Genomic DNA, 72089 nt, shown 5'->3' on the forward strand with positions numbered 1-72089 from the left:
GTTGCTTGTCATTCTTTCGTTCTTGAGTGTATGGACTGAAACACATGAACCAAAAACCCCCTAACATACTCTAAATCATGCCTATAATCAGCCTTGGGAGCCTGGAACCGAAACAACTCCTGAAATCACAAGAAACATCTCAAACAAAAACATAAGCCAATTCCGAGGACCTGTGCAGATTTTTCGAAAATGTTGCTGCCATAATTTCGTTTTGCCTCATGAATCTTTAACATATAATGTTTAAAAATATTTATAGGACTTGATTGAAGAGCAAAGAAACAACATATACATGCCTGGAAGTTGTTTTGAATAAAACAAATCAAAACGACAATACGATGCGACGGAATCGGAGTTAGCTTTTCCTTCTTGTTTCTGCTGTTGTTCTCTCGAATTCAGCAGCTTGTTCTTTCTGATATTTCGAATGTAGGGGTGTAGTTGATGTTAGGGATGAAGGTGTATGATATAGGAGGTGTTAAAGGGGTCTTGAAGTGCATTTAGTGGAGAGTTACAAGTGCAAGAAGTTGAATGGATATGAATTGTTTTTCCTCCTCTAGTGTTGTTGTTCCTACCCTCTCCTCCTTGCTGCTAATTCACGATTTTTCTCAGATGTTTCCTACTGATTTTTTTGAGCATATGAATGTAGGACATGTAGGTAAGGAAGAGGAATGTTAATAATGGTGTTAAAGGGTCCATAATATACATTAAAATGAGAGTTACAAGTGAAGGAGGTAAAGGGTTTTGAATTGTTTCTTAATCCCCTTATTGCCGTTGGTTTGTTCCTTATTTCCTACTGCATTTACACGGTTTTGTTGTCTAATAGGTTGAGTAGAAATGAGGTATGTTATTGCATTTAAATTTACTACCCATTAGATAATTAAAATGAGAAATGAATACCCCAAGAATTGTAATTAGGAATTGTTGGAATGGAGAGTTATCCACCTTTGAATATTTTAAATGTTGGACCCAAAATTATTACTTATTTGCATGGTGTTTTATTGTTTACATCTTGTATGTTAATTGCTTAAGGTTTTAAATACCCATTCTACATTTTAATGAATTTACACCTTAATTTATAATGACCTCTTGCATGGCATTGCATGTATTTAACTTTAAGCATTTAAATACTATGTTTAATTTCTTGAATACTTCATACTTAGATTAATTCATTCTCTCTTGTTTACATATTTTAATTTAAGCTTTAATTAAATATTGAACCTAAAAGAATTTATTTACCAACTTAGCTCTAATTAATTAAATAAATTCTAAAACATTCTATTTCTTTAAATTAAATTATTCCTTGACTTAAATTAAATTTAGGAATGTCTTTCTTATTATTAATCTTATCTCTAATATTCAAACTCCGGTCCGTCCTCGCGTATTTAACTGAAAAGATAAAACTAAACTTTTGCATTTAAAATAAATAGTTATGACTTGTCAAATATCAAAATGAATTAGACCCTTCATATATATATATATATATATATATATATATATATATATATATATAAATCATTTTTAAATTTAAATAGTAATAATTATGCATGGCTTATACGTAGTCTGATTTTCGGGTCGTTACATGTCTTGTTTTCGCTTGGATTTCGTGATGAGCTAATTTTCCATTCTAGAGAACTGATGTAGCTTTGTGGACACGATGATTTGACGTGGTTATTTTATATGATTGAATTCCATTTCATATTTAATTGTGTTTCTCTGTGTTTATTTCACTGCAATTTACTGGCCATAAATTGTTTGTTGTTTGATTAATTCTATAACTCGGGAGAGGGACTAGGATTGTAGATAATTAGAAACACATCGTTGAATGTTTATATCGTTCGGAAGGCATATAACTTTAGCGAGGCTTAGGTAAGAAAATCGTTTGTATTTATCAATTAAACTTGGATTTTATTAGGAATAATTGAATCGAAGTTTGATTGATACAATTTATTCGTCACTTGGGAAAGGGGGAATAAAATAATTAAGTGTTCTTGGCCATTAAATAATTGGAATTTAGGAATATAAATTTAACTGGGAATAATTGTCATGGAAACTTGGTGAAATCATTTATCTAGATATTTTCTCTAATTGTTACTCTTAATTGTTATTCTTCAATTCGGTGATTAGATAATCCTTTGTTTTTAATTAATTCGTTCAAACAAACCAATTTGGTTATTGATTTATCTAGATAAAGTCTTGACTATTTTAATTACAAGCATTGATATATATCTTTATACACACTCCTCGTGGGATCGACACTTGCGCTCAAAAGCACATTTTACTATAACTTGACATCGTGCTCTTGCGAGCATTTAAGAAAACACGCAACAAGTTTTTTGCGCCGTTGTCGGGGAGTGTCAAATTTGAATTTATATCAGTATTATTACCAATTAGTCTAGATTTTAATTTATAGCTTTTATTTTTTATTTTATTTTATATTGATTGAGTTTTTCATTTTTCTGCTTGACAGTGTATGCTAAGATCGCAAAACTCAGACTTGCTGATTTTTGACCCGGAGATCGAAAGAACTGAGAGAAAATTAAGAAAAGCAAGAAGGGAAGAGATCCGAGCAATGGCTGAACACAGAGAAAATGACAGACACATCCCGCCAGAGGCTATACCTATCAGAGATCACTTCCGACCAGTGATCAACAATCATTACTCTGGTATTGCAAGAGGGACCATCAACGCAAATAATTTCGAGTTGAAGCCTGCTCTAATCAATATGGTTCAGCAAAACCAGTTTGCTGGAACAGCCACTTCTGATCCTCATGTTCATTTGAGGACCTTCTTGGAGATAACGGATACGGTAAAGATTAATAATGTTCCTGATGATATTATTAGACTGCTTTTGTTTCCGTTTTCTCTCAGGGATCAAGCAAGAGGATGGCTCCAATCGCTTCCCTTGGGAAGTATCACAACATGGCAGGAGCTGGCGACGAAATTTTTGGCAAAGTACTTTCCCCCTGCTAAGTCTGCACAGTTGAAGATTGAGATTAGCACGTTCAGGCAAACTGATTTTGAGCAATTGTATGAGGCATGCAAGGAGCTGTTGAGAAAATGCCCGAACCATGGTTTTGAGGACTGGTTGCAAATTGAATTATTCTACAACGGTCTAAATGGGCAAACAAGAGGAACCGTGGATGCCGCAGCTGGTGGCACGATCTTTACTAAATCTCCCGAGCAAGCTTATGACTTGCTTGAACAGATGACGATAAATAGCTACCAGTGGCCGTCTGAAAGGACAGGAGTAAAAAGGACAGCCGGAGTGTATGCTGTGGACCCCATTACATCACTCACTGTACAGGTATCTGCACTGAACACGCAACTAGCAGCTATGAACAAAGTGAGCACAGCAGGAGACTGAGGGTCCATCGATTGTTGTTGAAGAACCATCCCTAACCGAAGAGGCTCAGTACATCAATCTTCATTTGAAGATTTAGTGGGAACGTTTGTTGCTGAGTCGGGAAAGAGGATGGCAAGGACTGAGTCTCGTCTTGATAACATAGAGACTCACATGGGAAATATGGGTGCCACAATGAAATCTTTGGAAACTCAAATTGGACAGTTGGCTACTGCATTGAGAGATCAGAATAGGGATCAATTTCCTAGTAACACCGAAGTTAACCCAAAAGAGCAGTGCAAGGCAGTCACTTTGAGGAGTGGAAAGGAATTGGAGGTACAAATTCCTAAAGAGAGAGTGGAAAGTGAGAAGACAGTTGAAGAAGGTGAAACTGAGGGACCCAAAGCTGAAGTTGAAGTTGAACCACCTCCAGTATTTAAGCCAACTCTTCCATACCCGCAGAGGTTCAAAAAAAAATTTGGATGATCAGTTTGCGAAATTCCTAGAGATTTTTAAGAAGATACACATCAACATACCATTTGCTGATGCGTTAGAGCAAATGCCAAATTATGCAAAGTTTATTAAAGATGTGATGTCTAAGAAGAGGAAGCTGCAGGAGTTTGAGACTGTAAAACTGACAGAAGAATGTAGCGCCATACTGCAAAAGAAGCTACCACAAAAATTAAAAGATCCAGGAAGTATTACTATTCCTTGCTTTATGGTGGTTCTAAATGTAGCAAAGATTTATGTGATTTGGGAGCAAGTATTAATTGATGCCATTTTCTATCTACAGGGAACTGGAGATTGGAGAAGTTAAACCAACTAAGATCACCTTACAACTTGCAGACAGAAGTCTCACGTATCCACGTGGGATAGTCGAGGATGTACTGGTAAAAGTAGATAAATTTATTTTTCCTGCTGATTTTGTGATTTTAGATATGGAAGAAGATCATGATGCTCCATTAATCTTTGGGAGACCGTTTCTGGCAACTGGGAGGGCATTGATAGATGTGCATAAGGGTGAACTCACATTGAGAGTTGGTGGAGAAGCAGTCATTTTTAACATCTATCACGCCATGAAGGGATCGAATGAGGTAAGCACTTGTAAGAGTATTGATGTTATAGACTCATGTATGTCTCTTGAATGTGCAGGAACAAGGGATCCTTTGGAGAGCTGTTTGATAAGTGCTGCAGGAACTGTTGATGAAGACAATTAGGAAGTGAAAGAGCAACTGATGGCTCTTGAAGCACTGCAGAAAGAAAGAAAACGGATGCACCGCTTGAGGAATTGGAGGTACATGAGCAAACAAAGGTAATACCTCCTTCCCCTGATTTGAAGGAGCTGCCAAGTCACTTTTTCTATGCATTTTTAGGTGAAAAGTCGACGTATCCGGTAATCATCTCTTCCTCTCTTACTTGTACTGAAAAAGATAAATTATTGAGAGTATTGAGGAAATTTAAAACTTGCTTTAGGATGGTAGATTTCTGATATTAGGGGAATTAGCCCTACTATATGCATGCATAAAATTTTGATGGAGGAGCCATATACTCCTTATGTGGATCATCAGAGGAGATTGAATCCAGCAATGAAAGAGGTTGTGAAAAATGAGGTACTGAAATTACTGAATGCTGGTGTAATTTATGCTATTTCTGATAGTAGTTGGGTATCTCCTGTACAAGTTGTGCCTAAAAAAGGTGGAATAACTGTAGTTAGAAACGAAAATGATGAACTGATATCTACTCGTATTGTAACTGGTTGGCGAGTATGTATTGATTATAGAAAGTTGAACAATGCTACACGTAAAGATCATTTCCCACTGCCTTTTATTGATCAAATGCTTGATAGACTTGCTGGCTATTGTCATTATTGCTTTTTAGATGGTTATTCAGGTTATAACCAAATTGCAATAGCGCCAGAAGATCAGGAGAAGACTACTTTCACGTGTGCCTATGGCACGTTTGCGTTTAAGAGAATGCCGTTTGGGCTATGCAGTGCACCTGCCACTTTCCAGAGGTGCATGATGGCCATATTTGCAGATATGGTGGACGAAATAATGGAAGTCTTCATGGATGACTTTTCGGTATTTGGTTCGTCGTTTGATCATTGTTTACATAACATATCCCTTGTTTTGCAGAGATGTCAGGATAAGAACTTAGTTCTCAATTGGGAGAAGTGTCACTTCATGTGTAGAACCCAAAATCAGTACACATAAAACACGTGCATTTATTTAAATTTAAAAATATATATATATATATATTTATTTAAGTTTAAAAGGAATTTTTAAATTATGGAGTATTTTATTCTATGACAATTAATATTTTATTTTCCCTTAATTGTGGTGCAACTTTTGTAAATTTAGGAATATTTTATGTATTTGTTTTCAAGCCTCGAGTAGTCTAAATTTTATTTGGACTACACCATATATTGATTAATTAGTTTAAACCTAATCAATATATTTAAATTATTCCTAAATTACCCTCAATCCATTCCACTTGCCTCCAATTGCAAGACTTTGTCCAAGTCTTCTCCGGAAGAAAATTCATTCCCATCAATTCTCCTACATTTCCCCTCATTTATTTCCCTTCTCTCCTCAAGTGTTCTTGAGCTCCATTTCCATCTATTCTACCATTAGAGAATAGCAAGAAGCTCCAAATTTCTTCCTCGTGTCCGGATCGTCGAGATTTGCGAGATTTCCTACGTTTCAAGACCAAAGGCATGTATAATCTTTCGTTTTATGCATCGATCTCGTCATAGTAGATATTTTGATGTATGTTATGCGTAAAAGTTTAATTATTATGAGCAAAGTTTGAGCGATTATGCAATGAATCGATTTCTGAAGTATTTTAGATCTCAAAAAGACGTTTTGCTGTCATTTCGGTTCCTGTGTAATTTTGGTTTGTTTTCTGAAAGTATTGTCCACATATAAAATGTATAACTTTTCGATACCTTCAATTTGATATAAAATTCGTAATTTTCGGACAAGAAACGAGTGATTTATGGTTATTTTCGTGTGACTGCTCAAACCTTTGATCTTATGAAAATGATGTTCATCATGTTCTTGAAGTTATTTGTTGCAGGCTTCGTTGGGTACCGCCGGGCTTGTGCTACTACATTTAGATATGTTGTGAGATGTGTTTAGGTGTTATTTGGTGGTTCGTTTGGATCGGGATTGGCTTGGGATGTAATAGAAGTCGTAGGAAGCGAAACGATGTCGAATTACGGGTTATTGTGTATTGAAGTTGTTTGACGATGCTTGGGGATGTTTGGGGTGTTTGTACGGGTTCGAATCAATGTAATAGCATCCTAGGATGAGTTTTGAGGTGTTGGTTCATGGTCCGTAGGCTTGGGTTGGAAGAATGAATCATTAAGTTAGTGAATTTCCACGTCCAGAGGCTACACGGACCCCTTCCCGGACCCCGACACGGAGTCCGTGTCCGTTTTTCTTCAAAAACACGAAATTTTCGTGCCTACCCGGACCCCTACACGGGGTCCGTGTACACCCATCTTTAAAAAAAAAATTTTTTTTTAGAATTTGCTTCGGAGTTCTATATCATGGTTTAGTACGATGGTTAAAATTTATTTATGTAAAAATATAGGATTTGTTTTGGGGTTCTATATAATGGCTTAGTACGATTATTAAACGAGGTCATGTTCCGAGAGATTTAGAATGTCATAAGCCATTTATTTGCTTCGGTGGTGAGAACGAGTACCTACGTCTAAGCTATGAAAGATAAGTGTTTGAACTCATGTTAGTATGTTGCAGCAGCGGCCCCAAGCGAGATCCAACGAATCCCTCAACGCCAAGTAAGTATGTTCGACGTGCAAAAGAAAATATTTTAAGTTTTTGAGGTATGCTAAATGTCTCGTGACCAAATTATGAATGGGTTTGGAAGTCGGTGAACGTGGCCGAGAACCTCTCCACCCCGTTAAAGCATGAACGGGTTTAGATCAGGATTGAGAAGCGTTAAAGCATGAACGGGGACCAATCCACCCGTTAAAGCATGAACGGGGCATGTATGTGACAGTGGATCTTCCCTGTCAGCCCAGTGCTGTGGTTTAGTCTGATCAGGCGTATTTATGTATGGGTCACTTGCTTTGAAACATGCCTCTACGCAAAATGATGAAGTTTATGAATGTTCAAGTATGTACAAGTATGCAAGCATGTTTAAGAAAAGTCTTATAATGATGGCACTTCTATGTTTATGTATGTATGCACAAGTTTCAAGTATGTTACGTTCAGAATTTTAAGTATGCAAGTTCAAGTTTCAAGTACGTATGCTCTATTTTAAAGTTGCATGTGATTTTATTACGTATTACTCGTTACTCCCAGTTTATACATGTTGAGTCTTTAGACTCACTAGACTTGATCGATGCAGGTGAGGATGCATTTGAGGAGACGAGGGGTGAGGATCAGTGAGCTAGGCTTGGACTGAGCGGGAGGCTAAATCCGAGGACCGCCCATGTTTTAAGATTTTATGCATGTTCAATTATTATGATTTTAAGGAGTGGTGTTTTCAATGTTTTAAACGTTTACTTATCGCAACTTGTTGGTAGTTGTTTTATTATAAATATTTTAGACGAGCAATTATTTATTGACGAAGTTTGATAATTTCTACTGATTTAAGAAAATTTTTATTTTTCCGCAAATTTAAAGTAATTAAATAGTACGGTTCGTTACAGTTGGTATCAGAGCGGTGTTCTTGTAAAGGGTTATGCCTTCTGCCAGTTGCGAGAAGCTCACGAAGTCACACCTCAAGTCTGTAAGTTTTAAAGTTTTAAATTTTTTCATGTATTAAGCATCAAGTCACGATTTCAGCATGTACATGTTTTAAGTTTAAATTTCGTGCATCCTACGATACTGATATTAGGTTATTGTATGCTGGGTTATGTGTTGGGTAAATTTTAGAACGCTATGCCTCCTAGACGTTTTGTTGCCCGTGGAGCAAGGGATGAGGACAGAGAGGCTTGTGATGGGGAGAGGGCCACTCCTCCTCGCCCACCGCCAGATATGCAGGCACAGATGCTTGCAATTATGACTCAGTTCTTCGCACAGTTTGCGGGGAACAATGCTGCAGTGGACACAGAGACGAGACCCAAACCAGAGGCAGTGTATGAAAGGTTCAGGAGGATGGATCCTAAAGAGTTCTCGGGGACTACTGACCCGATGGTGGCTGAGGGATGGATTAAATCCATCGAGGTGATTTTTGATTTCATGGAGCTGCAGGATGTAGAAAGAGTCAGGTGTGCCACATTTATTCTGTCAGGAGACGCCAGGCTTTGGTGGGAAAGTGCATCAGTGTCAGTGAACTTGCAAACACTGACGTGGAATGGGTTCAAAGAAGTTTTCTACTCCAAGTACTTCACTGATGAAGTACGATCCAGACTGACCAGGGAGTTCATGACGCTGCGACAGGGAGACAGCAGCGTAGCAGAGTTTGTGAGAAAGTTCGAGAGGGGGTGTCACTTCGTGCCATTAATTGTAAATGATGCCCGGGAGAAGCTGAGGCATTTTATTGATGGGTTACGTCCGATCTTGCGCCATGATGTGAGGGTTGCTGGTCCGCCTTCCTATACTATTGTCGTATCTAGAGCCTTGGCGACAGAGCAGGACCAAAGAAACATCGAGAATGATAGACAGGGCAAGAGGCCCTATCAGGCACCTCAACAGCAGCAACAGCAGCGACCCTAGTTTAAGAGACCTTTCTAGGGACAGCAGGGGAAGAGGCCATTTCAGGGACCTCCGAAGGGCAAGGGTCCTATCCCTCAGCAGAAGGCTCCTCAAAGGCCTGGTAATTTCCCGGTGTGCCCGAAGTGTAATTGCCAACATCCGGAACAGTATTTGTGGGGATCGGGCAAATGCTTTAAATATGGAGCCAGTGACCACATGTTGAAGGTCTGCCCACAGTGGATGCAGCCGACCCAGGGAAGGGTGACTCAGGGAAGGGTGTTCGCCATGCATGCTCAGAAGGCGAACCCAGACACGACCTTGTTGACTGGTATCTTATTTAATTCAGCACAGTATTAGTTTTGCCATTCATGTTTTGAATTTGATTTTTTGGATTATTAGTGTGCTAGTAGTATTTTGGTTGACTTGGGTAGAGATTTTTCTACTGTGCTTGAGGTTAAGATTAGAATTTTTGGGATATAAGTTTTTGTGTTGTACCAACGTCTCTCAGGAAATATTTTCATAAAGAGAGTAGCCACAAAGGCCTTGATAGATTCAGGGGCCACCAACTCTTTTATTTCGGAGACGTTCGCTGATCATCTAGACGTCAAGTCTATTGGACTCAATGTGAGCTATACAGTGGCAGTCCCATCAGGGGAAGAATTAACAGCTACTAGCGTGGTCAGAGACATCGATCTGGAACTGCAGGGCCACCTATTGTATGCCGATTTGATTGTGCTGCCAATGCTAGAGTTTGATATTATTTTTGGAATGGACTGGCTGACGAAGAACAGAGTTCTTATTGATTTCCAGAAGAGGTCAGCGTTGGTAAGACCGTTGGGCATGGAGCAATTTCTCTTTGAGCCAGCTAGATGGAGGAGTTTCCCTCGCATGATCTCTTGCTTGCAGGCGCGGAGACTTATGCACAGGGGTTGTCAGGCTTTCTTGGCCAGCGTTGTTTCTGCACCTGACATAACCATTCAGTCATTATCTGATGTACCAGTAGTCAGAGAATTTCCTGACGTCTTTCCAGATGACGTCACAGGCCTTCCACCAGAGAGAGAGGTGGAGTTCGCCATTGATCTTTTGCCAGGAACCGTGCCAATCTCTAAGGCACCAGTATCGTTTAGCTCCAGCAGAGATGTTAGAGCTCAAGCAGCAGATTCAGGAGCTCCTAGACAAAGAATTCATCCGCTCTAGTTTCTCACCATGGGGCGCACCAGTACTCTTCGTAAAGAAGAAGGATGGGAGCATGAGGCTGTGTATCGATTACCGAGAACTGAACAAGGTAACAATCAAGAATAAATACCCACTTCTAAGGATCGAGGACTTGTTCGATCAGTTGGAGGGAGCTAGAGTGTTCTCTAAGATAGATCTTCGATCGGGGTATCACCAGCTGAAGGTGAAAGATGTAGATGTTCATAAGACAGCCTTCAGAACCAGATATGGGCATTACGAGTTCTTAGTGATGTCGTTCGGACTGACGAATGCTCCAGCAATTTTTATGGACCTCATGAATCGAGTATTTCAACCCTACTTAGATCAGTTCGTCATAGTGTTCATTGACGACATTCTTATATACTCAAAGAGCCATGAGGAGCACAGTCAGCATTTGAGAACAGTGTTGCAGGTTTTGCAGAGCCACAAGTTGTATGCAAAATTCAGTAAGTGTGAATTCTGGTTGGAGAAAATAGCATTTTTGGGTCATATAGTATCTAGCAGTAGTATTGAGGTAGATCCAGCAAAGGTGGAAGTCGTTAAGGATTGGGTTGAGCCGAAGAATGCATCAGAGATCCGCAATTTCCTAGGCTTAGCAGGTTACTACACAAAGTTTATTCAAGGATTTTCTTCGATAGCAGTGCCACTCACCTCATTGACCAAGAAGAATGCCAAATTCGTATGGAGTGAAGAGTGTCAGAAGAGCTTCGATACCTTGAAGCAAGCTCTTATTTCGGCGCCAGTTTTAGCCATGCCATCAGGGCAAGGCAATTTTGTGTTGTACACCGATGCATCTAAGCTCGGATTAGGCGCAGTTTTGATGCAACATGGTCGGGTTATAGCTTATGCTTCTAGACAGTTAAAAGTGCATGAAAAGAATTATCCGACTCATGATCTAGATTTAGCTGTCGTGGTCTTTGCGTTGAAGATTTGGAGACATTATTTGTACGGCGAGAAATGCCAGATATTCACTGATCACAAGAGTCTCAAGTATTTCTTCACGCAGAAAGAGCTTAATATGAGACAAAGACGGTGATTGGAATTGGTAAAAGACTACGATTGTGAAATTAGCTACCATCCAGGGAAAGATAATGTTGTGGCAGATGCTTTGAGCAGAAAGGTAGCAATCTTAGCACAGCTGTCAGTGCAGAGACCTCTTCAGTCAGAGATTCAGAGGTTTGGCTTAGAAGTTTATCTTAAGGACAGAGCTCCCAAGCTGTCTAATCTGACAGTCCAATCTTCTTTCATGGACCGAATCCGTAAAGTACAGCCTTCATATGAGCAATTACAGAAATGGAGACTGAAGGATGAGACCAAGGGCAGTGTACTTTACACAGTGTCTGATGATATTGTGAGATACAGGGGGAGAATGTGGGTGCCTAGTGTTGATTCGATCAGAGAAGATATTTTGTCAGAAGGCACATACATCTCCGTATTCCATCCATCCAGGAGGTACCAAGATGTACAAGGATTTGCAGATGCTTTATTGGTGGCCAGGTATGAAGCGAGACATCCGCCGATTTGTGTCTGAATGTCTCACTTGTCAACAGGTGAAGGCAGAGCATCAGAGGCCAGCAGGGATGCTTAAGCCACTTCCTATTCCCGAGTGGAAATGGGAGAATATCACCATGGATTTCGTGGTTGGTTTGCCGAGGTCAGTCAAAGGATCTAATGCCATTTGGGTTATAGTGGATTGACTAACTAAGTCGGCACATTTCTTATCGGTAAAGACGACTTTCTCCATGACTCAGTATGCAGAGCTCTGTATCCGAGAGATAGTTCGTTTGCATGGGATTCCAGTTTCTATTGTGTCCGACAGGGACCCGAGATTCACCTCGTCCTTTTGGAAGAGTTTACACGCAGCCATGGGGACGAAGTTGCTATTCAGTACTGCATTCCATCCTCAGATAGATGGCCAGTCTGAGCGAGTGATTCAGATATTGGAAGATTTGTTACGAGCCTGTGTGATAGATTTCCATGGGAATTGGGAATCAAAGCTACCTCTAGTGGAGTTTACCTACAACAACAGTTTACAATCCTCTATAGGTATGGCTCCCTATGAAGCACTGTATGGAAGGAAGTGCAGATCGCCGATTCATTGGGATGAAGTCGGTGAGAGATCAGAACTTGGTCCAGAGATTGTTCAGCAGACTACAGATGTGGTGGTCAAGATCCGAGATAGGTTGAAGACCGCACAGAGTCGTCAAAAGAGTTATGCTGACAAGAGGATGAGAGATCTTGAGTTTGCCGTAGGACACCACGTATTCATAAAGATAACACCTATGAAAGGTGTTATGAGGTTTGGGAAGAGAGGCAAGCTGAGTCCGAGATTTATTGGACCGTTTGAAATTCTTGACAGAGTTGGGACACTAGCTTATCGTGTAGCCCTACCGCCGAATTTGGCCGGAGTGCACAATGTGTTCCACGTTTCGATGTTGAGGGAGTATATTGCAAATTATTCGCATGTTTTGAGTTTTGAGCCGTTGCAGATGGCTCCAGATATGTCGTATGAGGAAAGACCTGTCCAAATTCTAGACAGACAAGAGCGGAGACTTCGGAACAAAGTGACCAAGTTGGTCAAAGTCCGGTGGCTGAATCAATCAGTAGAGGAGGCCACTTGGGAGACCGAAGCAGATATGAAAAGTCGCTATCCGGAACTGTTTGGTAAGATTTAATTTCGAGGACGAAATTTATTTAAGTGGGGAAGAAACTGTAGAATCCCAAAATCAGTACACGTAAAACACGTGCATTTATTTAAATTTTAAAAAATATATATTTATTTAAGTTTAAAAGGAATTTTTAAATTATGGAGTATTTTATTCTATGACAATTAATATTTTATTTTCCCTTAATTGTGGTGCAACTTTTGTAAATTTAGGAATATTTTATGTATTTGTTTTCAAGCCTCGAGTAGTCTAAATTTTATTTGGACTACACTATATATTGATTAATTAGTTTAAACCTAATCAATATATTTAAATTATTCCTAAATTACCCTCAATCCATTCCACTTACCTCCAATTGCAAGACTTTGTCCAAGTCTTCTCCGGAAGAAAATTCATTCCTATCAATTCTCCTCCATTTCCCCTCATTTATTTCCATTCTCTCCTCAAGTGTTCTTGAGCTCCATTTCCATCTATTCTACCATTAGAGAATAGCAAGAAGCTCCAAATTTCTTCCTCGTGTCCGGATCGTCGAGATTTGCGAGATTTCCTACGGTTTCAAGACCAAAGGCATGTATAATCTTTCGTTTTATGCATCGATCTCGTCATAGTAGATATTTTGATGTATGTTATGCGTAAAAGTTTAATTATTATGAGCAAAGTTTGAGCGATTATGCAATGAATCGATTTCTGAAGTATTTTAGATCTCAAAAAGACGTTTTGCTGTAATTTCGGTTCCTGTGTAATTTCGGTTCGTTTTCTGAAAATATTGTCAACATATAAAATGTAGAACTTTTTGATACCTTCGATTTGATATAAAATTCGTAATTTTTGGACAATAAACGAGTGATTTATGGTTATTTTCGTGTGACTGCTCAAACCTTTGATCTTATGAAAATGATGTTCATCATGTTCTTGAAGTTATTTGTTGCAGGCTTCGTTGGGTACCGCCGGGCTTGTGCTACTACATTTAGATATGTTGTGAGATGTGTTTAGGTGTTATTTGGTGGTTCGTTTGGATCGGGATTGGCTTGGGATGTAATAGAAGTCGTAGGAAGCGAAACGATGTCGAATTACGGGTTATTGTGTATTGAAGTTGTTTGACGATGCTTGGGGATGTTTGGGGTGTTTGTACGGGTTCGAATCAATGTAATAGCATCCTAGGATGAGTTTTGAGGTGTTGGTTCATGGTCCTTAGGCTTGGGTTGGAAGAATGAATCATTAAGTTAGTGAATTTCCACGTCCAGAGGCTACACGGACCCCTTCTTGGACCCCGACACGGAGTCCGTGTTCGTTTTTCTTCAAAAACACGAAATTTTCGTGCCTACCCGGACCCCTACATGGGGTCCGTGTACACCCATCTTTAAAAAAAAAAAATTTTTTTAGAATTTGCTTTGGGGTTCTATATCATGGTTTAGTACGATGGTTAAAATTTATTTATGTAAAAATATAGGATTTGTTTTGGGGTTCTATATAATGGCTTAGTACGATTATTAAACGAGGTCAAGTTCCGAGAGATTTAGAATGTCATAAGCCATTTATTTGCTTCGGTGGTGAGAACGAGTGCCTACGTCTAAGCTATGAAAGATAAGTGTTTGAACTCATGTTAGTATGTTGCAGCAGCGGCCCCAAGCGAGATCCAACGAATCCTTCAACGCCAAGTAAGTATGTTCGACGTGCAAAAGAAAATATTTTAAGTTTTTGAGGTATGCTAAATGTCTCGTGACCAAATTATGAATGGGTTTGGAAGTCGGTGAACGTGGCCGAGAACCTCTCCACCCCGTTAAAGCATGAACGGGTTTAGATCAGGATTGAGAAGCGTTAAAGCATGAACGGGGACCAATCCACCCGTTAAAGCATGAACGGGGATCTCATGTATGTGACAGTGGATCTTCCCTGTCAACCCAGTACCGTGGTTTAGTCTGATCAGGCGTATTTATGTATGGGTCACTTGCTTTGAAAATGCCTCTACGCAAAATGATGAAGTTTATGAATGTTCAAGTATGCAAGCATGTTTAAGAAAAGTCTTATGATGATGGCACTTCTATGTTTATGTATGTATGCACAAGTTTCAAGTATGTTACATTCAGACTTTTAAGTATGCAAGTTCAAGTTTCAAGTACGTACGCTCTATTTTAAAGTTGCATGTGATTTTATTACGTATTACTCGTTACTCCCAGTTTATACATGTTGAGTCTTTAGACTCACTAGACTTGATCGATGCAGGTGAGGATGCATTTGAGGAGACGAGGGGTGAGGATCAGTGAGCTGGCTTGGACTGAGCGGGAGGCTAAATCCGAGGACCGCCCATGTTTTAAGATTTTATGCATGTTCAATTATTATGATTTTAAGGAGTGGTGTTTTCAATGTTTTAAACACGTTTACTTATCGCAACTTGTTGGTAGTTGTTTTATTATAAATATTTTAGACGAACAATTATTTATTAACGAAGTTTGATAATTTCTACTTATTTAAGAAAATTTTTATTTTTCCGCAAATTTAAAGTAGTTAAATAGTACGGTTCGTTACATTATGGTCCAAGAGGGTATTGTTCTTGGACATAAAGTGTCTTCTAAGGGATTAGAAGTGGACCGAGCTAAAGTCGTTGCCATCGAAAAACTTCCCCCACCAAGGAACATCAAGGGAATAAGGAGCTTTCTAGGACATGCGGGGTTTTATCGTAGATTTATTAAGGATTTCTCTAAGATCACTAAACCCCTCTGTAATTTGCTAGAGAAAGATTCTGATTTTATATTTGATGATAATTGTTTGCAGGCATTCGAGAAGATAAAAATGGCATTGGTGACTGCACCGATCATGATAGTGCCGGACTGGAAGGAGCCCTTTGAGCTAATGTGTGATGCAAGTGATTATGCAGTGGGAGCTGTCTTAGGCCAAAGAAGGGAAAAGATGTTTAGGGCGATTTACTACGCACGTAGCACGATGGATGCTGCACAGCAAAATTACACTACTACCGAGAAGGAGATGCTTGCAGTAGTATTTGCATTCGACAAATTCAGACCTTATTTGATTGGCACAAAGGTAATCGTTTTAACTGACCATGCAGCTATTCGTTACCTATTCGCCAAGAATGATGCAAAACCACGCTTGATAAGGTGGATTTTGCTAATACAAGAATTTGACTTTGAGGTCAAGGATAAAAGGGGTACTGAGAATCAAGTAGCTGACCACTTATCGAGGCTTGAGCTGGAGGATAAGAAAGAAGAGGGAGCTATACAAGAAACATTTCCAGATGAACAGCTTTTTGAGGTAAATTATGTACTTCCTTGGTTTGCTGATATTGCTAATTTTTTGTCTTGCGGCACCCTTCCCCCATATTTGAGCTATCATCATCAGAAGAAATTCGTCCATGATATCAAGTTCTATTATTGGGATGATCCATTTGTGTATAAGAGATGTGCTGACCAAGTGATTAGGAGATGCATGGAGGGTATCGAAGCACATCAAATTCTGGAGAAGTGTCACTCTTCACCATATGGTGGACATTTTGGAGCGTCACGAACAGCAGTTAAGGTATTGCAATCTGATTTTTATTGGCCTAGTTTGTTTAAAGATAGTTATACCTTAGTAAAATCATGTGATAGATGCCAGAGGTTCGGAAACATCTCCAGGCGTCACGAATTACCACTGACAAATGTTTTCGAAGTGGAACTTTTTGACGTTTGGGGCATTGATTTCATGGGACCATTTCCCCCTTCTTTTGGTAATTCTTATATTTTATTAGCTGTTGATTATGTTTCGAAATGGGTGGAAGCGATCGCCACCAATACTAATGACGCTCGTGTTGTAGCTAAATTCGTGCATAAGAACATCTTCACCAGGTTTGGAACACCGAGAGCCATCATAAGTGACGAAGGTACGCATTTTTGTAATAGAATTTTCAACTCACTTTTGGCCAAATACAGTGTGAAGCACAAGGTGGCATTAGCATATCATCTCAGTCAAATGGACAAGCTGAAATATCAAACCGGGAGATTAAACAAATACTGGAGAAGACTGTCAACACAAATCGGAAGGATTGGGCCATTAAGTTAGATGATGCATTGTGGGCCTATCGGACTGCGTTCAAGACACCTATTGGGATGTCTCCCTATAGGCTGGTTTTTGATAAAGCATGTCATTTGCCGTTGGACTTGGAGCATAGAGCATTTTGGGCTTGTGAAGAAATTAAACTTTGACTTGCAAGCTTCGGGAGATTTTAGAAAACTGCAGTTGAGTGAGATGGATGAATTCCGAAATGATGCCTATGAAAATGCCAAGAATTTTGATGGATCGATCTCCAGCATGCGATGCACATAGTTCACAAATTGGGAAAATGTAATAGACCGTGGTATTTTCATGGGCCTGGTCGCAGGATACTATATTCAATCCTACCATCTTCAATAATCACATAGCCACCTACCTAAAGTAAGACCCTCACAGTATCCATGTCTAGTGCGAAACACTAATATATAATGACATGCAATCATAAAAAAATTTAATTCTGAGTTTATTAGACATATTTTAAAATATACTTATATTGGCTAAAATTTCAAAAATCACTTAAATAATTAACATTAATAATATTTTATTAAAATAAATATTTTCAAATCAATTTAATTACAAAATATATTTATTCAAACATATATTTGTATTTATAATAAAAAAATATGTTACGAAAACTTATTTTACGATATAAACTAATATTTTTTTAAAAAAAAAATTGTATATAATCACATAATTTAATTTGACAATAAAAATTAAAATAATTTTCTTATGTTAAACTTTTAAGTAAGTTATTTCAAATTATATAGTTGGATAAAAATATGTTATTTAGAATTATTAATTTCTTATATTACTTTGCATTAACATAAATATATTTATAATATTATATAAATTATATTAAAGTGACCAAAATTATAGAGTAATTAAACACTATTTCAAAGTATAAATTCTTATAAAAAAATTTAACATATGTAACAAAATATTTTATAATTCCAATAGTATTCAGTACAATAATATTAACTCATTTTTATATTAAATTAAATTATTATATTAAAAATACTAACCTTTAAATATTTTGAAAAATCACAAAATTACATTTATTAATTTTTTTAATATTCCTACTATTTTTTTATATCGTGATTAATATTAAAATATATTATTTAACTAAATTATACTTAATCGTATAATGTTAGTGAACAAAATTATAATTACATTAATATAACATAAATAATACAAATAAAATATTAAAAAAATTACTTAAATTACATTCTCAAACGTAGTTATATGGAACTTGTAATAACATCAACGGATGATGTTAATATCTGAAATAAATGACAAACATTATCAAAAATTTACACAAAAGAAAATATTACATCTTAATATATAATTATAATATTATCAACGAAATTAAATATTACCTCTTAACATATCTTCAAATGAAATGGATGACAAAATTAACAAATAATATTAATACAAGGCCGAAGGAGAAAAGAAGGATTTTACGCAAATGAATCGGAGGAAGGAAATAATTTGGGAGAATGAATCGGAAGGAAGGAGCAATGTAAAGAAGCCGAGGCCGATGCAATGCAAAGAATAAGAGGAATTGTGCAAAGAAGTCGAGAAATTGCGCGGAATTTAAAGGGAGCAGTGACGAATTCCTAGAACCTGTGACTGCATGTCATGGATCCTGAATCCGTGATAGTACGGATTCTGTGAATTCGTGACACCCTTGTTTTCTTTTTTTTAAAAAAAAAATTAGAATCCGGGAAAGAAACTTACGGATTGCAATATTTTTACAACCATCTCAATTTTACAATATTTTAATGAATTTTTTTTAAATAATATTATTTTTTTAAAAAGCCCAAATTTCAACTGTGAAATGACTTGAAAATAATTCCAATAGTGTGTTGCAGTGTAAAAGATAACCTAATTAAACACCAGAAAATATCATTTATCATCTATGTGAAATTAACCTTATGTAAAATAAATGATCATTTTATAACCTCGCGTTTTTAAATTTTGAACACACACCTCTACTTAATTTTTTGTTTTATTTATTTTATCTATACATGCACAAGTATATAAATGACTTAATTTCACTTTTTCCAAGTCCAAATACGACTCTCGAGATGGAGTAATCAAAGAGGAGCCAATGTTTCACCAAATATATGAACATCCCTAGGCTCGAACTGCACATTGTTCTCGTCATAAAATGCTTCATTCTTGAAATCAACCACCATATTTTGCCACTTCTCAACGAAATTGTAACCCCTTATTTCCCCAGGTATATGGTACATCAAAGTGCAATTCTCCTCCCCATCTCCCCTGATGTAACTCAACACACGAGTTCTTCCAGGAAGTGGACCGAATCTATCGACGAACTTCACTTCCCACCCTGAATAGTCTTCCTCCAACTCGAGCACCGCAATTGATTTGTCACCCATGTTGGACATTATGATGAAATGTTGCAAACGCCCGTTTGATTCTTGGAGTTGGCAACGACAGGCTGCGCCGCCCCCACGCTCAGGATTCTCAGGCCATGGTATCTGAACATGTGGTAACTTTCCAATCACATTTTTATTTATGTCAAAATACAAATGAGAACTTGGAAAGTTCTCCCAATGAATCACATTGTTCCAATGAACTCCTCGGGAGAAGTTCACTTGTATATAAGCTGTGAATGACTCGATACATAGCTTCCAAGTACGTGTCTCTGAGTCATAGACCTCAATCTCAGAAATACGAGAACCTGAGGAAGATGACTTTCTGGCAGCCCGGATGCAAACAACCTTGTAATGGGGTGATTTTGAAGGATCAAACGCAAGGTTAATCCCCATAACAGTAGGAAAACCGTCGTTAGCAGTAAGAAGTATCTTTCTCGATTCTCTGGTGGTGGGATTGTAAATATAGTAATCCTTTCGGGGGAGATCATCACATTGCAGCAGTAGCAGGCCATTGCAAGAGCTCAAGATTTTGGGATTGGGAAGAGGTATATGATAAGGTATGAGTTTTGCAGTTCTGTTGAGAATGGGATGAAAGTAAAACAAGTACTGTGATGCACGACCAGTATGCATGAGAAGAGAGGGTTGAGGTTTCGGGTGGCGAAGAGCGTGGAGACGAGAAAAATGAAGGTTGGAGATTAGGGAGAGCCATAGTTTGCACACAGATTTACATCTGATCAGGGATTTCGCGGGCAGCCAGAGGAGGATTTCGATCCAAACGTCCCCGTCCCATGCCAATTTGCCACTGGTGTTATGACAATCCCTCTGCCTAGTACTCATTTTTCAATTCAGGCAAGTGAGTAGTAATATGAAATCCCAGTTCTTTTCATGATTGTATTGAGAAAACATACAAAAGCAGAGATATTTACAAGATAGAACATGACAAGAAAAGGCTGTATAGTTGCCACCAATATAAGTAGATGTCTCAACAAAAGGAATGTATTTGTCTTTTGCCAACAGCCAAACTATTTTTGGGAGGAGCTCTTCTTTTTTTCCCTTTTTTTAAATAGGATTAAAGTGTAAATTCAAAGTAACCAACCCATTTCAACAGCAAAAAAGTTTTCTTCACATTTTTTTATTTATTATTATAGGATTTTCAACTGCTACTGAAATGTGCCATTTTTTTTTCATTTTGGCCCCCAAAACTGCAATTATTTTTTTTTTACCCTCAAAAGCATCTATAAATACAAGTCATTTTTTATATTTCACATATCAATTTTCTCTCAACTTCTCATTTCTCTACAATCGATATATTTCTTTGATTTTATTTCTCCAAATATATTCAATAATTGTGTTATAATTTTATCTATAATCCGTATTATTTTTATTGTTATTTATTTATTATTTCACAATTTACTCAAATAAATAATTCGAATTTCAATGACATCATCTTCAAACCGTCGTGGTGGTGGTGGCGAATACGCTCCCGACTTTGGTGAACATTTTGGCTACATCCCCGACTTTGATGAAGTCGAACCTGGCCACGAGGATGAAGAGGCCATTGAACTCCCCAACAAAGATGTAGGGACGCCATCGTCTACTCGAGCAAGCAACACAATGTCAACGAGCACGACGACAGCCCGTGCAAAGCGAAGCAAAGTTTGGGATCACTTTGATATTGAACAATAAGGTACGAATAATTCTTTCGCCGTTTGTAAAATTTGCAAAACGAGGTATTCTTACAAAACTAGTGATGGTTCCGGTGGTACCGGTACTTTGAAAAAACATTTAGTTAAGGTACATAAACTTGACCCTGATACGCTACAACCATTCGGTAGGGAACCAATACAACAACAAATTAATCCTTTTAGTGGTAAAGCTTTTACAATTACAAAAGAAATTTCTCGGAAAGCCATCGTAAAGTTTGTTACCAAATGTTGTCAACCTTTTATAATAGCTGAACAAGAAGGTTTTGTTGAATTTACTAGTACTATTCAACCTGGTTTTCACAATATTTCTAGGCACACACTTAAGAAATATTGTTTTGATATTTACAAAGAATATAAAGAAACACTAAAATCGCATCTTTCAAATATTTCTTGTAGAGTTAGTTCAAGAACTGATATTTGGACTAATTTAAAATATGGATCATATCTTGTTGTTACATGGCATTGGATTGACGAAACTTGGACTATGCAAAAAAGAATTTTAGCGCTAGATCATTTAGAATTGTCTCACAACGCATACACTATAGCCAAATATGTTTTAAATGTTATTAAGATTTATGGCATACAAAATAAAATAATGCCGATAACGTTAGATAATGCGAGTACCAATACTCTTGCAATTAAATATCTTAAAGATTCGCTAAAACCAATTTTAGAAGGTAATTTGCTTCGTGTTAGATGTGCGTGTCATATTATCAACTTATGTGTTAAATGTGCCTGTGATGAACAAATGTCCACTGTAATAGAAAAATTCAAATTATGTGGGAAATTATTACGTGAAAGAAGATATGAACGTGACTGAAAAACACTAGTCGAATCAACCGGAATTAAATTTAAAAAATTTCCTCTTCCTATTGAAACTAGATGGAGTTCTTTATATCACTTGCTTCATACTTTATTACGTTTTCAAGATTTAGTTACTCCATATTATAATAATATTACAACACAATCTTTAATGCTAACTGACGATGATTGGAATATTTTGAGTAAATGTGTTTCTTTGTTAGAAATTTTTAAAGAAGCAACCGAAAAATTTTCTGGCATTAACTACTCTACTTCAACCATGTTTCTACCTTTGCTTTTCAATATGTTTTATAAATTTATTGAATATCGCGATGAATCTGTTATGCGTGATTTTGTTTCAAATATGGAAAACAAATTTTTAAAATATTGGGAAACTATCCAATTGTGCATGGTTTAACAACATTACTTGATCCTACTCAAAATCAAGGAGGATTAGACGTGTTTTTTGAATATTATGCTAAATTTTTTGGGAAGAATGTTGACGATCAAAAGAAGTCAATCATGCATTCTCTCCAAGAATTGTTTGATTTGTATGCTAGTGAACAATGTGATGAACCGAGTGCGCAGCCGGAGGAGATGCCGACGTCTAAGAGCAAAAGTGGAGCACTGAACTTCTTTCAAAGTTTGAAACGACAAAAGTTCAAAGGAAAATCGGTGACAACAACCAATTACAATGAGATCCAAATTTATCTAAGTCAATATATTGAGACTACGGATAGTTTCGATGTTCTTGATTGGTGGAAAGCAAATTCTAAACTTTATCCAGTGTTATCTGCAATTGCAAGAGATGTCCTACCCATTCAAAGTTCAAGTGTTGCTTCCGAATCAGCATTTTCAGTATGTGGAAGGATCATTGGTGACCAAAGAACTAATTTAAAGCCAGAAACATTTTTCATGCTAACGTGCCTACAAGATTGGTTTGCAGCAGAAAAAAAGAATAGGACCTCTGGCGCGATCGACGAATTCCAAAGCTCAAGTTCCGACGAAGATCCATAATATTCCAAATATATTTTAATAAATCGTGATGAATTTTAGATGTTCAATTGTAAAAATAAATGTTTAAGTTATTCTGTTAAATTTTATTTATGTAATCACAATTATTTGCAATCAAAATACTAAATAAAAAATTGTCCATTAATATTACTAATTTTAATTTTATAGTAAAATATAGTAAATTAGAGTTCGGAACCGGTTTAAACCGAACCGGAACCGATTTATTAGAATCCGAACCGGTCTTGGTTTGGATTGATTCCAAGTTTTTCATCTTGGAACCGGAACCGGTTCGGAACCGGTTCGGACCGGTTCCGAACTCACCGGACCGAGAACCGGTGGGAACCGGTCCGAAACCGGTGCGGTGGAACCGATAAGCATGCCTAGCCTATATGCTATCTGCGAAATAACGAAAAAAGAAAATGAGCTCCAAATTGGTGGAATTTTATTATTATTATTATTGTTATCATATCCCAAGAGATTGTTATATTATGCACAAAAATCTATAAAACTAAAAAAATTAATTTTCAATATCATCATAACAATAATGAGGGGGATACAATAGCCTCTAATGAATCCAAAGAACTTGAATAGAAATAAAATGAGAAGTATTTAATTTGTAGTTTTTGAACCAAGCAAATCTATGAATGACTTTACTTAGGAATACTTATTGTCCTACTTGTGAGAAGGTTGTGCAAAAGTACTTTAAATCAGGTAGTTCCGCTTGAACTGAATGCTCGCCATGCCCAAGAATAAGATTGACAATGTTTCTTGAAACGATATTTCAGCTGGAAATGAGATGCAGTGCATAATGACGAATAAATTACGCAAGATTTTGTTAATAAGCATTCAAATCTGTAGAACAAGTTACTGGAGAAGCAAAAAACAAGTTCTATTTGAACTCATAACTTTACAAATAAATGGCCCCAAAATCCATGTCTTGTAACATTAATGCATGACTTACCTTCTGGCCGAAGCAGGGCCCTCTTTACAAATTAAACTCTACAGCTCGTAATCTAGAATCATCATGATTTGAATACCTATATTGATATACAAGCCTAATAAAATTGTCTACACATTTCATAACCTGTGACTTCAAGGCACTGTTTCCAGATCAAATCAAGAACCACAATGAGGCTCAATTTGCTGTTCTTTGGTTGTGATAGAACTGCAAGTATCAGTGGATTCGCATTGTTTGGCAAGAAAATATGGAGCAGTCCAGAACATCCAATTTGCTGATTAACCTGATGATGGTGCCTTATCGAGTAGACACACAGCAATCAGTTTAGTGATTCCAGTCCCGATTCTGAAGAATAACCATGCCCAAGTGTATTCGAGTGTGTTTTCAAATACACTAGAGAGGGTTAATTTTATAAAATAAGTTTGACCATTGTTATTTTGCTAACTTTTCTTTCCCGACGTTGATATGTAAGTTGTATGAAGAGGTCAGTATGCATTGCATGTCCCTTGCCATTCTTTCACCCCATCTGCCCCGGTTTTGTCTATTTCTTTCAATTTAAAGTTGATATCATCCACTAGTAACTTGGTTCTAGGTTCTGGCACCATTCCCTTTAGCATCATTTCATTAAAATATTTGAGTGCATTCCTGATCCTTCCATTATAATATAGTCCATGAATCATGATCGTGTAGGATCGATTATCAGGTCCCTTTCTACTATTCTCCATCTCATCCCAAATCTTTTTCACCCTCGCTTCATTTCCCCATTTCATAAACAACCTTAAGATCAAGTTGTAAGTATCTGCAAGCAGCTTGCATCCATTCTTCTCCATCATCTCCAAAATCTTATCTACTTCCTCTGGTGTCTTTGTAGAACTTATCAAATAATTATACGTCAAAGCATTTGGTAAACAACTCTCTCCCATTGCTTCCATCTCATTCAACAGCTCATGAACTTTTTCCATCCGTTGAATCTTGCACAAATGTTTGATAAGCGTATTATAAGTAGATGTATTTGGTGTGCAACCCTTTAAACTCATATCACTAAAAATCTGAAGAGCCTCTGGAACCCTCTTCTTGAAACACAATCCATCCATAACACAGTTGCAAATAGCTGTATCTGGTGCACAGCCCTTCTCCCACATTGTCTGGAGCAACTTCTTCGCTGTGCTGATTTTTCCGGACTTGCACAATGAATTGATGAAATTCCCATAAGTAAATCTATCTGGCTTGGTGTTTGATGCCAAAATATCCTTCCAGAACCTCTTCGCATCTCGTAAACTACCCAACACACACCATCCATTTAGAATAATGTTCCAAGTCTTAATATCATCCCTAAATTCACTTTTCTTATTGCGGAATAATACCTCAGCTTCCTCCACATGCTTATGCCGACACAATGACAGCAGAAGTGTTTGAAATGCAACTAAGTCACGCTCAAGGCCAAATCCTTCAATCTTGTGGAAAAATCCAATTGCTTCATCGACTTTATGGGCTCCGGAAAGTCTACTTACCGTAATAGCAAAAGTACGTTGATCAATCAAATTCCTTCCCCTTGACATTTCATCAAACACTTGAAAAAATTCGTCAAATTGTTTCATTCGCCCAAGAATATCAAGGATTTCATTGTAGATGCAAGTGTCAGGAAAAAACCCACTTGAATTCCTGACTTTACAAACCCATTTGAAGAAAATGTGTGCCGGTCTCCATTCAGATCGATATCTTCTTAGGACGTTGAGAACCAAATCTTTGGATAAGGATACACAGCATTGGTTGAGACATTGCTCCACTTCTTCCAAAGACTTGTATGAATGAAGCTTAAGAACAGTTTGAAACCTGAGAGCCTCATCATTAGTGGAGTTTCCACATGGGTCTTGCTGATTTGAATTTGTGGATTTGTGATCAGTCGTAAAATCACATGAATTAATTTGATGGTAATGTTGGACAAGTACTGAAGAAAAAAGGAATTTTGGAGAAATAAATGGTTTGTATACGGCATGAACTGCGTGAGGACGTTTTAGTAAACAATGAAGGTGCCCGGATAATTTTGCCAATCGCCTGAATGAGAAATTCATATTGAAAGTTGAAGATGAAGCTTGCCAGTGAAAAAAACACTCAGTAAAGGTATATCTTCATCGACTGCAATTAGATTTCACTAACTGAGGTAAATCTTCAAGCGTAGATCATGCAGTGCTAGCGGCGCATGCAACGGTGTCAATGGTTGCAGTGGCTTGGGAGCTTCAATGGTTGCTGCGGAGAGGATTGGTGACCACAGTCAAATTACAGGGTTGTTTTTTGTTTTTCTCTATTTTTTGTAAAGAATAAATCTAAAAAAATATACATCAGTTCTATTTTATTTTTTTCTTATTTTTCCCTGAACCCATCAAATCCCTAGGATGTCTTTCCACATCAACCAAAACAGTTAAGACAAAGTAACGTTTTCAAGTCAACAATGAACATTTTCCAGCTAAGCATAAATACGATTCATTATCTATCAATATAGCGTGTTGATTTACCACAGAAAGCCAAGGCAGGCATTCAAAAAACAAGATTTTCATCATGTAAGACAATCATCTAGCAATAACACAGGCCCTAATATTCCTAATCAAGAAACTGAACAAGATACACACGAATTGAATATTCTGATAGGTTTATGAGCAAGTAACTAAAGCATCTTTTTTAAGTAAAAATTTTGTGGAGAGTGGAGACAGACACCGGTTGAATTATCTCATGACAAGAGCTATGAGGAAACTATGTCAATTTTCCTCTCTGAAAAGCACCATATATAATTAGACTGCCACCAAATATACTAATTTTCAAAGGTCTGAAGTAGAAAAAACTAGGCAAACTTTCTAGATTAGCAAAAGTACATAAAAAGTACTAACTTTCTCAATTCCTGTGACAACCATTTGTATTACTATGAATTATCTCATGACAAGAGCTATGAGGAAACTATGTCAATTTTCCTCAAGTGAAAAACACCATATATAATTAGACTGCCACCAAATATACTTATTTTCTCAGGTCTGAAGTAGAAAAAACTGGGCAAATTTTCCTGATTAGCAAAAGTACAGAAAAAGTACTAACTTTCTCAATTCCTGTGACAACCATTTGTATCACTATCTTCCTTGACCTTCTGTGTTTGACCCATTCTCATATTCCGAGAACAAAAGGAAAAAAAACAAATCTTTCATTCAAATTTTCGGTGAGTAAAACACGAAAGCCGAACGATTACTCACTATGATGAGAAGGATGGGGAGGAACGGTCAATTGCTTGAAGTGATCTGGCAGGTAAACACAGTAACAAAGCAGCCCCCAACGTCATCGCGTGGGATATCATGCCTTCCTTCGGCGCAAGATCAGTAGAATTTTAAGGATCATGTTTTTGTCTACCAGCCATACCAATCTTTACTGTAGAAAACACAAGGCGACCAAATCAATATATGAGGTTTATGATTCGCCACAAAGCAAGAAAAATTTAACGGAATCCAGGTTAAGGGATGAAATGAAGGAACCCAATAACGTGCACACGAGCTTCAAGCTTATACGTAAAAGAAATAAGAGAATGATCAAAGAAACATATCAACAAACACAAGGAGCGAGGATGGAAGCATATTCGTCACAAAAGCTAACAAAACCTGGAAACGAGCTGAGTTCCAAGCTATCATCAAGAAAAATGGCTTCTTCCTACACAGGAAATCGTTCCATTGTACAAATGGCAATGGACAGGCTACCTCCTAATCGGTGTGCTCGATCTCTCGGCGGGAGCTTGTGCGTGTGCGATGCAATAACGATGAAGCTCTGAGCGTTCGACTTAGTAATCGCGCTCAAGAGTGTCCCGCGTTTTCAAAAATTTATAAAGATAATATTTTTTTTATTATTTGAGAAATGATAATTAAATATTAAATAAATTGTCATAAATAATTGTCATAAATAAATTGTTATATATAGATATAGGTACATGATTGATTTTTTCCTTTATATATAAACACAAACATCCTTTATAAACAGAGGTCTTTGGAGGTGTTTAGTTGAAATAATAGATCAGTCAATTCTTTCTTTGTTTCTATCTTCTTCTACTATTAAATTATAACACATTATCAGCACGAGAAGAGTGCTCTTCATAATAAAACTCATAAAAATTTCATTTTTAAACTTTGTATGGATACTCTGAAAGAAACACAATATTTACGTTACATATTGAGGTTCTTGAAATAGCATTTTAATTTTATGTGGATACTTTTAGTTTTATACTAATGCTTCTGAAATATCACAATATTTAGATTTAATATTGATGTTCTTGAAGTTGTGTAAATTTGATTTTATGTTCATATTTTTATTCATTATATATTATTGTTCTTGAATTAGCACAATTTTTAAATTTAATATTGATTCTCTCGAAGTAGCCCAAATTCTAGATTGATATTGATGCTTGTGAAGAAGCAAAACTTTTATTTATATTGATACTCATGAAATAACACATTAATTTATTTTGATAATCTTGATATATCTACAAATTAATATAAATGTCTAAAATTTATCAAATATTTTCAAAAAATATTAATCCAAGATCAAAAGTTAGTCATTATTCTTGAAGAATATTGACCTTCCTAGATTTTTCCAAAATCTTTTGATATAAGATTTGTCAAGAATCTAAAGTTTGTCAATAATTCATGAAGAATTTTTATTAAATACAAATTAGAATTACATTTGCTTTTATATTTATATACATTAGTGTATCATTTATATAATTAGTGTTGAATACACTTCAATAATAAATATATATCACACATGTAAAATTATATTTTGATCAATATGAATTGAATTAATCTCCATGATTTTTTGAGATCCCACTTGTAAGTAATCACAACAAATTTATCTTTTTTTTATTTTTTATTTTAGATTATAGAAAGGTTAGGATAAATTAAATATTTTTGGATAATAATAAATATTTGATTAATTCATTGCTATGGTAACATAGCCAGATGTGAGTAAATACGATTTTTTAGTATAATTCTCTAACTATAAGTTTATTATCAATTTCTTAAATTACTAATAAAGCTTTAATTATAAATTGTCCTATTTCAATCTTAATATTACATATGACAACAAATCATGCCTACTTAAGCTAACATTTCTTATGTTTTCTATAAATATCTTTATTCTAATTATTTTTTATTTGTTTTATAAAATGGTTGTTATGGCTAATATCATTAAACTTGATTTTGAAACACATGATTTAACGAGAAAAAACTATTTTTCATGGATTTTGGATGCTGAAATTCATCTTGTCTCTAAGAATATGGGAGATACAATAAAAGAAGAAAACAAAGAATCTCTACAGGATCGTGTAGCCGCCTTCTTGTAGCCTTAAGGTAATAGTCACTAATCTATTAACTCAAGGTGATCTCGACTATTATATACGATAATTCGGTAGCAGGGGAGCGGGATGCGGACTGTTGCTTTGAGGGGAACACTTATTTTTCTTCATCGTTGATATAGGTGGATTTTACGTGTTTTTCATACTATGTGGTAGCTCATTGTGTTGCACATATCATTTAGATTGCATGCATTTTGTGACATTTTGGCGTATATTATGTTTTATTGTTGCTCATGTGTCTCGTGGGTGAACATGCAAGAAATTCGTGAATAAACTGAAGAAAATTCATCAACTTGCAAGAGCTATCCGCCCGGGCGCACATTTATGTCCGTCCAGGCGCCTACAATGTGAGAAAAAAAAATAAATTTGCGAAACTCATCCGCCCGGGCAGAAACTTATGTCCGCCCGGGCGCGTCGATTAAAAAGATTTAAAACAAGATCTGCGCAAGCCATCCGCCAGGGCGGAAAATCATGTGCGCCTGGGAGCGGTTGTAATTTTGGAAAGATTTCTTGACCGATTCCTTACCTTATTTTTTGGATATGGATGATATGGAAGGGTTTGGGGGATGATTTTTAGGATATTCAGCAGCCAAGGAGCCTAAGGAGGAGAGAAAAACTTGGAGAAAGCGCTTGGATTGAAGATTGAAGATTTTCGGGCATCGTTCTTCGTGTTTTTCGTCAAATCTAGTATTTCTAATTTAGTTTTTATCCTTCAAACATTGTTATGTTTATTTTTACTATGAATTCGAGTAGCTAAACTAAAATATTTGTTGGGATTTAAGGGGATCCTACCCCGAACTTTGATTTAGTTAATTTATATTTTGAATTTTGCTTTATTCTTGAGTGTGCTACTGTTTTTCATTGTGTTGTTAGAGCGTAGCTAACTTTAACAACTTTTTATATTGCGAGTGAGTTCGAGAGAATAGCTTGTGATAAGAACGAGTAGCATAGTCCGTGGATCTACAATTTACATAGACATATGAAATTGGATATACGCCGATAGTCATAGTCTGGTAGGATAAAAACTAGGGGATTTCATAGAACGACATGTGATTCACTCTTGATAAATAATTGAAGATATTTAATTACTTCATTGAGTAGAGTTAGTTTGGCGTAGCTCGAGAGGGCGTGTTCAATCGAATAGAAAATCCCGTCGGAAGCGTAAATCACTGTTGAACCAATTAATTAATAAACGAGGGGTAGGTGAACTGAAATTCCCAAAAAATTCATTTCTCATTGAATTTTAATCAACCATTCTAGATATTAATTCTCATTATTTAATTCCTGAACCTTTTTATTTGCATGTTTATTTAAGCATAGTAGTAATAAACAACCATTCAAATTTCGTTGCTAAAGATTTGATAACTGGAAGTAATAATTGTAAAATACAGTATTCAGTGGAATGATATTCGTACTCTCGTACATTATACTATTACTTGACATCGTGCACTTGCAATTAATTTTCGAGCATACAAAATCATATTTTTATTAAGGATTCCACAGTGCAAACTTGATCGATCAATTTTCATCTCGAGAATCGATAGAAAGTTGAGTATCTCATTGTAAATGAGCCACAAGAACTTTGGAAAAATTTGAAAGAAAAGTTTGACTATCAAAGAACTGTAATTCTCCCAAAATCCTATCATGAATGGATTCATCTTAGCCTTCAAGATTTCAAATATGTGAGTGATTATAACTATGCAATATTCAAGATTATTTCCAATCTCAAACTTTGTGGAGAAAATTATTACTGATCACAATTTTCTAGAAAAAAACTTTATCAACTTTTCATGCATCAAATGAGCACCTGCAGCAATATCTCGAGCCTGAATTCAAAAAATACTCTGAGCTTATCACATGCTTGCTAGTTGTTGAACAAAATAACGAGTTACTCATAAAAAATCACCAATTGTGCCCAAATAGCTCTACACCAATTTCTGAAGCAAATGGAATGTCATTCCCTGAAGCGAATTCTAACTCAACTCAAGTCGTTAAAATGGTAGATCTTGTGAGCGTGGCTGTAGTCATGGCTAAACGAAAATTATCAACAGCAAGATGAAAAGACTATGATCAATAGATCAAGTGGTTGTTGATCTAAAATGGATGACCACGATCAATGGATCAAGTGGTCATTGGAGATGAACGACCATCAAGTGGTCGTTGATCAATCCGACAAGTTTGAAAGGGTCTGAATTTCTAGGTCGTCTCTTAATTGAATTTTTTTTAAAAAAAATGGCCACAAATATTTGAACCGATGTGAAATGGTCGACCCAGACCCAGATCAAAGGGTCGACCATTAGATTTTAAAAAAAAAATCTAAATTCAACATTATAAATACTCCCACCCCTTTCATTTTTTTTCCACACAATTCTCTTACATTTCTCAATCTCTCATTTTCAGTTCAAGCTTTATTTATCTATTCTCAAAACATTGATTGTCAGTTGTTCATTTATTTTCCTAATTAATTCAATTTTATTTTTATACAAATAGCTGGTTCAAATCGTAGTGGTGAGGGCAAGGGAAAAAGAATATCATACCCGAGTTTGAGAATCATTATTTTCCTTCATTCAACGTTGACAGATATGATCTTGATTTTTCTGATGAAGAGTAACATGAAGAACAAAAGGTCGTCAAAAATCATTCTGCTGACAATGTGTTGCTCAATTCCAAGTCAATAAAGTATGGTAATAAAACGTATTATTCATACATAAATAAAAAACTCAAATATGCTGGCGATGACAGAGAAACATTTACTCGGTTAGATATGGATTTAAGCTCCTTACAAATGAAAGTGAAATTTTTGGAGATGGACCAACAATTATTCATACCTATTGACTCCAAAAGAAAGAAGAATTCCAATGACTCTGTCAAAAATCAACAAGTTCAAAAGGGTTCTTCAATACAAATCCAGCAGAAGTCAAGCCAAGGTGGGCCATCATCAAGTTTGGCTGAGCGAGCAGTTGACTCAACTAAACCGACAATCAGTTTAGCAGCAGAAGTTCAGCTGACAATTGCACCAGCTGAGGACGTGTCTTTACTACATGTTGATGAGATCCTCAAGATTTTAACTGCAAATATTACAGATGTTTTTGAAAATTACGATAAGAGAACTGACACAAAATTTATGATAAATGAATAAACAAATTTGGAAGCTTCAATTCAGATCAAGAAAATCAGATGGAAATTGAAATTGAAGTGGAATTTGCGCACGAAACTGTATCTTTAGCATCACGATCAGTTTCAACACCAGTTCAGTTAGTTGAAGTCCCAATTGCTACAGTCACAATCCTTGAATCATTTTTTTTTTTTTTGAATCAGTGAGGGTCCAACTTACTCCAAACCAATCCATGGTTGAAAAGTCAGTTTGAGTGGCAAATCAAACTGAAACTGGTGCACTAGGTGATCAAAATGTCACTCTATCAGCTGAACCAGTTGCAACTACTTCAGTTGAGAAAGTTGGTTTTCCAGAATCAATCCATCAAATGATTTGATTGCTGATTCAACTGAGTTAGAGCTTGGAGGAGATCTTAATATGGATAATATTCTGTCAATTCTAACTGGAATCAATGTGCTACTTACTCAAGTCAGGGCATGATGTTTAGAATCTAAAAGACAAAGTGTTTAAAGACCTCTCAGGCCTATATAAATCTGTCAACACATTGTTTATCAAGCTGAAATCCATGAGAAAGAATTATGCTTCATCATCACAATTATCCAGTTCTCATTATGCTCTTACACATAAGATGGATTTAGTTTATGAAAGTTTTAATTTGAAGATAGATTCAATTAACACGTAGCTCTCTGCAAAGTTCGATACTATGTCTGCACAAATGACTTCATTCGTACATATTTTGTAAAGATATGTAACTTCTCATAGTGTTGACAAAAATGGAAGTGAGCCTCAATGAAAAAACGATAAATCTAAAGAGGAATCCTCTTCAAAGAAGTGAGATAAAAAGAGAGAAGACAAAATATAGTTGTATTTGCTTCTATCAGTTTACAGAACTTTTCATCAGTATTATCTGATATTTATTTTATCAGTTCATCAGAATTTTATATCATTACAAGTTTTGAATGAAGACAAATGGACTTAGTTCTTTTTTAAAACATCAAAAAAAAGAAATTATTGGATCAATTAAGATTTTGGTTTTAAAATTTTTTTAAAGCAAAATTGAATTATGCTAAACTGAAGTAAAACAAGTCCATAAGCTAAAATGAATTAACTAGACCAGACTAAGTCAAGACTAAACTGATGCAGACTAAAATTTATTAGTTTACCAAGTATATCAGTTGAGGAAATCTTCATACATTATTAAAGACATCAGTTTACGTCTAAGAAAGCTAAACTGATGTTTGGATAATTCTTTTCTGACAAAACTTACGGTAGCAATGTACGATTGTCAGGGAATATTGATGTGGACAAAATACAAGCCAACATACATTTTTTTCTCAGAACGATGATTTTTGAAACTCGAGACCATTGGATTCAGAGTCTATAAATAGATAAAGAGTTCAGTTTAGTAAAATTATACGACTTTTACAAAGACTCAAGCATTCAAGTTTTCAAGTATTTGTACTAAACTCAGTAAGTCGAGCACACTTTACAAATAATTATACCTGATCATTGAAGATCTTTAAGTTCTAGGATATTGTAGTGTTATAATTCATTATACACTCTTTGTATACTATTATTCATTCAGTTGAGGTATACTAGGAGTTTATGTTTGGCAGTGTTTAAGTCCAAACTGAACTAAAATTTTAAAAATTACTTGTACTATCCAAAGTCTTCTAGTGGGAGTCTTTCAAAAAGAAGAAGAGGTGACGTAGGAGCTTGAGTTCTCGGAATATACAAAAATAAACTTGCGTATTATTCATTTTCAATTTACCATTCAGTTTACAAAGCAAAACCATTATTTGATTTGATCTAATATACCAGTTTTGTTTCTTTCTACACATGTTTGTTAGTCAACAGACATTGACAATCTAGAATATATAATTCAGTTGTCCAATCCGATTAAATTAAATTTAAAGAAGCAATTTGTGTCTAGTATTTATTAAATTTCCTTTTTTAAAAATATAACTGAGCCTATCAAATTCTATGTTAAAGATGCACAATATGCTAGCAAAACTAATATAAATTTTCAACTTTAAAGATATCCACCAAAATGGATATCATATTGAAACATTGAATGAACAAATGTTGAACACCTTTGCACTACGTCTATCATATCTGGCTAGAAGCAAATAAAAAAAAATATGTGTACTCTCTTCTGGATGTATCACACAATAATAAAAGCAGCTGAGGAAAACACAATCACAAATCAGAATTTTTTGACAAAAAGTTTCATATTATAGCACGACCGACTTGGTCATCCTGGGACATCAATTATGCGAAGAATAATAAATAATTCACGTAAACATGATGATTTTTCATGTGTGACTTATTAACAAGGCAAACTAGTTATAAGACCTTCACCTACTAAGGCTGATGTTGAAATTCAAACTTTGTTGGAGAAAATTCATGGTTATATTTGTGGATCCATACACCCACCATGTGGATCATTTCGATACTTAATGATTTTGATTTATGCATCAACTAGGTGGTTATATGTTCTCGAAATATAGTTGTTGGGTGCAATAATCGTCCCTGCTTGGTAGAGCGATCGAACCGTGGTGCTTGAGCTGCCGTGTGGTTTAAAAGATTTGAGTTGCACCATTACTACTAGCTATAGCTTTTGGTAAAGCGGTAAGCACTCGGTCCTACAATGGTATCAGAGCCAAGGTCACGGGTTCGATTTTCATTGATTGCAAGGAGTGCAATTATTGGGAGGGAGATTGTTGGGTGCAATAATCTTCCATGTTTGGTAGAGCGATCGAACCGTGGTGCTTGAGCTGTGCGGTTTAAAATATTTGAGTTGCACCATTACTACTAGCTATAGCTTTTGGTAAAGCGACAAACGCTCGGTCCTACAATAGTTCTTGTTAGGCTACCTGGGCAAATTATTAAATTATGAGATAATTTCCTAATTACTCATTCAAGGCAATTCACTTTTATAATTATGTTGAATTCAAATCAAAGCATTTGATTTATCTTGTATGTAAATCGGAATTTCATTATAGCATTCAGTTTCCTTTGTCCATACACTTAATGGCCCTGTAGAAGCATTTATTAAACGGTTGCAATTAATTGCTAGACCACTATTCATGAAAACAAAATTGCCATCTTCTGCTTGGTGTCATGATATAATACAAGCTATATCATTGATTCGTGAAGACCAACTAATTATCACCAATATTCACATTTTCAACTATTATATTGTCAAGAACATGAAGTTTTCCACCTTTGAGTATTTGGTTGTTCAGTACAAGTAAACGGGACACCTACACAATGGACCAAAATGGGCCCATGAAGTAGATTTGAAATTTACGTGGGATATGATTCACCATCCATCAATAGATATGTGTAGCCTGTAACAGGTGACTTGTTTACTGCAAGATTTGAATATTGCCACTTTGATGAAACAAATTTTCCAGGACTAAGGGGGGAAAAAGTTGTATCCAGAAGAAGAAGAAAATATTTGTTGGAAAGAGAAAAGAATATCCTAGAAATAATCAATTTGAACAAGAGGTTGACATAATAATTCACTCGCAAAGAAGTGATAATCAATTGCTTGCTCAATGCTACTGTTAATACAAAAAATGTGACAAAATCACACATACAAATATAGGATACTCCATTGAAAATTGATGTCCATGCAGGACCATGCATTACTATCTTGCAAAAGAATCTAAAATATACCAAAAGTGTGGTCGACCAATTGGTTTGAAGGATACCATACCTCGAAAAAGAAAGGTACAAGAAAAAGAAAATCTTGAAGCTCCAGAAAAATAAATGTTACATGATATTGTAAAAGAAATAAATGAATCAAATGTGGATAATGTGATTCTTGACGAATCACAATCACATGAAAATATCGAGATTTCAATAAATTATTCAATGTCTCATAAAATATGAGATAAAATTAATACAACAATTGACAATATTTTCACCCTTAACGTGGACCTTGATATCATACAAGGTACTGAAGATCTTGAATCATAATTTCTTTCAAATTGTCAACAAAGACATGACTGGAGAAGGTGATTATATAGACTGAATTTGATTCTCTATAGAAACATAAAGTATTTTGACTCATAATTCAAACACCTAAAGATGTTATCTTTATAGAATACAAATGGGTCTTTGTACGAAAAAGAAATGAAAATGGCGAAATTTTAAGATACGAGCCAGACTCGTAGCCCAAGGTTTCTCTCAGAAACTTGGAATCAACTAAGAAGAAACTTATTAACAAGTGATGGATACCACTATTTTCGATTTTTGATTTGTTTAGCCGTATCAGAAAACTAGACATGCAACATTTGAATATGGTCACTTGATAGTCGTAAAAATCCTTGAAGAATTTAAACTCCCAGAAGCAAATAAGGCAAAGGACCATATACTCAATAAAGTTGCAAAAGTCATTATATTAATTAAATCAATCTGAGCACATGTGATTCAATCACGTTAATGAATATTTAGTACCAAAAAGTTTTATAAATCATGTTATTGTTAGAGTAGGTGCTCATCGAGCCAAGTGTTGGCCGAGGGTTCATGTTGAAACTCTATGTATAAACAATATTTTTTTTAATAATATTTGAAATTATATTTTTGGCACATCTTTATCTGTATACACATGCTAGTTGCATAGATAAAGTCCTTGAATGTACAAATGATAGAAAGAATATGAAATGTTCATATAATGAGTATCATGAAACTCATATTTGCAATACTGTATATTCTAAACAGTTCCTAGTCGATTCAGCTGCCGCTAAGAAGGATATAGGCCGCTCGAGTTTGAGACTAGTATCTGCGATGTGAGTACCATGTTTCATTGGTAGGGGACATTGTGATGTCCGAACATGCAGATAGGTGCTCCTTGTAGAGTGCGCTAAACAACCCTCCATAAAGGACTTTCCAAGTGGTTCTCACTTATCGAGTGAAAACGTCCTAGTTTATGGTTGTACACCATTAGTCCTTATGACCCGGGACAACATTGAGACTCTATATGTTATCATTGCACTTTGACTTGTTTACCGACTCATATGGGGTCAACAGGTGGCAAGGTTGAGTGTTTTGTCGAAACAAATAGGAGTCGATGCATTATAGTCAGGGATTCACCGGTTACCTTCGGGTATGGATATCCTATGTGTATGTAGTTTGAAATATCTAATCAGAGTATGATGGTAATTAAGAAAGGGGTTTCTTAGATTACACCATCGATGCAACTACGACATGACACATAGTATCGATTCTTTGACATCTCTCGATATACCAATAGTTGTCGAATCGGTCGAGATATATTAGATGAAGGGACCGTATTGTACGCTAACCATAATAGAATGGTTCTTGCAGTCACTGTCATTTGATACCTAGGGAATCATGTAAGCGATGCTGCTAGGCGTTTAACATTATTGGTTGGGTACTATCAGATTTGAGTTCTGACGTTCTTATTATCAAGGAGTTGACAATTAAGAATAGAGCAATTGGAATATGCTCATATAAGGACATGTTTAGTCCCGAATCACATTAAGATGTGAACTCACGGCTAGTTGTATCAATGAACCATTGAGGGCCACACAAGTGCTAACTTTCAAGATCCCGTTGAGAAGTAAAAATAGTTCAATGTGTTGAACGGCTTATAAAGGAGTTTATAAGTGCAAGAAAAAATAGAAGTATGACTTATATAAGGGGAATGTAACTTTTAACTTGTGGAAGTGTTCCAAAATTAAAAGTTGGCCTAGTGAATAATGTATTTGAAAATTGTGATTTTCATAAACATTGTTATGAAATAAATTAAATTAATTCAAGTGTTGAATTAATTAAATACTAGTGGACCTAGTAGAGTCCAAATAATTAAATTAATTCAAGTGTTGAATTAATTAAATAACATTGGGCCTTGTAGAGCCCAATTAGAGATAATTATTAAACTAGTGGGCTTGAGTAAAATCAAGTAAAGTTTAAATGATCTCAAATGTGTTTGAGACATTTAAATAAAAGTCCATGAGCGTTGTAATTGTTACAAGCCCAAGTAAAAAGCATGCAAGGGAGGTGAAGGGTTGAAAGCAACTTTTTCATTAAACAATGCATGGCATGCGCATGCACTTTATCACTTTTTCAAGCACCAAGAAAGTGTTCTTCTCTCGTCCTTGAAAAACCTCTTGGCCGAAATTTTGATATCATTATTCTTCAAAATTTTGGTTCATCAATTGTTGTTGAATGCATACTCTTCTCAAAGAAAATGCCTTACATTTTCTAGTGCAACTGTAAGGTGGATCTTCCTTGTTGGTGGTGGGCTTAATTTTTTAGAAAGGTGTGCTCATTGGAAGCTTGAAGATTTGTCTTGCCATTGAAGAGCTTAGTTGTTTGACAACTAAGTTGGAGCCATAATCAATCTTTTAAGATTGATAGGTAATTTTCTAAAACATTCTATGGATGTCATTTTGTGTTTTATTGTATTTGCTACACACTAGTTTAGGGTGCTCGATTTTCTTGCTAGAAAAATAATTTTGAAACTTCCGTTGCACAAGCAAGCACTTTAATCGATCCCCTTTCAAGTGATATCAGAGCTATGGTTAATATTTTGTGTAGCATATACATGATATTATATTGAGGTCAATTTCTAACCGCTTGAGATAATTTTTAGAACAAAATCAAGGTCGGTTTGGGGCGGTGTTTGGGCAGCAAGTTGCTACCTGAAAGACTGCCTGAAATGGGCAGCAAGGGCAGCCCATTACAGCACCTTCATTTTTTAAAAAAAATATAAAAAAAATTGTGTGCATGTTGATCGAAATCCGGCGACGGAGCTCTGGCGACGATGACGACGACTAGGGTTTCCCAAAGTATTTTGGAATGTGAAAGTGTCAACGTCTATGTGTCAAAGACTACATACACAAGTTTAACGTTTTTGTGCAAGACTGTATATGAGTGGTTGAGAGAATTTGTGTGTAAGAACTGAACAAGGATGTTCTCACACACTGAGAGAAAATGGCTTCTAAACCAAGCAAATAACACGTTAAAGTGTCCCTTTGGGCTGAATTCTTCTGAAAGCAGATGTGCAATGTGCGTGCCTTTTCTTTTCTATCTTGAAGAAGCTTTTTGTATTGAATCTCGTTGTATTTCTTCAGCTTCTTGTTGTGGTATATATTTCTTGTATTTGAGTCTTATCTGATCTTCTCTTTATATAGGCAGGAAAACTGAACGTACAGTGAGACTCATTTTTTGTATCCGTTTCATCTTGAATTCGTTTCTTGGACTTTATGTCTCGACTTTTCGACTGTCATTCTGAAATGTTTTGTCTTTAATGCTCTGATGCAACATCCATTATTGTCCTTGGATTGGACAATGGCTTTGTACCTTCATGTACAGCTGGATTCCACTGAAATAGTTTGTCTTCATCCATAACTGAAAGATTCTGACTGATGCTTCGAACTCGTCAGTTGAACTGATCTTCAGTTGGGCTGGTGAAATCAGTTGACTCGTCAGTTGAACTGATCAGCTGGGTTTCTTCATCAGTTTAACACTCATTCGGCTGGCCAGGCTTCTGAGGTTCTCCTACTGAACCACCTATCAACTGGACAATCAGCTGAATTGCTCAATTGACGTAACAGTTAGAATGATACAATTTGTGCGATCAGTTGGGATCTTCAGTTTGCGTTGTAAACAGCTCGTGAGTGATCCTAGATGCTGCACACTAAGGTAGATTATTAGTAACATAATTAACATGTTTTGTTATCATTAAAATCAAGATTGAGAACTTAAAAAGTTCCAACAATCTCCCTCTTTTTGATGATTACAAAGACTTGAGCAGTTAAGCGCAATATATTCAGTTCAAGGGTTAGTATATTCAAACATCATCAAAAGCTCCTCCTTTATAACTGAATTTAAAGAAGTTTTGAAAAAAACTCCCCCTTCAAAACTGAATTTTAAAAACTTTTTAAGAGGGATAACCAGAATTAAGAAAATACTTTTCAGTTGATGAAAAAGAAAGAATTTTTCTCAACAACTGAATTTTAAAACTGATTAAAAATAATTTCAGTTTGAGAGTAAAAGGAAAAACTCCCCCTCAGAAATTGAATAAAGACCCTTATTTGAAGGATATTTATATAATCATTCATTCAGAGGTTATAATCATTCTAGCAATGTAGACAAGAAATCTGGAAATATCCATTCAGTCACAACGAAACACAGCTGAACAAACATGATGTTTATTTAAATAAATTTTCTTGTATTTACATCTGAGTACATACATCAGTTGAACAAGAAAAATTACTACAACAGTAGCATATTTTAAACAACATCAGATATCAGTTGGTTTATGCGATAGAACTGGATATACCAGCAACTGGTTGCTTGATTGCTTGAAATGCTGCATTGATTGTGAGTTCAATTTGCTAGAGAAAAGAGTTAAACTGCTTGAACTTGACTTCTTCGCAGACTAACTGGTCGAGCAGACTCTGACTAGGCTCAACTGGAATACAGCTGGTGATTTAATCAACCAACGTCCCAGAATGGATGAGTTTCGTCTAAAGAACAGCTGACCTGGTAGGCTTGCAACTGAAAACTTGTTCAACGAGCAATTTAGCTGTGCATCTTTGCAGATGATTCTCAGTCCCATGCAGGCTGATTAAAACCCCTAAGCAAAGAGTCTAAAGAAGTGGCTACAACATTAGTTGCAGAGCCAATCCTCTCAACTCTTTACTAAAAAGAGACATATAAATATTTTCAAATAGTTTTGAAAATAGTATGAAATACTTTAAAATATATTTTAACACAATTTTAAAGTAAAATTTTAAAACACAGTTTTATTCAAATGTTCTTCTTAAAACAACCTGCTCTGATACCAACTGAAGGATCGTTTGCTGAGCATCTTTCGGATGCTTCAAACAAATTATTCTCCAGTGAGCTGCAATAGCTCGTGTTCTAAGAATATTAAAACCGATTAATTAAATCGAGTTTGGTTAAAAACCAAGCGGAAGAAACTAGAAGTAATCCTTCGTGAAGAATATTGTTATATTAGAAAACGTTTTAACTTATGTAAACTGAATAACCAAAAAATGGTAGATTAGTTTTTGCATTCATCAGTTCAGTTATAGTGACAACTAAACTGACTGATACTCTAACTGATTCAAACAGTTTGAAAACAATAGTTAATCAGTTAAATACACAAGATATGTTTATGGATGTTCGGAGACTTCAACTGCTCCTACGTCACCCCTTCTACCGCCTCGGGTAGGATCCACTAGAAAACTTTGATTTATACAACTCTTTGTACAAACTCACTCAGCTAGGACTTACACTACTGCCTAAACTGAACTCCTAGCTACGATTGAAGGCAGCACCTTCTAGCCAACACTTCTTTAACGTCTATGTGTCAAAGACTACACACACAAGTTTAACGTCTTTGTGCGAGATTGTATTAGTGCTTGAGAGAATTTGTGTGTAAGAACTGAACAAGGATGTTCTCACACACTGAGGGAAAATGGCTTCTAAACTAAGCAAATGACACGTTAAAGTGTCCCTCTGGGCTGAATGCTTCTGAAAGCAGATGTGCAATGTGCGTGCCCTTTCTTTTCTCTCTTGAAGAAGCTTTTTGTATTGAATCTCGTTCTATTTCTTCAGCTTCTTCTTGTGGTATATATTTCTTGTATTTGAGTCTTCACTGATCTTCTCTTTATATAGGCGGGTAAACTGAACGTACAGTGAGACTCATTTTTTGAATCTGTTGCATCTTGAATTCGTTTCTTGGACTTTATGTCTCCACTTTTCGACTGCAATTCTGAAACGTTTTATCTTTAATTCTCTGATGCAATGTCCATTACTGTCCTTGGATTGGCAATGGCTTTGTACCTTCACGTACAGCCGGATTCCACTGAAAGAGTTTGTCTTCATCCATAACTGAAAGATTCTGACTGATGCTTTGAACTGGTTAGCTAAACTGATCTTCAGTTGGACTGGTGAAATCGGTTGACTCGTCAGTTGAAATGATTTCACACTTGTTCAGTTGAACTGATCAGCTGGGTTTCTTCATCAGTTGAACACTCTTTTGGCTGGCCAGGCTTCTGAGGTTCTCTTGCTGAACCACCTATCAACTGGACAATCAGCTGGACTGCTCAATTGACATAACAGTTAAATTGATTCAGTTTGTGCAATCAGTTTTGGTCTTCAGTTTGCGATGTAAACAGCTCGTGAGTGATCCTAGATGCTGCACACTAAGGTAGATTATTAGTAACATAATTAACAAGTTTTGTTATCATCAAAATCAAGATTGCGAACTTGAAAAGTTCCAACACAATGGGTGGGAAAATATCAAATATTTAGTTTATCGAAGTTACCTTATCGAAAAATATCGAATTTACTGGAATTTTTAATTTGCCAAAATTTTCGGTACGGTATGATATCGATACTGAAATATTCGATACAGTAACAATATGTAATTTGAAATTATTGATATATATCGAAATACCGAGATAATATATAATATTTTAAATAAAATAGTTAAATTTTTTAAAAAATATAACATATCGTTTCGGTATAAAACAGTATATATCGATACCGTACCGAAATATCGGTATACCATAATATTTTGATATGCTAATTATAATGTTGGAATTTATAAGTTTCATAGTTCGACAAAAAAATAAGTAAAAGAACTGAAGAACCAAATTGAACTGACATAGCTGAAAGTTCGTAACTGATATCAAAGACTAAGAAGACTTATCAGACTGAAATTGATTAAGAACTTAAGTAAATAGATTAAAGTTATGATACGTATAAACAAGTCGTGAAACTGATGATTCGAAGTTCGTGAAACAGATTGAAGATCAAAACTAAAGACTTCGCAAAATTGAGCTGAAATGACCTAACTAAACTTAAGCGTTCAAACTGAAAAAACATCAGTTAGAACTGATGTAGTCCAGCTAAACTGATCAGTCAATTTAACTCCTGATCAGTTAGCCACTTCATCAGTTGGAATTTGAATCTCAGCAGACAAACTGACAGTCCGTACCAAAGCAGAACAATCTAATACATCGTAACTCTGTCTGAAAAAATCCATCTACATGGACTAAACGACGAATCAACGGATATTAATCATTAAATGCATTCAATGTGATCGTTGGAATCAAGACTATATATAGCTAATGAATTAATGAATTTAGTTGAAGAAAGTTGATACACAATGAACGAACTATCCACTAACAACTATCAGTTGCGATTAATTCTCAAATTTATTCATTTTACAAATCGCACAATTTAGCTCTTATTTCATTGTATTTATTCGTAGTATTCAGGCTACTTATAATTAGAGCTATTCAGTTTTCCATTGACAATTGTTGGAAACTAAGAGTTTCTGTTTGACATTGTATAAGTCCAACTGAAATGTATTATTACAGTTTATTGTAATAAATCAAAGTTTTTTAGTGAAAAACTCATCCTTGAGATAGAATGAGTGACATAAGAGCATTTGAAGTATCTGAACATCCATAAAAATTTGTGTGTTTAAATCTACTGTTATTCAGTTATCACAGTGCCCTAGCCAAAATATTCAATCTATCATTCAATTTAATCCCACATTATTATAAGTTAACTGATCGATATAGACATACAAGATTTGCATAGTCATTTCCCCAAAGAACTGATTTATATCCAAAAAGAGTTCAAAAAGTCAAAATGTTTGTTCAACTTCCTTTCTAAACACTTTACTCAGAGCATCCGCGAACACCCACCAACTCATCAAAAATCGTGATGTCCACTGCCACATACTCATTATAACAACATATCTCTTTTACCTCACATTCATTTTAACATTAAAACTCATTATTTATGGATCTCACAGTGCACTTAATCATCTTAAATTTTTTTCATATTAAATAATTATGTTTTAAATATATTTTAAATTATTTAAATCTTTATTCTAATTTTAAAATAATCTTACTTTTTAATAAAATAATTTTATTAATTTTAAAAAATAATATTAATGTTTTTTTAAATATATTTATTAAATAAAATAAATGCTCGAAAGAAATACCACGACGGAAGAAGAATTTAAACAAGACGTAAGCACAATTTATTTAAAGTTACATTATAATTATGAAATTGAAATGAAACAATAACTTAGAAATAAACCACACTTTGATGAAATTAAAAATAACATATGAAATATTAATTCACAGATTGTTGTTGTATTGCCCCAAGATATGCTCAATTAAGTCTGAACGAAGTTGTTGATAAACTTGAGTGTCACGTAACTCAGAATTTGTCCGAAGATAATCCTGAAATCCTCGGTTTGAGCCATGTATAGGTTGTGCGGGTTCGTCACCTTCATCGTTAAACCAATTTGTCACGTGACCTCCCTCATCCTCAACGATTATGTTATGCAAAATAATGCATGCTAACATGATTTGTTTAATTTTTCCATATACCAATAATGAGCTGGACCTCTGACAATCGTCCATCGAGATTGAAGCACCCCAAATGTCCCGTTCGACATCTTTTCTTGCGGACTCCTGTCTTTCCTTAAACAACTTCCTCTTGGGATCCTCCAGGAAAGGAAAAGCCTTAACGAAAGTAGCCCACTCAGGATATATTCCATATGTTAGATAATAACCCGTTGTATATGCAGTGCCATTCACCGTGAAATTAATCTCTGGCGCATTTCCTTGCAAGACATTGTTGAATATGAGATATTCATATAACACGTTAATATCGTTACATGAACCGACGACCCCAAAGACTGCATGCCATATCCACAAGTCATGAGACGCGACCGCTTCAAGCACGATTATTGGTGACCCATGTTCCCTTGTAAATTGACTTTTCCAAGCAACTGAAAAAATTTTCCATTTCCAGTGCATACAATCAAGGCTACCCAACTTGCCAAGGAAGCCGTAGAATGAGAAATTTTTGGAGGAATAATTCTGATGATTCATAGAATTTCCAAAAATTTGAAAGAATTCGGATGATTCATAGAATTTGTAGTGGTGAGAACCCTTTTCTTCGCACATCATCGTCCCTCTGTTGGAAAAATGTTGAAAGATTCTCTAATGCATTCACAATGCTGAGGAATAACTCTCTTCGCATTCGAAATCGTCTTCGAAATATTTCATCGTGATACACCGGGTTCGTAGAGAAATAATCATTGACGAGCCTCTCATTCCCGGCCTCACGATTTCTTTGGATGAACCTTCTTCTTCTACGTGTTTCCCTCCTCTGATATGATTCCATAGGTTTTTGGTGTTGTTGAAGTACCAATGACATCATTTCTTCAACCGGATCATACGCTTGCTCATCGATTTCAACATGGACTTCGTCTTTGCTTGTCGATCAAGAATTTGAGCTAGAGTTGCCTGTAGAATGAGACATTTTTGGAGGAAACACGTTTTACTATATGTGTTTGTAAAAAGGTATGTTAGTCGAATGAAACTCTCGTAGCACAATGTATCTATATATATTGTTTTCCTTATGCAACGGCTAGTTTCCAACGGCTACTTTGCAACGGCTAGTTTCCAACAGATATTTGACAATAACAACCGGCTGGCGTGAAATATCTGTGTGCAAGGTACTATATCCATGAACAACTGGCGGCGTGAAATACAGATGACTCATGTTTTGCCAATATTCGGCTATAAGCGGTTGATATGGACCTCGAGGGACATAATTCGGATGATTCATAGAATTTCCAAAACCTTGGAAATTTTGAAGATTTTGGGGAGGAAACGTCATATTTGGAAATGGATGTGGGTATTGATAATTTGGTGAAATTTGTGGATTTTGAGAATATGGATATTCTTGCGGGTTGTTTGTAGAATTCAAGAAATATGTAAAAAATACCTTATTATTTTCATTCATTTCGGATAGAAAATAAGATTTTTGGAACTTAACAAAAATAGATGGGAGAATATTATAGAGTAGAATTGGAGAGTGTAGTGAGTTGAAATGAAAACATGTGTACACATTTGTGGGTATTTATAGAAAAGAATTTAAACTAGCCGTTAAATTTTTTTTGGATTTTTTATAATTTATTTCGAATTTAACTAAATATTTTTTTAAAAAAACTTTAAAACGGTTACAAATGAAAGCAAATTTTTTTTTTTTTAAAACCAACCGTTAAGAAGAAAAAATTTTAAAAAATCATTTTCAAATACGCATGGAGCCCACGTAAAAAAATTTAATCCAAAACGCGTGGGGCCCGCATGGAGCGGCTGCCCCAAGACACGCCAAACACATAGTGTCTGTCGCGTAAAAAAAAAATGATCTCTCTCAAGTGGACATTATAATGCACACTCACAATGAAAAAAGGTGTTAAATGGTCATTATAACACTCTCATTATGAGTGCTCTTATATTAATCGATCCTAACATATATATATATATATCGAAATTTTCCATGTAATATCAATATAAATATTTTTAATATCCTAATTTTTGATACAATATATAATATCCACGTCATCTTTAATAAGAACAACCATGTCTGCTGTCAGATCTTTCACCCCTAGCAAGAACAACCATCGTGTGCTGTCAGATATTTCACCGTCGATACTTACCCTTTTGCCAATATTGACTTATTGTATTATGGAGAGGAGGAGAAATGCAATGGCCAAAGTCCGGTAGAGAATTTTTAACATGATATTATTTACCTATGAAATTTTTTACTTTTTTAGTAAAAATTACCTAAAATAATAAAAATGCTATAATTTTTTCCACCAGAAATAATTATTTAGATTTTTTGTTCACCTGATTTTAATATTCTACGTACGTCCTTGCACTTAGTTGCATTTGGATTAAGGTGTTCGAATTCATGTATTTGAAATTCATGATCTCCAAATTTATTTCATTGTTTGGATAAATCTATACTATATTATTAAGTATGAGACATTTAAAGTAACTATATTAGAAGACACCAAAATATTTAATTTCATAATTACCCCTCTTACCCTACTAAAACCTCCACAAGTCGCTTCATATCTAAACAAAATTTTCCTTTTAAATCGAACAACTATTCTAAATTGAAAATAATTACGTGTTAATTATTTAGTATTATTTGATCAAATTAAAAATAATATATAATAACACATGCAACGCGTGTGTATCTTTTACTAGTGTATATTAAATTTCAAATCTATTTTTTTAAAAAAAATTTAATTAACTGTAATGATAATTGAAATAGATATGAAATACATTCAAAATAAATGTCATTTTAAATTTATTCTTTAAATTAAAACACACTATAAATCAAATTCCTTTTTTCGAACAATACCATTTGATTCTATACAAATGCAAACTTTAATAATTCTTAGACATTTCTTTTTGGTGCGCTTTGTGGTGACGTTAGACTAATGCATTTCGGTTATTGGAAATCCTTAACCTGATCATCCTCTCTTGTATGCAGTTTTCTAGTGTTCAATAAAAATTCCTTGCTATAAAACTAAAAAATAAACATATTTTGCCTTCTATACAAAGGTAAATAGGTAAAAGCCCAACTGTAAAATGGATATACCATAATATTTTCGGCTATAATCAAGCATGTCAAAACGGATTAGAGAGACGGGCTGTACTATGATTTCGGTGACCGAGAAATTGTTGATTGAACCTACATATTTTATGTGGTGGTACGAGCCAATCTGACTGTCCTAACCAATTTTGAACTAGGTTTGGAGGGCGATGCGAGAAGATTAGGTATTTTGGAAAGTCCGTAAATTATTAATTTAATCTATCTATTTTACGTTGTAGAGTGGGTTTATTTCGTTTTGACAAGTTTAACTATAATTTTAATGATAAAATAATTTTTGTAATCCTCTCAAGTCTGACGTTCAATAAAGTAGTTGAGATTTTTCTTGTAATAAAATGAGAGAGTTCGTATAAATAGTGACGGAGCCAAGGGAGCTCTCTTCTTAATATTTTCTCTTGAAGTTCTAAATTTTTATTTTATTTTTTTTATCTCTCAACCTCTATTTTCCCTGGCGGGAAACATGAGGATGAGTGTGCATAGTATAGGTTAAGACTGATAATCTGACTTCATCTCGATCTTTAAAAACAAAAAATCTCGCGAGTCGTATTTTGTGATACAGATCTTTTATTCCGGTCATCTATAAAAAGATATTACTTTTTATGCTAAAAGTATTATTTTTTATTGTGAATATCGGTAGGATTACCTCGTTTCACAGATAAAAATTCGTGAGACCGTCTTAAAAGAGACCAACTCATCTTTGAATAAAAGCTTATATATCAAACATAAGTTTTTCATTAACACTAGTTACTCTGCATACGCATCGTCTTTTTTATCATTATCGATGGACTAAAGTGAAATTTGACAAATTATGGAGGGACTAAATTGATATTTGAATGGTTGAAATAAAAAAAGTTTGTGTTGAAATTTAAAAAAAACAAAAACAAAAGTGTAATATTAGTATCATATTAGGGTAAAATTGGAAAAAAAAAATTGATGTCCTGTCTAGATAGTTATTATCATATCCTCGCATTTAATAATATAGTATAGAAGCATAGAATCTATTATTGATGTACTTTTTCTTTCTTCTTCTTTTTTTAAAAAAATAAAATAAAATAAAATTTTCATGTGACGAATCCAGTTAGTATCAACCGTGGCTGTTGCCAGCTGCCCACAGCGTAAAGACCACATAAACCGAAACATTGCATTTGCCGCTTTCTGGTACATCGACAAAACAAACAATTAAGGGGATTAAAAAGGTTCTTAGGTTTACGTCAAGCTCGGCACCTCGTGCAAAGCGTGTGTGTAAAAAGGTGGATATGGGTAGGATATTTGTGGTGGATCTTGAGGGCCGAACCTACAAATGCAAATTCTGCAAGACCCATTTAGCTCTTGCTGATGATCTTGTTTCGCGGGCAAGTTTCTTGCTTTTGGTGGGAGAGTTGGCTGTACTGAGTGTTTTTAGAAGATTTTATTTAACTTTTAGTTGTGTGTATGCTGGAAGTTTCTGTTCAATTTTTTGGGTTGTGGCTCTGTTTCTTTATTGCTAAATCTTGATTTGTTCCTTTGACTTGTTCTATTTGGTTTGTTTTATTCATATGTCCAGGCCTTTCATTGTCGCAGGGGGAAGGCTTATCTGTTTAATAACGCGTAAGTTCCTCGTGATTATTATAAAATTCGTTGTATAACAAGACTGGTTAAGCTTTTATAATTGTTTTCTTGAAACAAACAGCTCATTAATATGTGCTCAACTCAGCCTCTTTACATCTTTTGTTTCAGCAATTTGTTTTAATTTTGTTGAGGTGAATGGTTCTTGCGTATTTGATGGGTTTTGTTTGGAGATGTAAAATTTATGAGACGATTACAATCTGGGGCGAACTGTGGACTCCAACTGAATAGAACAGTGTTTGATCCATGTTAAGTGATATGTAGGAGAAGATTAGAATTGACTAAGATTTGATGATTTTACAGCATTAAGTGAAGTTGTGAGACGCTCAACACAGTGTAGGTTTAATCTTGTTCGAAGCCATTTATGTGTGAAGTATAAGCATTGGCAAAAATGCTTGGGAAAAGAGTGGGGACTTGATAACTGCTTCGTTTTTTTTTCCCAATTGACGTGGGAACAGGGACCCATTACCTTGCTGAGCATCGCCTCCAAAAGTTGTGAGATCCATGTGTATTGTAAATAATAAGGGATAGTATATGTTAGTTGTTAATTACTTTCTCATTTATGATTTGTGGTTCCATTTAATTGATTTTGATGAATTCCCAGCTAACAAGGGTGTGAAAACATGAACAAACAAGTAAAAGTATGCCAAAAACTTTTCCAGCGTAGCTCCTCCATTGCTCAAGGCAAGGATGGTAGAAAAAGAGGAAAATGTGGAGGCTAAAATATAGAATTGGAAGGCTATGAATGACCCCCATTTACCTGCATCATGTTTGTGTCTTTATAGGATTGGGGGACTATATTTGGGTCTTTATAGGATTAGGGGACTGGTGTTAGTATAAAATTGTAACTTGCCTTATCCGCCGATTAGATTTAATGTAATTTTCCTTTGTCTATTAAATTTTATTGGATTTATCGGGATTCCATATGACAATTGTTTGACCCTGAGATTTGCGAAATATATATCCTGCACCCAGGACCCTTGATTGGAAGCTCGGGTAATACCTGAAATGTCTAAGAGCGTGCCAGGCAGGTTGAGGAATCAGCCAGTTGGACCAAGCTTATTTGATGCGTGGTTTAGTATCGGGAGTTCAATAGGTATGGACCTCCCAGAAAGTTTATCAGGCAACTTGGACGACTCCTCAAGACTTTCAGTTCGGCCAGTAATCACCAGTTTAAGATCTAGAAATCAGTCCACTATGGGATAATTGTACTCTTGTTGGGCCTGAACAACTTTGAGATGATGTGTCCTGTCCATGTATTATGCCATAGTTATGTGTGTTTTAGGTATTTGTCATTCATTATGTGGGGTATCATAATTTAAAAAGCTATCATATTAGGTACAGAGAGGTTTCAAAATTTATCGAACACGCCACAATTTTCTGGTAACTGATGTTGGATCTAGAAATCAGTTTAAGATCTATAAATCAGTCCACTACAGGAAAATTGTACTTTTGTTGGACCTGAATAACTTTGAGATGATGTGTCCTGTCCATATATTATGCCATAGTTATGTATGTATTTTAGGTATTAGTCACTCATTATTTGGGGTATCATAGACTAGGAGATTCAGAAGACTATCATATTTGGTATGAGAGGTTTCGAAATTTATCAAACACTCCACAATTTTCTGGTAACTGATGTTGAATCATAACATAGACCTACCTGACCTATGTTTCCATCCACATATTCTATATATTTTCTTCGTACTATATGGTCTGATCATCTTTGAATCGATTTAGTTTCATAAATTTGACAGTAGTACTGTAGCTGATGAAATTACTACCACATCAACATTCATGATTTATAGCTCACTGACATCATAATGGCTCACAAATTGACACTCCTCCAACAGCTTTTGTATGCTACTAGCCACACCAGCCAGGGTCGAACCTAAGAAATTGAGAGAAGAGGACTGATTGAATGTATTGGAAAGTCATATATGAAGTTTTTGAAAAATTACTTTTCCACTCCTCTCCGTGTTGGTTCTGCCCTGGAAAACTTTCTAATTTCTTGCATGTCTTTGAGTTTTCTTGATCTCTGCAATGTTGATCTCAGAGTGAATATCACATTCGGACCTCATGAGGAGAGAATGATGCTTTCCGGAACGCATACTGTTGCAGATATATTTTGCTGTTATTGTGGGCAAATAGTTGGTTGGAAATATGTAATCTCGTCCGCCATATACTTCCATATTTACTTATTCTCTCACTTTCTTTCAAGTTTTGACTACCAAACTTTTCATCCTGCCCTTTCAGGAGACTGCACATGAGAACAGCCAGAAATATAAAGAAGGAAAATTTGTTCTTGAAAGGTACATTCTCACTCTAATTTTTGCCATCATATTTTTTTTGAATCCATGATCCATAGACGACTTGTGTTTATCATTTGACATCGTTTATCACTCAAAAATCATGTCAACAGAGGGAGGATTATTGATGGGGCGGACTCGGAATTCTATATCGATACTCGTCCTACGCTGAGTGATACTGAAGATGTGTAGCTTTTATTTTCGACCTGGTTTAATAGATCATAATCAGCCTGTAGATATGAAAGTAGACGCTGCACGAATCAGTTACCTAATGTGCGGAGGTTTGGTGTTCGAGTAGTTTAATGTAATGTTATTGTTGTTTAAGGACATTTGTAGATCATACAAGATTATCTTTTACTTTTATTGCTGCAGTTTTATTTTCACTAATTTTATAACTTAATAAAGCAGTATCAAAATTTTCAACATGGATGAAAACTGACTGTCCATTTTAGAAGTTATCCGGTGTTTGTTAACTTTGTAAGAACAAGTATATACATATATCGTGCACACTTATGTGAATGTTCTTCTTTAAGTGCTTAATAATATATTTCAATGTTTTTCAATTCAATATATCGGGATTCGATTGATATCTGTTTGCAACACTCAAATATTGGTTATTGTAGATGCATATGAGATTTGGCTCATTGTTTCTATCTCATCATCAGTCTTAGGGCACATAGATTTAGATAGAGTCACACCATGATACATTGAGAAAGATCCATTCTTGGACTCCTCCATAGCGATTATCTTGTATTCCTAATATTTAGGACGATTTATTCATGCCCTTCGTGGAGAATTAACAGCTAATCATATTTTAATTGATTGCAACATACCTACATCATTCTCAATGAGTAGTATGTCATCAACATAAAATACTAGGAATGTTACTGCACTTCCATCAATCTTCTTATACACACAAGGTTTCTTATGATTTTTAACAAAATCAAATTATTTGATAGTGTTGTCAAATATGAGTTTCAACTCTTCGATGTCTGTTTAAGTCTATAGATAGATCTCTGAAGTTTGCATATTTTTTGCTAACTTCCTATTGATATGAATACTTCACATTAAGATATGTAAATATCTTTCTTAATATCAATATTAAGGAACGTTGTCTTCACATCCACCTGCTACATTTCATAGTCATGCCATGTTTCTATGATTTGCAATATCAAAATGGACTTGAACATTGCGACTTGAAAAAGTTTCGTCATAGTCAATATATTGCATTTGAGTATAAATTTTTGCAACCAATCTGACTTTGAAGGTCACCACATTTCTATCAACCCCAAGTTTTCTTTTATAAATTATTTGCATCCTATAGGAATAAATCCCTCAGGTGGATCTACTAGGGACCATATTTGGTTCGAGTACATGAAGTTCATCTCAGACTGCATGACTTCAAGTCATTTGGATGAATTGACATCAGATAACGCTTCTGTGAAATTTTTTATATCACATCTTGGAATTGGTTCGTCTTGGCCTTATTCAAGAAGCAGACTCATCTTCTTAGGTGACATTGAGACCCCTTCGGAATTCCTAGGAGCTTGTGTTTTTCTTCAACTTTCTGTTGGGCTGTGATTTTTCTATTTTAGGAGTGGGTGTTTCTCGTATCTCATCGATTTCTATCATCCCACATTTTCTATTTAATAGAAAAACATTCTCCAAGAAGATGACATTCCTTGAAACAAACACTTTTAATTCTTTGGGATAATATAAATAGTATTCAATATAATTCTTTGGATATCCCACAAAGTAGAACAAATTGGCTCTACTATTCAATTTGTCTCTTACTGTCTGCTTCACATGAGCAATACATCCTCATATTCTTAAGAAAAAATAATTGGGTGGTTTTTCTATCTATATCTCATATGAAGTTTAATCAACTGCCTTTATATATATTTGGTTCAACAACATTGTCGCGGTTTCAAGCGCAAATCCCCAAAGTGATAACGACAATTCGGTGAATCTCATCATATATTGAACCATGTCCATCATTGAGCGATTATGACGTTTTGACACACCATTCAACTGCGATGTGGCTGGTGAGGTCCACTGTGAGAGAATCTCATTCTCTCTAAGGTAGTATTGAATTCAATACTTAAGGGGGGTGTATTCAATATTAGAGATTTATTGACTTTTAATTACTTTTGTAGATTTTAAAAGTCTAGCTGTATTCAATTAAAACTTTTACATACTCTATAAAAATCTAGTGGTATTCAAAATAGACTTTCACAGAGTCTTAAAAAGTAAAGTGGTATTCAACATTAACTTTTAAAAACTCTATAAAAATCTATAGGTATTCAAATTTTCTATGGACTTTAAATAACTCCATGGAATTCATTAACATATAAACATTAAAGCCTAAGGTACAACTATAAATTGTAAAAAATTGTATTTGGTTCAACCCAAAGATTTGAATGGATTTTTAAAACTTATAACTCATACACAAGCTATTTATTTTTCTCTCTGTCGCTTCACATAACCTCTCTTCCTATCTTCTCTTCTCTCATCTATTTCTATCACTCTCTCAAATTTTCGAAGTGTAGAGTACATATATTTTCATCTTTCCTTTTCAAATTTTTCATTTTTTGGCTGATTGTTCATTTAATAATTTTTTATTTTAATATCACAGGAAATTTTGAATTCTAGAATTGATTTTGTGATTTTTAATTTATGATTTTACAAATTAATGTAATATTCAATAATAATAAAAGATGATCCAAAAAAATGTTGCTTAATTCTTAATAATTGAATAGTCTCGTAACAACCATGATTTTTTAAATTCATTTTAATATTTTCAATTAATATGTAAGCTATGATATTTTTATACAAAATTATATTCACACAATACTAAATATTATTATTTTCACATGTATTTTATCAATTTAAAAACAAGGTTACATGTTAATCAATTGATGTATTTTAAAAAATTTACAAACATGCATACAAACCCACATATATACACATGTAAGGATTAAATGATTTAACTTTTAAATAAGTAAATTTATTTATTAATATAAATATTGAAAATAATTTCAAACTGAATATGTTATATATGTCAATTAATTATTGGTTCAAAGAAATTAATAAAAAATAATATGTTATAATTAAGTACAAAATTTATAAAATTCTATAAAAAAAAGTCTACAAATGTCTATAAAAATCTTGCAAAAAAAGTCTACATAAATCTGTTTATAAATCTGTGAGATTCTGTAAAAGTCAAAAAAATCTATTAAATCCATAAAAGTCTATCATTTTAAAAAGTCATTAAAAATCATCAAAACTATGAATTGAATACACCCCACTAAGTATTCTCTATTACAAGAAATCGAAGTGTTTTAATAATTTTTCCTAAATTTTTTCTTCTTCAGCTCTAAATTCTTTGAACTTTTCAAAAACTTTATACTTGTATTTCATTAAATACACTTACACATACCTCGAGAAGTTATCAGTAAAGGTAATGAAGTAGGACTGATCATATTTCGTGCTAACACTTAGCGGTCCACACAGATCTGCATGGATCAAATCTAATAGATCATGTTCGCGTTCCAATTTCCCTAGGAAATAGGCTTTGGTCATCTTTCCTTTCATACATGACTCTCACCTTTCAAGAAATTTTGTCTCTGACATGTCAAACACGCCATCTCCCACTAGCTTTTGTATTCTTTTTTGGGAAATAAGTCCTAGCTTAGCGTGTCATAAGTGTGCTTGATTTAGACTATCTTGTTTTTTTATTTGTTGTTGATATCGTGTTTACTTGGACATCGTTAGTTGGAATATCTTTTATTTTTAAATTATAGGGATCATTTTGTAATTTGTTCGTTCCAATTGAATATTATTCTTGTAAATATTGCAAACATCTTTAGCAAATAAACAAGAAAATACATTTTTATCAAGCATATAAATGGAAACAATGTTTTTAACTAAGTCAGAAATATATACAACATTTCAAGTAAATTAGAATTATTGTTTATCAAACGATCATGAGTCATTAGGCTGAACCACCATGGGTCTCAGCCCATACTCCTGCACCGCCACTCATAGAATATCACACTCTTGGAAAGTGGCTTTCTTTCATCTTTCCCTACACTTGAACCCAGGACCTCCAGGCATAAGTACCTAGATTCTTAAAGTGTTGGTACTGGTTGAGCTAGTTGTAAAGTCCAGTAATTTAATTCTCGTAACCTAAATGCATGTAATCTAGGATTTTTATTTTTTAATAATGTGTTTAATTTACTTTATGCATTTTATTCATAATTCTTGCATGATAAGATTTAATTCACGAAATTTTAAAAGTTCATGCATTAGGGTTTTTAGTTGCATTTCACGCGCGAACGAGGATCGGATACTGGAGAATTTTCAGGAAAATTATTTTAATTACACGACTTATTTTTATAAATTAATTTAAAGCGTTTTTAAGTGTATTTTTCAAAAATAAGAATTTCAGGGTATTTTTACCCGTAGGATTTTATTTTTACGGTACGCAAATTTTATCGAATCGGGGGACTTTTGAGGGTTCGGCTAATATTTGCAAAAACTTTTCGGCACGAAAGATTTTACGGGAGTATGTTAGGATTTAATGGACCTACTTTTAAGTATTGGGCTTAATTATCTTTTTATTTTAATCTTTTATTTTAAACAATTCAGGCCCATTAGCTATATGATTATTATATAATTATCACTTAAATCACTAATTAACCTAAATATAAAAAGCATACCAGCCGTCACCCTCCCCCAACTGCATTCTCCCTCGATTTCAGAGCACATCAACGAAGAAGCCTCGGTTTTTGGCTTGTCTTTGCAAAGGAAAAATCCATCCGAGTCCCTTGTCTCGTTCTTGCACTTCAAATCATCAGGCATGCCATGTTTCGCTTTTTTTCTGCATCATTTACGCTGTAAATAAGCTGTATGTGTGTGCTCGGTTCGAATAATTTCAAATCTTGCAAATACCATGTTTATGTCTTCGGGTGGCATGGTTTTATTGTTAGAAATTTTCTCTAAAAATCATGTTTCTGCACGTATATAAACATGATAAACAAAAATGCGGAAGTTAAATCGAGCGTTACCTCCGGCCATTGAATCATTTTGATTTCTCTGCTTTTCCTTCCGGTTGAAGCCTTTTAAACACTCCAATCTCTCTATAGATTGTATTATTCTGTATGAGATTGTGTACTTAGGGACCTCAATGCCTTCGGTATTTATAGGCAACTCAAACCATCAACGAATTTATTGTGAGAGCTTAATTATCAAAGAGGAGATACGTGCACGTCTCAAATTTTTAAAATTTGAGGCTACATGTGCTGTTCGTCAAAAATGGTAGGTTTATTGGCCGTCGTCAATTCCTACACGCTACGCCTCTTTTAATATGTGTCATATTTCTTACATTTTCCCACTTGACACATATATCTCATTTGCCATAGGAGAAAACAAAATACATGAATCATGGCGATAGGTCTTCTAGAAGCGAGTATTATCTTCCATGTATTACAATGCATTATGTCTCTCAAATCTGTATAACTTAATGAATAAACCCAATGTTTATTCGAGGTCCAACTTTATTGATATTTTTCTCAAGATAACTGAATATGTACATAACTGAATATGAGAAATATCATAACTGAATGTGTTTCATTATCAAAACCAAATGTATATAACATAAATTTATTATGGAATCAAATCCATCAGTAATTACCATATGATCCTTTAACATCTGAAATTTGCATGCCTTTAGGTTAAAAGATCATCAATTCAGTGCTAACGTGTTCAATGACCACTTTATTAACACGTTCTCCAACGGTTTAAAATACATTATGTCGATATACTTAATTCGACCACCGCTTTAGTCACAAAGACTATAACTGAATTGCAGTAATATAATCTTAATGACTTAGACATAGAATCCATAATTCTAAGCCCATAATGAAACTACTTAAAATACACCACACAATAGTGCTTCAATGACGAATTTTGACTCAACAGTGGAAGTAGCAAATCACTTTCCAAATTGTCAATTCGTCTCACATAAGCATGTAAAACTTTAATACCATAAAGGTATCCCAAAACATTTTGCAGCTTTTTAGTGGTCAAATATTTATATTACTCTGATAATAATTAAGCTCTCACTAACCTTCTGGTATTCATAATGGCCCACAATATTCTCAACAAAACTTAATGAAGAGATAATATTGTAAAACCTGAAATACCACTAATGTGAGACATGTTTCAATCCATATCGTTTTCTTAATCTTGAAATATTAAATATTCATCATCACTAGAGATGAATTCTTTATGTTGTTCGACTGTTGCCTAATGAGACTTTATTTGTTTTGAAGACTCGTCTAAAAATGAATGGCAATTGAACCAACTTTTTATGGAATTTATATGATTGGTTTTACAACCTACTTTTTAATTGGAGGATGTTGTGAATAGCAATCAATACATATAACTTGTGTGGATGAATGAGCATCATAATGATCAATATTCTGAATTTGATCGCTCCCACTAATCAATTCATTTTCAAGAAATTAATATCAGAGTAATAGCAATATGGCTGCAAATTTAATGAATACATGCTAATGTTATTAAATGAAGCAATAAACCATATATCATGTTTTACCCATGTAAATCATGATTTACGTATGAATCACTGACATAAAAATTGTCTGTGGACTGAATTTTTAATTCAATTAGATTCATACAACTTAATGATATAACTATTGAATTATATTCAATTTTTAATCCATGTGGATAAATTAAGAAAATAATTCAATATTGTATCCTAATTAATTATATTTAACATAACGAAATTTCTTGTGAGATAAACTTCAATGTTCAAATATAATTAATTACAATTTATATCCTTTATAACCAAATGTGATCCTCATAATTTATGTATAATTTTAATTCAATCAAAGATGTTGTGGCTACTCTTCAATTAATTAAAATCATACGAATCACTAGCATATTAAATTCTTTATGCATAAAATATTTATTCTTCATAATTATTCATCTCAAAGTATTGTCAAAATGATGAATAATTTTATGCAATTTATGTCTGTTATAACTAAATGTGACTAAAAATTAATGTATAATTTTAATTCAATTAAAGATTCTATAGATATTCTTTAATAAATTAAAATTATATGAATCACTAAGACATTAAATTACAAAATTTTTAAATATTCATGCTCTTAATATATGTCTTTCATGTGATCCCCAGCCCACTTAATATATAATTTTGCATAATTAAGGGTGCTTGTGGCCAAACCTTAATTATTTAAAATTAGACGGTTCACTAGACATAAATTTTGATTTTATAAATATCCTTTATGTGATCCTTAACCGACTTAATGTATAATTTCTCATAATTAAGGGTGCTGTGGTTAAACCTTAATTATTTAAAATTATACGGATCACTAGATAAATGTTCTTTATGTGATCCTTAACCGACTTAATGTATAATTTCTCATAATTAAGGGTGCTGTGGCTAAACCTTAATTATTTAAAATTATACGGATCACTAGACAATTTTATTTTATTATGCTTCATAAATGCCCTTAATGTGATCCAAATCTGACTTAATGTATAATTTCTCATAATTAAGGGTGCTGTGGCTAAACCTTAATTATTTAAAATTATACTGATCACTTGACAAAAATTTTGGCTTTACTTAAATCTTTATATAATAATATTTAGTAACACAATCAACACTTTCCAAGAGTGCTCTCAGGAAAGATAGGTAGTGCTAAGGCCCTTTAAATACCCAACTCCTAGACAGAGCAACGTTCCTCAGGGAGACCAGTGGCTAGTCAAGGCAGTTTAAACCGATCTATGAAAAACTCCCTCAGATCATGTTTTCTTACTGTCACCTTATAATTATTATTCAACTTAATTATCCACATTTATGTGAATCTTTATAAGCCAAAATTTTTCATATTAAATAACTTTATATTCACATTTTTACTTAATATGAACAATTACATTCCCCATCAGTTTTTCTCTTCAATCAGAGTAGTGATAAAGTGATGATCACATTTACATAAAAATGTGGGCTCCTCATCAGTTTTTCTCTTTTATCAGAGTAGTGATAAAGTGAGGATTATTTGTTCATTTGTGAATATCTGAAATATTTTATTATATTATATTCACATCTTACTTGATATGTTCATCTCAATATAATTTAATATGAACATAATGTGAATATTGATTTTCAAAATATTTTTCAATACAATTTGCATTTAAATTTCAAGAGTAAATGCAAACACAATATTAAATTTGCATGTACAAATCAAACACTTATCCGTAATATTTGACATTATCTAACATGCAAAAATAATTTCTAAACATGTATTGAAAATTACGTCGATATTTGCAATTATTTTAATGTGTACAAATTATTTAACCAAATGATATATGTATACCGAATTATACATATAACTCCATATCACATTAATTATTAATTATTATTATTTTAAGATCAATAATAATAATTAAACACAAAACTCCATCAATCGACATTGGACAAATTGATGTGGGTCCCACTTAATTAATTAATTAATTTTTTTAAATAAAAAATTAATAACCAACACTTTCAATTCAACCGACACTTTCAATTCAGGGCACCCACATTGGTTGGTTAATCGGTGTTAATAACACCCATTAATTTTCGCCCACCAATGTGGGCGCAAGAATTAATAATCTTGGCTGACATGGCAGCCAAGAAATTCATCAGAATGAACGGCGTTATTTCGAAATTTGCGACGGTTTTTCGTAAACCATCGCAACTTTGCGACGGTTATTCGTAAACCGTCGCAAAGTGAAAAGCGTCTGTATTTTTTAAAAAAAGGTCGCTATTTGCGAATGTTTTTTAACACCCGTCGCTATGTGCGACGGTTTTTGGCTATTTTCAAACGGCAAAATTATGCACCAACGGCTATATTCGATTATCGTAATTCGTTTTTTTTGTATTTTGTGTTTTTTTTTAAAGAGATTGTGTTGAATAATATTTTAAATAAAAGAGTCAAACTTTTTTTTTTCATTTCTTAATAATATTTTAATGAATATTGGAATTAAGTTATTTTTAAAATAATAATACTATTTATTTTTAGTAATATTTGTTGTAAAATTTTAAAAATATTAGAAAGATATTGAAATATTAAAAATAAAAAAAAATTGAGTAAGTGGACAGTGAGTCCCATAAATAATGAAAATTGAAATTAAATGAATGTGGGTGTGTGTTAATAATGTGGAAGTGTTAATGTAATGAATATGTGGCTCGTGGACCCCTATCATTTTTGATGAGATGAAGAGTTATTAACATGGATTAATTCCGACGGATGCGGATGCCTTCATTGCACAAATTGACGTGGGTCCTACTTAATTTTATTATTTATTATTTTATTTTAAATAATAAATAAATAAAATAATAAATAAATTTAATACTTATCCGACAGCCTGCAATATCAAATTTAATTGATGGGTCTTTCGTATTTAATGTATTGCAGCATGATTGATCAACATAATCATATCATTCATAAATAATCACAATCCTTCTTCCATCTTTCTCACGCATGCAACCGAGAAATTCATTTCACAATTTTCAGAAACTTTTCCTTCCAAGAACTTTTAATTGCAACGTGAAGAAATTTTTCGAAGAAATTTTCAGGTAAGTTTCTTAATTATATTCAAACTTTCATTTTACGTAAACTTTCATAAATTCTAAAATTTCTTAAAGTTCATGATATCCGAAAATTGAAAACAAATTTTCAAGGCAGAGGTATCATGGCTCTGATACCAATATTAGAAATTTTCTCTAAAAATCATGTTTCTGCACGTATATAAACATGATAAACAAAAATGCGGAAGTTAAATCGAGCGTTACCTCCGGCCATTGAATCATTTTGATTTCTCTGCTTTTCCTTCCGGTTGAAGCCTTCTAAACACTCCAATCTCTCTATAGATGGTGTATTATTCTGTATGAGATTGTGTACTTAGGGACCTCAATGCCTTCGGTATTTATAGGCAACTCATACCATCGACGAGTTTATTGTGAGAGCTTAATTATCAAAGAGGAGATACGTGCACGTCTCAAATTTTTTAAAATTTGAGGCTACATGTGCTGTTCGTCTAAAATGATAGGTTTATTGGCCGTCGTCAATTCTACACGCTACGCCTCTTTTAATACGTGTCATATTTCTTACATTTATTGCATAACCTTTCACTACTCACGTTTTTGTCCTGATTCTGTGCGAGGGTGCTGCTGATATGTGGATTTGGGAGACCATAACGTCGAGGATGATGGGATCTTTGAGAGGGAGTCGAGATCTAAGGGGGTGGCTTGAGCACCGATGGGTTTTAGAGTGGTTCGATGGTGTTAAGGGAAGGTAGCATGCAAAATGGTGAGGGCTGGCTGCGAAAGGGTCGATCTAAGGCCTAGACCAGACCCTGTGGGGTGTGAGTCATGGCTGAGGAGGGCTCGAACACGGCTAGAGTCACCCTTGAAGTCGATCTATCGTGTGCTAGGAGAAAGAGTCGCAGGTTGGCTCATCTTGTGTACTAGCGATCGAGTTGGAAGGGTGGAGTGCATGGGAGGCTAGCCGTGAGCTCTTTGGGTCCAGAGGGGTCCTAGGGTGGTCTAAGGTAGGCTGGCTTGGGGCTGGAACAATCGGTCTTGGAGCTAGGACCGAAGCATGGCAAGTGGTACGCTTAGGGATGTCGAATAAGGAAGGCTCAATTTTCCAGCAAGGTTGGGTGGTGATGGCCGAGAGTTTGGGACTGAATTCTAGGTGTTTTAAGGTGACCAATGAGTGCACTAAGTATGGTAGGAAGTTGGGAGAAATTTGGTTGAGTTTCGATCCGATACGGGTTAAAACCGGGACCTCGGTCCAAGTTTTAAAAAGAATCAGTTAAGTTGTAAGAGAGGCTCGAGTTTACGTCTAGGAATACTTATAAAAATGTTTTGTGACATTTTAAGGAGTTTGGTAAGCTTCGGGTCAATTTTAGTGGTCCAGGAGTGAACTGATAATTTTCGGGTTTCCAGGGACAAAATGGTCATTTTGCATCCGGGGTGAGACTTTGGTCAAGACAGCGCCCTGAGAACAAATTCATGATATTTTAAATGTTCATGCATCATGTTAATGATTTTTACGCAATTTTGATAAATACGTTGCATGCTTGGTTTTAAGAAAAAATGTTACGTATATCCATATTTTTATTAAGTGGTGAATATGATGTTATTTTTGAAGAATGAGAATTGATTTTGACTGACGATGTATATGTATGCGATGACATGAGATATGATGAGCTGAGGCCCGGGCTCAGTGGGCGGGTAATGTTGTCGCTGATGTCCCCTGCCGCCGGGTACCACGGTGTTATAGATGGATCCATCGATAGAGCTGATACGAAAGTCACAACTAATGAACTGAATTCAATTAGAAGAAAATGTTTAAGTTTATGCTGATTTGATGAGCTGTTTTGACACATACATGAAGACATGAGATGACATGATTTGACACTGATATGATTTTCCACGACACGTTTACGTTACGTTTTTAAGTTCATGAAAGTTATGTTGAGTATGATAATTTTTCACTGCAGTGTACTACATATATCTACTTGTTATTACTGGTACAGGTGTGTTGAGTTTTTAGACTCACTAGGCGTGTGTGATGCAGGTGAGTTCGATGTCGAGGAGACTGGAGGTGCTGGACTCTGAGTCAGCGAACCTGGTGGGGACACGACCCGAGGACCTATGATTTTTCCGCACATTGTGATTTTTGATTTTGGAGAGGATACGATGAGTTTATACGCTGTTTTATTTCACAGTTGATGTTAGGATTTTACTCGTCTTTACTCCGGTATATTTTATTGGTAATTATTCATGATGATTTTTAAATGATGTTTTTAAGTAGAGTTGCATGCATGCGATTTATTTAAATGTTATTTTTAAATCGAGAGCTTTAAAAAAAAAAAATTCCGCACTTTTAAAACAAGTAGACGTTACAGTTTAATACTAAGTAAATATGTAACGTCCCGAAAATTTAAAGGTTCACGTAAACCACATGCATGCAATTATTAAATTCCCTTGTATTTTAGTTAATTGTTTTAATTGCATTAAATTAATTATGTTGTGCATATTTGTATGTTTAAATATATTTTTCTTATGGTTGCATTAAAATGTATTTTAAAAGGGATATTCGAGTTGCGATCGAGGAACGGAGATCGAGGGCTGAAAAATAGAAAATGTTTTTATTGGTTATATGTTTTTAATTATTTAAAATATGAGTGATGCTTTTTTTTATTTTTGAAAATATGGGGTTTTGAGGTGATTTTATAAGCCGGGACGTAAATTTTATCGGGGTCGGTTTTTCAACAAAAATTCAAACGTTTTGGCAACCCGGCTAATAAATTCACAAACTTATTTAAACAAAACTATTATCATATTTTAACTAAATCCTAATTAAACACTAATGTGCCTAATTATATGCTTAATGAGCCTAAGCCTAATTAGTGATTAATTAGCTATTATTTAAAGTTAAACCCCACCCCATAATCCCTAGAAACACACGCTCACCTCCCCCAATTATACAATCAAAACTCTACCCTTCCCCACAAACCACACCACACGTTAATTTTCTAGGGAAGCCACTAAAATATTGAGGAAAATTCAGCAAGCCTCTCCGTCGTCGTCCCTCGAATCGCTGCAACGTTTTCGTGCGTATTATACGTAAATGCACGCCATATTCTCCTTTTACTCATCTTTCACACCATATTATTTGTTTGATACATGATTGCATTCAAAACATGATACAACTTTTATATTTTCGTTTTTATGGTTATACATGCACAAAACTAGTGTTTTAATCTTTTAAAACTCTTCATAATGATGCACAAAGGGGCTGCCATGGTAGGGGTACTTGAAGGAATGTTTTTCCACATGTTTAAGGGTCCCTAGGTGTATGTTTAAAGGCTGAAAAAAATAGGGAAGGAATAAAAACGAAAATAGACTCCTTAAGGGAAAGGACTCTTCGACTAGGAGTCTTTGAGGGTCACGGCTTCTAGATGCGGTTAGGGAGGGTCCACTAGACTTAATTGGGCTGCATAGGAGGGATGGGTAGAGGCTGGACATGGTGGTTAAGGGCTAGAGGCGAAGCTAGCCCAGGTTCGAATCATATTAGGACTAGGACTCTTGTGCAGAAAAATTCAGTAGCTTCCTAGGCATATTCAATGGACTTAATGGGCTGGTATTTGGTTGTATATGGGTTAGTTAGGTGTTATTAAGCTTTGGTTCAAGTTTGGTAAAGTTTGGTTAAGTTTCGAGTCCATACGAGTCAAAACTGGGAAGTACGTCTAAGTTTAAAAACGAATATGGAAACACCTAGATTTATGCTTGATAAAATTATGAAAAATTATATTTAAGCTCAAATAATTATTAGAAGTCTAATTTTTTAATTTGGGAATTTTATATTAAGTTTTGGTTTAATTCAGGATTAAAATGCATTAATACATCACATTTAGATATTAAATTAAAAGTCATCGATTTATGCCAAATAAAAATATGAAAAAATTAATTTAGGATTAAATAATTATTTGGGACATGTTAGAGTCAATGAATTCAAGAAAATATCAAAAACTAGAAATTATACGTCCAGGGGTAAAACTGTCTTTTCACACTAGAAATTAGTATAGGTCATGGCAGTGCCCTAAATGCTGTTTTTATGAAATTACGATTATTTTTAAATGTTTATGAATTGTTCATGATTAAAATATGATTTTTGAATGTCTAAATGATTTTTATGATTTAAGAAGACATTTAAAATACATGTTGCATGCTTGGTTTCAAAAATGAAAAATGTAAATATTACTCATGATTTTTCTAAGTGATGTGAATATAAAATATTGAAGGAAGTGAAGTGGTTGTGACTAATTCGTTAATGATGACGACTTCGTGAGGGTGATGGTCCCAGTGGGAGCCCGACGATCGTGTTTCCATTATTGCGATTATGAGGTTATGAGGATATGAGGTTTGAGGTAAGAATGAGAATGTCGTGAGGGGAGAAGGCCCCAGAGGGAGCCCATTTATGGGAGAAGGCCCCAGAGGGAGCCCATTTATGGGAGAAGGCCCCAGAGGGAGCCCCGACGATCGTATTTCTATTCGATCATGATAGGCCAAGGCTCAGTTGACCGGTGAGAGTGTCGCTGATGTCCCCGCCTCCCAGTACTGTGGTTATATGTAGATGGATCCATCGATTTTCATGTCATGTTGAGGAAAGTCACAATTAACGATCTGAATTCAACAAAGAAAAAAAAGGGAATGTTCATGATTATGTTTAAGGTTTTATGTCATGTCATGTTGAGGAAAAGAAAATTCATGTTTGCATGTCATGAAAATGGTTATGTTTAAAGTTTTATGCATCATGAAAATGTTTACGAAAATGTTTATGTTTATGCATCTTCATGAAAACGATATTTTAAGTACAAATATTTTTCACCATTATATGTTGACTGTATTACGTATTACTCGTTATAAAGATTATGGTGTGTTGAGTCTTTAGACTCACTAGGTGTGATGGATGCAGGTGAGTTTGAGGGAGGACTTGACGGGTGATTTGACTGGACTGAAGGCGCACACAACCCGAGGACCAGTGCTTCTACTTTTTCCGCATTATGACTTTTGACTCATGCTGTATGATTAAAGATTTTTAAGATTATTTATTTATGCATTTGAGAGATTTTTGAGAGGTTTAGTATAGGCTATTCTTTTCAAATTATTGCTTTTTAGGTTTGGTAAAATATGCGACGATTTCATTTTATGACTAGTGCACTTGAATTTAAAAATGCTAGTGGGTGATGTTTTTATATGCAAAATATTTTATAAAAATATTTATATGTGAGGGCCGAAAATTAGAAAAAAATTTCTAGTACTTTTAAAGCAATAAAAAGGGTGAGACGTTTCAAAATGTCTCCTATGACCTTCACAACAACTCTTTCTCCATTGTCCATCATCAGGAAATGTTTCACCATTCCTTAATATTCTACTTCTTAACATCAACTGCAAATCATTGCATAGATGAGATTCACATCAAATATCTACTACCCAAGAAGTTGAATTAATTGAGAAATTTATTTTACTATAAAACATACCATTGTCAGAACCTTTTGCGCTAGATATTCCTTGCAATTGCGTTTTTAATGTCCAGGCTTGTTAGATGTAAGCAAACATCTTCTACCTAATTGGGCTTTGTGGGCCCTTTAGAAGTGTAGAAGATAGCTTCTTACTTGATTTGTTTTTCTTGTAAGGAGCATAACGTTTTTTCCCTTCTCTTTTGGGCCTTTCTTTGTCCGAGATGAGGAGCCCTACTAGGAAAACATGTTTTTATTTTTCTTTTTTTATTATGGCTTCATAACTAATAAACATGTTGACCAACTCTTCAAGACTGACCTCCAGATTGTACATATTGTTCACAAATCCATCAAACGACGACGGTAGTAACAACAATAGAATGTCAGTGGACAATTAATTTGGAATAACAAGGTCCAGGCTTACTAGTTTCTCGATGAGCTTAATCATCCTTACACGACGCTCATATATCTCTTAACTTGCAAATCATGGTCTCACCATTTCTCAAGCTCAATGAATTTGTAAGGCTCGAGATTTATTAGTCTTCATTGAGGTGATATTCGGAAGATATGAGTATGCATGACATGTAATGAGAAGCACTAAATGAGATTATGAAGTGTTGCATAAAGTCTAGACCGCACCCGCGCTACGAACAAGACCGCACCCGCGGTTGATGGACAGAGAGTTGGAGATTAATTACGGAAGTGACACCGCACCCGCGGTGCTAGACAGACCGCACCCGCGGTGTTGTACCAGTAGGGTCAGCGCACCCGCGGTGTTGTACCAGTAGGGTCAGCGCACCCGCGTTAAAAGACAGAGCCCGCGGTCCAAGCTTCGGGGAAAGTTGATGCATATCAATACATGGAGCGCACCCGCGGTGCAAAAGTGAGCGCACCCGCGGTGCGACGTGCAGTGTGAAGGTTTAGCCATTTGTTTGACATGCAATTGAGATATATATATATGTATTGATTCTCACGATTTCAGCATAAGAAATCGTGGGTTTTCCTTCAACAAATTTCTTAAAGCCTTTCATATCTTCAAATAGTGATTTTGAGATATCCGTGTATCAGAAGTCGAATCCGAACACAGTATCGTACTCCTCTCGCTACGAGCTATACAAGGACGTAAGTTTCGTTACGTTTAGACATGATTTGAATTTATGATATTGTTAGAATTGAATATGAATCAGATATGATGTACCTTGTTCAGTAGACATTGTATAACTGAAGTCAGATTAAAGAATAGACTGTTTATGAAATTGTTATGAATTTCAGAGTTGATTTAGTTGAGATTCTATATCAGAACTATGTTATTATTCAGATTTTGAGTTGCACTGATACTGGTTATGAATTCTGGTATTATATCTGTGATGTTGAGATAGACGGGGTTGTCGTGACTGTATTATTATGCAGTCAAAACATCAGTAGATTGATATTGATCAGATTCAGTAATGATTTCGATTGTACCGTGATATCATTGATATGAATTAGATTGTACCTTGTTCAGATATGGATCAGATTATATACTGATGTGAGTATTGATCAGAACAGGTCTTGAATTGAGTTATATACTGATATGGTATTTATATGATCGTCATTATCAGATTTGGATATGGACAGATTGGAATACAAGACTTCGTCTTCATCAGACCGAGAAGAGAAAGGTATAAATGGATGTTAATTGGGAGATCGACTTGAGTTAGATTTAACTCGAGTTTCCCTAAATCACATACTTGTATGGTATTGTTTTTATACCTTTGTGTTTTAATGAGTATGTTTATTCTATTGAATTAGAAGTAGAAAGCAGAGATCTATTAAGTAAGAGTCACTGACAGAGGGGTTAGATTTTGACAGACTTGTCACTGACCCATTGCACATTGTCAGAATAGGCTTAGTCATGGTAGACACGCCAAGGCACTGGACGTTTGGTATATCGTTATGCTTCAGATACAGATAGCATTCTATTCGATATAGATTAGACCAAAGTCCAGAAATAAGAACGTACCGCCACTGCGACTGGTAGTAGTAGGTGGGAGACTTGTTACGTTCGTATTCACCGGGATCCCTAGATTAGAGTGAGAGATGAGTCGAGTTTTAGATATTGAGACTAGAATTTGATTTACAGATCCGTATTGATTTATGTTTCGTAGATTACGATTCATGTTTTATTTACAGACTGGTATGGATACATGTTGTGTGATTATGCTACATGTGATAAGATATAATTCATGCTTTTATGTTAATTCAGTTAACTGCATGTATACATTATTTATACTGGGATTTATTCTCACCGGAGTATCCGGCTGTTGTCTTGTTTGTATGTGTGCATGACAACAGGTGGGGCAGGATCAGGGTCAAGAGGATGATGAAAGATCAAGATTAGAGTGGTGATTCCGGACTTGGATGTAGACTTGGTTTAATACTGGAAATTAGTAGTTGAACCTTAGACTAGTTTGAATAATTGTTGTACATTATTGTACTTTTATGCTGAGATGTATATTAGTTAAATTCCATTACGTTCCGCACTTATATTTTAAAAAGAAAAATTTTTAGACCCTGTTTATCTTACTTGATAATTAAATCCCAAAGATGATTAAGAAGATGATTAGCATCCGGGTCCCCACAACAGGTGATATCAGAGCGATAGATCCTTTAGACTGAGATAGAAGAGAATGAGCGGGGTAGATTGAGTTTTCTTTCCTTGCATGTGATTGCTAAGCATGAGATTTACTTTAATGTTGACTTACATTGTGTGTGCTAGCATGACATTATGCTTTATTGCTTTAAAATACATGTTATCTAATTATCTGATTTGAATTGGTAATATGTATTATTGAGTATAAAACAGATTTGATTCTTGATCAGCAGTAAGATGATCAAAGAAAGATTGGCACAGATTTGTAGTATTTGAGTACTAATGTTTTGACAAGCAGATATACCTCCACGGAGAATTCCAGAAAGGGGTGGTACTTCGACTACACAGATAGATGTATCAGAAATTCTGATGGAACACAGATGAAGAGGTTTCAGTCGTTTCAACCGTCGATTTTAAAGGGTACTGAGACGCCAGTGGATTGTGAGAATTGGCTTGAAAACATAGAAATGCTATTTGAATTTCTGGGTTTCACAGATGATTGTAGAGTTACATTGATTGGGAGCCAGCTAAAAGAGACTGCAAGAAGTTGGTGGCTAATAACCAAAGAAGCTTTGGAACAACGTAGTTCACTAATTACGTGGAAAATTTTTAAGGTTGAATTCTATCAAAGATTTTTCCCCGTATCATACAGACAAGACAAAAGTGCAGAGTTTTCAAATTTGAGACAGGGTCACTTGAGTATTGATGAGTATTTGGGCCAATTCTTTACCTTGTTACGTTTTGTCCCTCATGTTGCTAGAAATGATGAAGCTATATCTGATCAGTTCATTCAGGGATTGAATTCGGAGATACGTACATTGGTAAATGTGAAACGATCGATTAATTTTGCTGATACCTTGAACAAAGCCAAAAGAGCAGAAACAGTTCTGAGAGGACAAAAGAGAGCATCGTATGTTCTTCCAATATCGAGTTCACAGCAACTGCCCCACCGAGTTGAGATGGGCAGTAGCAGTAGTGGGACGAAAGAACAGTTACAAGCTCGAAAGAAGAAGTTTAAGAAGTTAGGGAGCGGGTCATCTAGCTCCAGTGGTTCTAGCTCAGATTACATTGTAGGGTATTGCAGAACTTGTGGAGGAAGACATCCTACCGAGCAATGCCAGGGAGTGACTGGTATATGCAATATCTGCAAGCAACGGGGACACTTTGCTAAAGTTTGTCCACAGAGAGATTCCCGAAGATTTCAGGGATCAGGACCATCTGGTGGTAGTGACCGAGGAACAAACCCAAGAGGCACTTGATGATATAGTGGCAGGTACTGTTCTTTTATGATTATATTGCATATGTATTGATATATACTAATGCATTCCCTATGATTACCTTTGACTGAGTTGCATTGAGATATGCTGTATCTGTTGAGGCTGATTGTACTGTAGTATTGATTCTCTTACTTGTTGGGAAAGAAAGATTGATATCAGAGATTTCTGTGAAATATTGTATACTACAGTAAGATGAGAATGAGGTCGAGTTAGATTATGATGTACTTGAATTTCTGAGTTGACCGCATTATTGATATTAATATGCTGAACAAGTACAAAACTATTATAGATTCCTTTCAGGAGAGTATAAAAATTCAGACCAGATATGGCTGTCTAGTAAAGATTTCCTCGGTAAGGATTCTAGATTTAGAATTCCTTTGATATCTGTATTGATTATGACTCGATTGATACATAAAGGAGCAGATGGTATCCTTATGTATTCAGTAGATGTACTAAAATCGAGCCTAGCATTGGCAGATTGCCAGTGATGTACGAGTTGGCTGATAATTGTTCGATAAGATTTCAGATTTGATTTATATCAGAAAAATAGATTTCAGAATTGAATTGATACCAGGTACAGGTTGTGTTTTAGAGTTCAGTACAGAATGATATTGAATGTGCAGAATGTCACTGAATGGAGTGAAAGAATTGAAAGATCAGTAGAAGAGTACCGACCAGGAGTTACATTTGATTTAGTGTTTCTCGGTGGCATATTTCAGTATGTTCAGAGATACTATGATGAGTTCATGCTCGTTGTATCTATGATGTTTTAATATACTTACAGCATCTGATTGACTGAATCGGATATCTGAAGATTGTATTGAATACTCGGAGAACTGTGAATATTATATACAGAAATTATTCAGATAAGAATCTTGCTTTAAAACAGATTGTAGTCAGAATAAGCGATATCTGAAGTCAATATATCGATTGATTTTTACACAATTGAGCTTGTGATCAGTGACTGAAAACTGATACCGATGTCAAAAAGATCAGAAAATTCAGAATGTCAGAAATTTATTTTGGTCTTAGTTGGCAGATTATCTTATACGATTTTTGTTTTGTATCTGCTTGAGTATTGTTATTGTTCTAACACAATATTTGAGACAGCTTATATTGTTTGAGGGCATATTATATTTGCAGATGATATATATAGCAGTTGTTCATAACGACATGAAGACGTGATTGATTAGTCAGAATTGACAATATTGCCAGGAATTGCCGTTTTATGAGTTTACTAAACTCACTAGATCAGTATAGATTATTGATATTATGAATCGGATTTGATAGTACTGTTATTCTGAATCAATGTTTGATATAGATTATTCAAACAGAATCAGAGCTGAA

The 72089-nt window shown here is 34.9% G+C and overlaps 4 protein-coding genes across 11 annotated transcripts; 2 read left to right on the plus strand and 2 right to left on the minus strand.

Moving 5' to 3' along the window:
* Positions 1-15416: 15416 nt before the first annotated feature.
* On the plus strand, positions 15417-17083 carry LOC142541989 (uncharacterized). The gene is made up of 3 exons (XM_075648436.1): positions 15417-15686; positions 16041-16418; positions 16811-17083. The coding sequence occupies exons 1-3, from the start codon at positions 15417-15419 to the stop codon at positions 17081-17083; spliced, it is 921 nt and encodes a 306-aa protein (XP_075504551.1).
* Positions 17084-18957: 1874 nt separating this feature from the next.
* LOC142541639 (F-box protein At5g07610-like) lies at positions 18958-20385 on the minus strand. The gene has a single exon (XM_075648126.1). The coding sequence runs from the start codon at positions 20168-20170 to the stop codon at positions 19028-19030; it is 1143 nt and encodes a 380-aa protein (XP_075504241.1). The 5' UTR covers positions 20171-20385; the 3' UTR covers positions 18958-19027.
* Positions 20386-23660: 3275 nt separating this feature from the next.
* Positions 23661-27637, minus strand: LOC142543261 (putative pentatricopeptide repeat-containing protein At3g15200). Of its 7 annotated transcripts, XM_075650409.1 has the most exons (4): positions 27448-27637; positions 27049-27220; positions 26151-26209; positions 23661-26059 (listed from the first exon to the last, which is right to left on the minus strand). In XM_075650409.1, exon 4 carries the CDS (start codon positions 25882-25884, stop codon positions 24298-24300), a length of 1587 nt encoding a protein of 528 aa, XP_075506524.1. In that variant the 5' UTR covers positions 25885-26059; positions 26151-26209; positions 27049-27220; positions 27448-27637; the 3' UTR covers positions 23661-24297. The 7 variants fall into 7 exon arrangements, with proteins under 7 accessions (XP_075506524.1, XP_075506520.1, XP_075506523.1 ...); XM_075650405.1 differs by lacking the exon at positions 26151-26209; XM_075650408.1 differs by lacking the exon at positions 26151-26209 and having other exon boundaries at positions 26897-27220.
* A 21249-nt stretch (positions 27638-48886) lies between these two features.
* LOC142543262 (protein yippee-like At5g53940) lies at positions 48887-52073 on the plus strand. 2 transcript variants are annotated; one of them, XM_075650412.1, is made up of 5 exons: positions 48887-49181; positions 49340-49383; positions 51458-51566; positions 51658-51713; positions 51824-52073. In XM_075650412.1, the coding sequence occupies exons 1-5, from the start codon at positions 49053-49055 to the stop codon at positions 51900-51902; spliced, it is 417 nt and encodes a 138-aa protein (XP_075506527.1). In that variant the 5' UTR covers positions 48887-49052; the 3' UTR covers positions 51903-52073. The 2 variants fall into 2 exon arrangements, with proteins under 2 accessions (XP_075506527.1, XP_075506528.1); XM_075650413.1 differs by having other exon boundaries at positions 48895-49148.
* Positions 52074-72089: the final 20016 nt, after the last annotated feature.

This window comes from Primulina tabacum, chromosome 4 (genome assembly GCF_025594145.1).
Source record: "Primulina tabacum isolate GXHZ01 chromosome 4, ASM2559414v2, whole genome shotgun sequence".
In the NCBI taxonomy this organism is placed as follows: domain Eukaryota; kingdom Viridiplantae; phylum Streptophyta; class Magnoliopsida; order Lamiales; family Gesneriaceae; genus Primulina; species Primulina tabacum.

Bases quoted from the DNA above. Each gene is read 5' to 3' on its own strand.
- LOC142541989 (XM_075648436.1), top strand. From the start codon at position 15,417: ATGGTCCAAGAGGGTATTGTTCTTGGACATAAAGTGTCTTCTAAGGGA. The intron at 15,687-16,040 runs GTGACTGCACCG...TTTGAGGTCAAG, and splicing joins AGAAGATAAAAATGGCATTG to GATAAAAGGGGTACTGAGAA. The intron at 16,419-16,810 runs GTATTGCAATCT...GGCCAAATACAG, and splicing joins CGTCACGAACAGCAGTTAAG to TGTGAAGCACAAGGTGGCAT.
- LOC142541639 (XM_075648126.1), bottom strand. From the start codon at position 20,170: ATGAGTACTAGGCAGAGGGATTGTCATAACACCAGTGGCAAATTGGCA.
- LOC142543261 (XM_075650411.1), bottom strand. From the start codon at position 25,884: ATGAATTTCTCATTCAGGCGATTGGCAAAATTATCCGGGCACCTTCAT.
- LOC142543262 (XM_075650412.1), top strand. From the start codon at position 49,053: ATGGGTAGGATATTTGTGGTGGATCTTGAGGGCCGAACCTACAAATGC. The intron at 51,567-51,657 runs GTAATCTCGTCC...CTGCCCTTTCAG, and splicing joins AAATAGTTGGTTGGAAATAT to GAGACTGCACATGAGAACAG. The intron at 51,714-51,823 runs GTACATTCTCAC...TCATGTCAACAG, and splicing joins GGAAAATTTGTTCTTGAAAG to AGGGAGGATTATTGATGGGG.